General features: G+C 42.9%; 1 protein-coding gene and 1 long non-coding RNA gene across 2 annotated transcripts; one reads left to right on the top strand and one right to left on the bottom strand.

The window, feature by feature from the left end:
• The first annotated feature begins 26,417 nt into the window (after positions 1 to 26,417).
• LOC117503811 lies at positions 26,418 to 43,980 on the top strand. The gene is made up of 3 exons (XR_004558673.1): positions 26,418 to 26,595; positions 41,488 to 41,491; positions 43,971 to 43,980. It is a non-coding gene; the product is annotated as an uncharacterized LOC117503811 (long non-coding RNA).
• Positions 33,715 to 51,379, bottom strand: LOC117503800 (nucleoporin GLE1-like). The gene is made up of 15 exons (XM_034163063.1): positions 51,250 to 51,379; positions 48,115 to 48,348; positions 43,728 to 43,874; positions 43,472 to 43,620; positions 43,313 to 43,367; positions 42,058 to 42,339; positions 40,660 to 40,876; positions 38,921 to 39,033; positions 38,025 to 38,237; positions 36,131 to 36,321; positions 35,375 to 35,504; positions 34,886 to 34,990; positions 34,491 to 34,573; positions 33,872 to 33,935; positions 33,715 to 33,783 (listed from the first exon to the last, which is right to left on the bottom strand). The coding sequence occupies exons 1-15, from the start codon at positions 51,346 to 51,348 to the stop codon at positions 33,715 to 33,717; spliced, it is 2,151 nt and encodes a 716-aa protein (XP_034018954.1). The 5' UTR covers positions 51,349 to 51,379.
• Positions 51,380 to 66,699: the final 15,320 nt, after the last annotated feature.

The following is a 66,699-nucleotide window of genomic DNA, read 5'->3' as shown; positions in this document are numbered from 1 at the left end:
TACAGCCTGTCTAGTGGATTTTTATTTTGTTTTAGCACTGTTGTCGTGCGTTGCCTGTGCTGCTCCACAGCCTGTCCAGTGGATTTTTATTTTTATTTTATTTTTTAGCACTGTTGTTGTGCGTTACCTGTGCTGTTCCACAGCCTGTTCAGTGGATTTTTATTTTATTTTTAGCACTGTTGTCGTGCGTTACCTGTGCTGTTCCACAGCCTGTTCAGTGGATTTTTATTTTATTTTTTACCACTGTTGTCGTGTGTTACCTGTGCTGCTCCACAGGATTTTTATTTTATTTTTTAGCACTGTTGTCGTGCGTTACGTGTGCTGTTCCACAGCCTGTTCAGTGGATTTTTATTTTATTTTTAGCACTGTTGTCGTGCGTTACCTGTGCTGTTCCACAGCCTGTTCAGTGGATTTTTATTTTATTTTTAGCACTGTTGTCGTGCGTTACCTGTGCTGCTCCACAGCCTGTTCAGTGGATTTTTATTTTATTTTTAGCACTGTTGTCGTGCGTTACCTGTGCTGTTCCACAGCCTGTTCAGTGGATTTTTATTTTATTTTTAGCACTGTTGTCGTGCGTTACCTGTGCTGTTCCACAGCCTGTTCAGTGGATTTTTATTTTATTTTTAGCACTGTTGTCGTGCGTTACCTGTGCTGTTCCACAGCCTGTTCAGTGGATTTTTATTTTATTTTTAGCACTGTTGTCGTGCGTTACCTGTGCTGCTCCACAGCCTGTTCAGTGGATTTTTATTTTATTTTTAGCACTGTTGTCGTGCGTTACCTGTGCTGTTCCACAGCCTGTTCAGTGGATTTTTATTTTATTTTTAGCACTGTTGTCGTGCGTTACCTGTGCTGTTCCACAGCCTGTTCAGTGGATTTTTATTTTATTTTTAGCACTGTTGTCGTGCGTTACCTGTGCTGTTCCACAGCCTGTTCAGTGGATTTTTATTTTATTTTTAGCACTGTTGTCGTGCGTTACCTGTGCTGCTCAACAGCCTGTTCAGTGGATTTTTATTTTATTTTTAGCACTGTTGTCGTGCGTTACCTGTGCTGCTCCACAGCCTGTCCAGTGGATTATTATTTTATTTTTTAGCACTGTTGTCGTGCGTTACCTGTGCTGTTCCACAGCCTGTTCAGTGGATTTTTATTTTATTTTTAGCACTGTTGTCGTGCGTTACCTGTGCTGTTCCACAGCCTGTTCAGTGGATTTTTATTTTATTTTTTAGCACTGTTGTCGTGCGTTACCTGTGCTGCTCCACAGCCTGTTCAGTGGATTTTTATTTTATTTTTTAGCACTGTTGTCGTGCGTTACCTGTGCTGTTCCACAGCCTGTTCAGTGGATTTTTATTTTATTTTTTACCACTGTTGTCGTGTGTTACCTGTGCTGCTCCACAGCCTGTCCAGTGGATTTTTATTTTATTTTTTACCACTGTTGTCGTGTGTTACCTGTGCTGCTCCACAGCCTGTCCAGTGGATTTTTATTTTATTTTTTGGCACTGTTGTCGTGCGTTACCTGTGCTGCTCCACAGCCTGTCCAGTGGATTTTTATTTTATTTTTTACCACTGTTGTCGTGTGTTACCTGTGCTGCTCCACAGCCTGTCCAGTGGATTTTTATTTTATTTTTTGGCACTGTTGTCGGGCGTTACCTGTGCTGCTCCACAGCCTGTCCAGTGGATTTTTATTTTATTTTTTACCACTGTTGTCGTGCGTTACCTGTGCTGCTCCACAGCCTGTCCAGTGGATTTTTATTTTATTTTTTACCACTGTTGTCGTGTGTTACCTGTGCTGCTCCACAGCCTGTCCAGTGGATTTTTATTTTTTGGCACTGTTGTCGTGCGTTACCTGCGCTGCTCCACAGCCTGTTCAGTGGATTTTTGTTTTGTTTTTTGGCACTGTTGTGCGTTACCTGTGCTGCTCCACAGCCTGTCCAGTGGATTATTATTTTATTTTTTAGCACTGTTGTCGTGCGTTACCTGTGCTGTTCCACAGCCTGTTCAGTGGATTTTTATTTTATTTTTAGCACTGTTGTCGTGCGTTACCTGTGCTGTTCCACAGCCTGTTCAGTGGATTTTTGTTTTGTTTTTTGGCACTGTTGTCGTGCGTTACCTGTGCTGCTCCACAGCCTGTCCAGTGGATTTTTATTTTATTTTTTGGCACTGTTGTCGTGCGTTACCTGCGCTGCTCCACAGCCTGTTCAGTGGATTTTTGTTTTGTTTTTTGGCACTGTTGTTGTGCGTTACCTGTGCTGCTCCACAGCCTGTCCAGTGGATTATTATTTTATTTTTTAGCACTGTTGTCGTGCGTTACCTGTGCTGTTCCACAGCCTGTTCAGTGGATTTTTATTTTATTTTTAGCACTGTTGTCGTGCGTTACCTGTGCTGCTCCACAGCCTGTTCAGTGGATTTTTATTTTATTTTTTAGCACTGTTGTCGTGCGTTACCTGTGCTGTTCCACAGCCTGTCCAGTGGATTTTTATTTTATTTTTAGCACTGTTGTCGTGCGTTACCTGTGCTGTTCCACAGCCTGTTCAGTGGATTTTTATTTTATTTTTAGCACTGTTGTCGTGCGTTACCTGTGCTGTTCCACAGCCTGTTCAGTGGATTTTTGTTTTGTTTTTTGGCACTGTTGTCGTGCGTTACCTGTGCTGCTCCACAGCCTGTCCAGTGGATTTTTATTTTATTTTTTGGCACTGTTGTCGTGCGTTACCTGCGCTGCTCCACAGCCTGTTCAGTGGATTTTTGTTTTGTTTTTTGGCACTGTTGTTGTGTGTTACCTGTGCTGCTCCACAGCCTGTCCAGTGGATTATTATTTTATTTTTTAGCACTGTTGTCGTGCGTTACCTGTGCTGTTCCACAGCCTGTTCAGTGGATTTTTATTTATTTTTAGCACTGTTGTCGTGCGTTACCTGTGCTGCTCCACAGCCTGTTCAGTGGATTTTTATTTTATTTTTTAGCACTGTTGTCGTGCGTTACCTGTGCTGTTCCACAGCCTGTCCAGTGGATTTTTATTTTATTTTTTACCACTGTTGTCGTGTGTTACCTGTGCTGCTCCACAGCCTGTCCAGTGGATTTTTATTTTATTTTTTGGCACTGTTGTCGTGCGTTACCTGTGCTGCTCCACAGCCTGTCCAGTGGATTTTGATTTTGATTTTATTTTTTTTAGCACTGTTGTCGTGCGTTACCTGTGCTGCTCCACAGCCTGTCCAGTGGATTTTGATTTTGATTTTATTTTTTTTTTGGCGCTGTTGTCGTGCGTTACCTGTGCTGCTCCACAGCCTGTCTAGTGGATTTTTATTTTATTTTAGCACTGTTGTCGTGTGTTACCTGTGCTGCTCCACAGCCTGTCTAGTGGATTTTTATTTTATTTTAGCACTGTTGTCGTGTGTTACCTGTGCTGCTCCACAGCCTGTCTAGTGGATTTTTATTTTATTTTTTAGCACTGTTGTCGTACCTGTGCTGCTCCACAGCCTGTCCAGTGGATTTTGATTTTGATTTTATTTTTTTTTTGGCGCTGTTGTCGTGCGTTACCTGTGCTGCTCCACAGCCTGTCTAGTGGATTTTTATTTTATTTTTTAGCACTGTTGTCGTGTGTTACCTATGCTGCTCCACAGCCTGTTCAGTGGATTTTTTTTTTATTTTTTAGCACTGTTGTCATGTGTTACCTGTGCTGCTCCACAGCCTGTCCAGTGGATTTTTATTTTTATTTTATTTTATTTTTTAGCACTGTTGTTGTGCGTTACCTGTGCTGCTCCACAGCCTGTCCAGTGGATTTTTATTTTTATTTTATTTTTTAGCGCTGTTGTCGTGCGTTACCTGTGCTGCTCCACAGCCTGTCTAGTGGATTTTTATTTTATTTTTTAGCACTGTTGTCGTGTGTTACCTGTGCTGCTCCACAGCCTGTTCAGTGGATTTTTATTTTATTTTTTAGCACTGTTGTCATGTGTTACCTGTGCTGCTCCACAGCCTGTCCAGTGGATTTTTATTTTTATTTTATTTTATTTTTTAGCACTGTTGTTGTGCGTTACCTGTGCTGCTCCACAGCCTGTCCAGTGGATTTTTATTTTTATTTTATTTTTTAGCGCTGTTGTCGTGCGTTACCTGTGCTGCTCCACAGCCTGTCCAGTGGATTTTTATTTTGTTTTAGCACTGTTGTCGTGCGTTGCCTGTGCTGCTCCACAGCCTGTCCAGTGGATTTTTATTTTTATTTTATTTTTTAGCACTGTTGTCGTGCGTTACCTGTGCTGCTCCACAGCCTGTCTAGTGGATTTTTATTTTGTTTTAGCACTGTTGTCGTGCGTTGCCTGTGCTGCTCCACAGCCTGTCCAGTGGATTTTTATTTTTATTTTATTTTATTTTTTAGCACTGTTGTTGTGCGTTACCTGTGCTGCTCCACAGCCTGTCTAGTGGATTTTTATTTTATTTTAGCACTGTTGTCATGCGTTACCTGTGCTGCTCCACAGCCTGTCTAGTGTCGGATTCCCTGTTTGGGAATCCGCTAGCTTAGCATAGCTACTAGCTCTTAGCCGTTTTAGCATGGCGGCTTCTCCTGTCTCTCCCGTACTTTTCTGCTCTGGGTGTGAAATGTTTAGTTATTCCTCGGCCTCTTTTAGCAGTAACGGTACTTGTAATAAGTGCAGCTTATTCGTAGCTTTGGAGGCCAGGCTGGGCGAATTGGAGGCTTGGCTCCGCACCGTGGAAAATTCTGCAGCTAGCCAGGCCCCTGTAGTCGGTGCGGACCAAGGTAGCTTAGCCGCCGTTAGTTCCCCCCTGGCAGACCCCGTGCAGTCGGGAAGGCAGGCTGACTGGGTGACTGTGAGGAGGAAGCGTAGCCCTAAACAGAAGCCCCGTGTACACCGTCAACCCGTTCACATCTCTAACCGTTTTTCCCCACTCGACGATACACTCGCCGAGGATCAAACTCTGGTTATTGGCGACTCTGTTTTGAGAAATGTGAAGTTAGCGACACCAGCAACCATTGTCAATTGTCTTCCGGGGGCCAGAGCAGGCGACATCGAAGGACATTTGAAATTGCTGGCTAAGGCTAAGCGTAAATTTGGTAAGATTGTAATTCACGTCGGCAGTAATGACACTCGGTTACGCCAATCGGAGGTCACTAAAATTAACATTGAATCGGTGTGTAACTTTGCAAAAACAATGTCGGACTCTGTTGTTTTCTCTAGGCCCCTCCCCAATCAGACCGGGAGTGACATGTTTAGCCGCATGTTCTCCTTGAATTGCTGGCTGTCTGAGTGGTGTCCAAAAAATGAGGTGGGCTTCATTGATAATTGGCAAAGCTTCTGGGGAAAACCTGGTCTTGTTAGGAGAGACGGCATCCATCCCACTTTAGAGGGAGCAGCTCTCATTTCTAGAAATCTGGCCAATTTTTTGGGATCCTCCAAACTGTGACTGTCTAGCGTTGGGACCAGGAAGCAGAGTTGTAGTCTTACACACCTCTCTGCAGCTTCTCTCCCCCTGCCATCCCCTCATTACCCCATCCCCGTAGAGACGGTGCCTGCTCCCAGACCACCAATAACTAGCAAAAATCTATTTAAGCATAAAAATTCAAAAAGAAAAAATAATATAGCACCTTCAATTGCACCACAGACTAAAACAGTTAAATGTGGTCTATTAAACATTAGGTCTCTTTCTTCTAAGTCCCTGTTGGTAAATGATATAATAATTGATCAACGTATTGATTTATTCTGCCTAACAGAAACTTGGTTACAGCAGGATGAATATGTTAGTTTAAATGAGTCAACACCCCCGAGTCACACTAACTGTCAGAATGCTCGTAGCATGGGCCGGGGCGGAGGATTAGCAGCAATCTTCCATTCCAGCTTATTAATTAATCAAAAACCCAGACAGAGCTTTAATTCATTTGAAAGCTTGTCTCTTAGTCTTGTCCATCCAAATTGGAAGTCCCAAAAACCAGTTTTATTTGTTATTATCTATCGTCCACCTGGTCGTTACTGTGAGTTTCTCTGTGAATTTTCAGACCTTTTGTCTGACTTAGTGCTTAGCTCAGATAAGATAATTATAGTGGGCGATTTTAACATCCACACAGATGCTGAGAATGACAGCCTCAACACTGCATTTAATCTATTATTAGACTCTATCGGCTTTGCTCAAAAAGTAAATGAGTCCACCCACCACTTTAATCATATTTTAGATCTTGTTCTGACTTATGGTATGGAAATAGAAGACTTAACAGTATTCCCTGAAAACTCCCTTTTGTCTGATCATTTTTTAATAACATTTACATTTACCCTGATGGACTACCCTGCAGTGGGGAATAAGTTTCATTACACTAGAAGTCTTTCAGAAAGCGCTGTAACTAGGTTTAAGGATATGATTCCTTCTTTATGTTCTCTAATGTCATATACCAACACAGAGCAGAGTAGCTACCTAAACTCTGTAAGGGAGTTAGAGTATCTTGTCAATAGTTTTACATCCTCATTGAAGACAACTTTGGATGCTGTAGCTCCTCTGAAAAAGAGAGCTTTAAATCAGAAGTGTCTGACTCCGTGGTATAACTCACAAACTCGTAGCTTAAAGCAGATAACCCGTAAGTTGGAGAGGAAATGGCGTCTCACTAATTTAGAAGATCTTCACTTAGCCTGGAAAAAGAGTTTGTTGCTCTATAAGAAAGCCCTTCGTGAAGCTAGGACATCTTTCTACTCATCACTAATTGAAGAAAATAAGAACAACCCCAGGTTTCTTTTCAGCACTGTAGCCAGGCTGACAAAGAGTCAGAGCTCTATTGAGCTGAGTATTCCATTAACTTTAACTAGTAATGACTTCATGACTTTCTTTGCTAACAAAATTTTGACTATTAGAGAAAAAATTACTCATAACCATCCCAAAGATGTATCGTTATCTTTGGCTGCTTTCAGTGATGCCGGTATTTGGTTAGACTCTTTCTCTCCGATTGTTCTGTCTGAGTTATTTTCATTAGTTACTTCATCCAAACCATCAACATGCTTATTAGACCCCATTCCTGCCAGGCTGCTCAAGGAAGTCCTACCATTATTTAATGCTTCAATCTTAAATATGATCAATCTATCTTTGTTAGTTGGTTATGTACCACAGGCCTTTAAGGTGGCAGTAATTAAACCATTACTTAAAAAGCCATCACTTGACCCAGCTATCTTAGCTAATTATAGCTCCTTTTCTCTCAAAGATTCTTGAGAGGGTAGTTGTAAAACAGCTAACTGATCACCTGCAGAGGAATGGTCTATTTGAAGAGTTTCAGTCAGGTTTTAGAATTCATCATAGTACAGAAACAGCATTAGTGAAGGTTACAAATGATCTTCTTATGGCTTCGGACAGTGGACTTATCTCTGTGCTTGTTCTGTTGGACCTCAGTGCTGCTTTTGATACTGTTGACCATAAAATTTTATTACAGAGATTAGAGCACGTCATAGGTATTAAAGGCATTGCGCTGCGGTGGTTTGAATCATATTTGTCTAATAGATTACAGTTTGTTCATGTAAATGGGGAATCTTCTTCACAGACTAAAGTTAATTATGGAGTTCCACAAGGTTCTGTGCTAGGACCAATTTTATTCACTTTATACATGCTTCCCTTGGGCAGTATTATTAGACGGTATTGCTTAAATTTTCATTGTTACGCAGATGATACCCAGCTTTATCTATCCATGAAGCCAGAGGATACGCACCAATTAGCTAAACTGCAGGATTGTCTTACAGACATAAAGACATGGATGACCTCTAATTTCCTGCTTTTAAACTCAGATAAAACTGAAGTTATTGTACTTGGCCCCACAAATCTTAGAAGCATGGTGTCTAACCAGATCGTTACTCTGGATGGCATTACCCTGACCTCTAGTAATACTGTGAGAAATCTTGGAGTCACTTTTGATCAGGATATGTCATTCAAAGCGCATATTAAACAAATATGTAGGACTGCCTTTTTGCATTTACGCAATATCTCTAAAATCAGAAAGGTCTTGTCTCAGAGTGATGCTGAAAAACTAATTCATGCATTTATTTCCTCTAGGCTGGACTATTGTAATTCATTATTATCAGGTTGTCCTAAAAGTTCCCTAAAAAGCCTTCAGTTGGTTCAGAATGCTGCAGCTAGAGTACTGACGGGGACTAGCAGGAGAGAGCATATCTCACCCGTGTTGGCCTCCCTTCATTGGCTTCCTGTTAATGCTAGAATAGAATTTAAAATTCTTCTTCTTACTTATAAAGTTTTGAATAATCAGGTCCCATCTTATCTTAGGGACCTCGTAGTACCATATTACCCCATTAGAGCGCTTCGCTCTCAGACTGCGGGCTTACTTGTAGTTCCTAGGGTTTGTAAGAGTAGAATGGGAGGCAGAGCCTTCAGCTTTCAGGCTCCTCTCCTGTGGAACCAGCTCCCAATTCAGATCAGGGAGACAGATACCCTCTCTACTTTTAAGATTAGGCTTAAAACTTTCCTTTTCGCTAAGGCTTATAGTTAGGGCTGGATCGGGTGACCCTGGACCATCCCTTGGTTATGTTGCTTTAGACGTAGACTGTGTTTCATAATTATTGTATGGCCTTGCCTTGCAATGTGGAGCGCCTTGGGGCAACTGTTTGTTGTGATTTGGCGCTATACAAGAAAAAAGTTGATTGATTAGGACCAGAGACAGTCCGTTTACAAAGGCGTCGCGGAGTGCAGCAGTATTCCAGCCGGACCTCACAGCCACGATGCGGAAGTCGACTGCATACTCGGCTGCACTCCGACGCCCCTGTCTCATAGACAGCAGCACCGTTGAAGCGGTCTTGCCTCTATGTGGGTGATCGAACACCAGTCTGAACTCCCTCACAAACTCAGTATACACCGTTAGGAGCCGTGAATTCTGCTCCCAAAGTGCCGTAGCCCAGGTGCGTGCCTCACCTCGAAGCAAATTGGCTGTGGTAAAGGCTGCCCTGAACAAAATGCTGAGCAACCGGAGGTTCAAAAGGTTAAACTTTTGAACCTCCGGTTGCTCCGATCAGGTCCGCTGATTTGATCAGACCTGATTGGTCAGGTCGTCTGATGATCGCACTGACATGCAGCAAGTGCACTTTTATTTTAAAGAGTCACAGGTCTGATTAGACACACAGAGAGAGAGAGAGAGAGTGAGGGAGAGCGTGCGCGTGTGAGAGAGTGCTTTAATTTCAAAGTCACAATGACAGGTCTGATCAGAGAGAGAGAGAGAGAGAGAGAGAGAGAGAGAGAGAGAGAGAGAGAGAGAGAGAGAGAGAGAGCAGTCGGTGAACAGTCCTCATATAATGAGTTCAGTATGATAAAGTGAAGCAACGATCTTGCAGTATTTATAGCTCCAGAAGAACAATGGAGCCCGGCGGGAGGTGTGAAATGGCGTACAGTACGGTGTTGCAGCATGGGTGGGCTTACAGTAGCAGACAGTAGCACAGCGCTGCGTGTACTCGCGTGAAGGTGTTGTGAAAGTGTAGGGACATGGACCCACAACAGGGGGCGCAAATGAACGGACAATGGAATAAGCCAAAATATAACAATTTAATGTTGTGAATGTGCACAACAGAGCAACAGACAACACAACTGAGATTAACAGTCAATTAGTCACGATGTTGTGTGGGCAGGCTCGAGGATAGAAGACGCCTGTCCAATAAAGAGCCGGATCCCACATGCCTTCCACTTCCACCGGATCTGAAGCACCCCGGAGCCACCAAGCGCTGGGTCCCCAGGTGGCCACTGCCTCCGGCTGTCAGATCGGGTACTGCTGGCAGGAAGAACAGACAGGTGATGGTGGGTGCGTAAACACCCAGCAAACAGTTCAGAACAATGGTGGAAAACACCTCCACCTCTTAATCACTATACTCCCGAACTAACTACAGATCCTGATGGTACACTTAGCAGTCCACAACTGAGGAGCGGAGTACGCCAGCTCCCCCAACACACGACTACTCCTTAGCGTACAAAAAAGGTTCGTCTGCAAAAGCAGGGATTCCACACAGAAGTAAAGACGTTACTACTGTAGAGATTACACGGGCTGAACAGTTTACGTGATTGGTAGACGATTTCTCGGCAGTGAGGTGAAGATGCTGCCCGGCTCTTATGGAGATGTGGTTGATGATGATGAGTGACAGCTGGTGTTGTTGATGAGTGACAGCTGCCACTCCCGGTTGCTCCGGCGCCCTCTCTTGCCTGAAGCCCGCACTTCAGGCAGGGCGCCCTCTGGGGGTGGGCCAGCAGTACCTCCTCTTCAGTGGCCCACACAACAGAAGGCTCCATGCTGTGCTGTACACCGAACAAAATTAAACATGTTTAATTTCTTCCATCCTACGCGTGTAGCCCTCAACATACTGCTGCGTATTGAGAAAAAACGCCACGTAAAGTGGGTGGAGAGCTGCTCATTGCAGCGTATCGTCTACGCTTCAATGAGCAGCTCTACGAATACGCCAATGTGAAAGGGGCTTAGTCTGCTAAATCACCTGTGAGCACTCATTTTGTTATTAAACAAAATGGTGCACCACAGGAGGGGACATGCTGACAAGGGTGTAGTTGACCCATCTGATAGCCGATTGTATATGCAGGAACAATTGCTTCGGCAACAACCTTCCACACCGAGCCCTGGGAAAAGAGCCATGTGTCAGGTTAGAAATCAATGTAAGAACAATCATGCTACTGTGCCATGTGTTGACTGCTAAAGATACACATGTGGCAAATGCAGAAGGGAGATGCCATGGCAGTGCTGGGATTGTGAGTGATAGCTGAAATGTACTCACTCACTCACTGCCACTCTCAAACACTGTATCCTGATAATGCATAGTTTTTTATTATTTGTAAATATGTGTAAATATGTTTTTTTTTTAATTTTGTACTATTTTGCACCATTTTTATCAATAAATCTCAGCAACAAAGGAAAGAAACCCATGTGTGTTGGTGTTTTGTCTTTTGGATGAACCAATTTCTTTGCCAGGTTTCCCCCCTCCCCCCCCCATAAGCTTGTCCAGTGTCCAGTCCTTCCTGCACTAGGTGCAGGAGGGAATGAAGGAAGGGAAGTGAAGGAGGAATGGAGGGAGAGGAGGTGAAGGAGGAACAGGGGGAAAGGAGGTGAAGAAGGGATTGGAGAGAGAGAAGGTGAAGGTGAAGGAGGGAATGGAGGGAGAGCAGGTGAAGGAGTGACTTGATGGAGATGAGGTGTAGGAGAGACTGGAAGGAGATGAGGAGCAGGAGGGAGAGGAGGTGAAGGAGGGACTGGAGGCAGAGGTGGTGAAGGAGGACAGAGTTTCTCTTCTCTTTCTTTCTGTGTATAAACAAGACATTGAGATGCTTTCTATTCACAGTGTATGTTTGTTTGTGTGTGTGTGTGTGTGTGTGTGTGTGTGTAAGGAGAGGAGGTGAAGGAGGGACTGGAGGAAGATGAGGTGAAGTAAGGCCTGGAGGGAGAGCAGTTGGAGGAGTGACAGGGCGGAGAGGAGGTGGAGGAGAAACTGAAGAGAGATGAGGTGCAGGAGGGACTGGAAGGAGAGGAGGTGAAGGAACCACGGGAGGGAGAGGAGGTGAAATAGGGACTGGAGGGAGAAGAGGTGAAGTTTGGCGTGGAAGAAGAGCAGCTGGAGGTGGAGGATTGACATGGGGGAGAGGAGGTGAAAGAGGAACTGGAGGGAAAGGAGGTGCAGTAAGGACAAGAGGGAGAGGAGGTGAATTAGGGCCTTGAGAGACAGGAGATGAAGGAGGGACTGGAGGGAGATGAGGTATGTGAAGGACTAGAGGGAGAGGAGGTGGAGGAGAACCTGGAAGGGAGATGAGGTGCAGGAGGAACTGGAGGGAGAAGGAGGTGAAGGAGGGACTGCAGCGAGAAGAGGTGAAGTAGGGCATGAGGGAGAGCAGGTGGAGGAGCGACGGGAGGGAGAGGAGGTGAAGTAGGAATTGGTGGGAGAGCCCGTTGAATGGGGGGAGATGAGGTACAGGAGTGACTGGAGATGAAGGAGGGACTGGATGGAGAGGTGAAGGAGAGACTGGTGAAAGGTGAGGTGAAGGAGTGACTGAGGTGAGAAGTCCTGAGAGAGGAGGTGCAGGAGGGACTTTAATGAGAGGAGGTGAAGGAGGGACTGGAGGGAGAACAGTTGGAGGAGGGACTGGATGGAAATGAGGTGCAGGAGGGACTAGAACGAGAGGAAGTGAAGGGGCTTCTGGAGTTAAAGGAGGTAAATGAGGGACTTGAGGGAGAGGAGGTGAAGCAGGGACTGGCAGGAAATGAGGTACAGGAAGTGAAGGAAGGACTGGAGAGCCAGGAGGTGATGGGGAGAACTGCAGGGAGAGGTAATGATCTGGGGAGAGGATGTGAAGGAGGGACTGGGGGACAAGAGGTGAAGACGGGACTGGACGCAGAGCAGGTGGAGGAGTGATGGGAGAGAAAGGAGATGGAGGGACTGGAGGGAAATGAAGTGATGGGGGACTGGAGGGAGATGAGGTGAAGTAGGACATGGAGGGAGAGCAGGTGGAGGAGAGATGGGAGGGAGAGGAGATGAACAAGCGACTGGAAGGAGATGAGAAGCAGGAGGGAGAGGAGGTGAAGGAGGAAGAGGAGGTGAAGGAGGGACATAAGTGGCAAGAGGCACTGGAGGGAGATGAGGTGATGGTGGGACTGGAAGGAGATGAGGAGCAGGAGGGATAGGAGGTGAAGGAGGGATAGGAGGTGAAGGAGGAAGAGGAGGTGAAGGAGGACGGAGTTTCTCCTCTCTCTCTTTGTGTGTGTTAACAAGACAATGAAATGGTTTCTCCTCATACTATACGTGTGTGTGTGCGCATGCGAGTGTGTACAAATAAATATTTTATGATGAGAACAGACAAATGGTTTCTTTTGTGGTCTAATTTTTTTGTGGTATCATTGCATCCAGCATTTTTCATAAAAAGAACAGCAACATGGTTTCTCATCCATTTCTCTCCCGCTCTCTTTCTGTGTGTGTGTGTGTGTGTGTGTGTGTGTGTGTGTGTGTGTGTGTGTGTGTGTGTGTGTGAGTGGGTGGGTGCATGCACAAAATAATTTATAGTGATGAGAACAGGCAAATGGTATCTTTTGCAGTTTGCCATTTTTGTGTGGCCAAGCACAGGAGGGAGAGGAGTTGAAGGACAGACTACAGAGATATGAGATGCAGATAGGATGTGAAGGAGGAAGAGGAGGTGAAGGAGGACGGGGTTTCTCCTCTCTCTCTTTGTGTGTGTTAACAAGACAATGAAATGGTTTCTCCTCATACTATACTTGTGTGCATGCGTGCATATGTGTACAAATCTTGTATGGTGATGAGAACAGACAAATGGTTTCTTTTGTGGTCTAATTTTTTTGTGGTATCATTGCATCTAGCATTTTTCGTTAAAACAACAATATGGTTTCTCATCTCTTTTTCTCCCTCTCTCTTTTTGTTTGTGTGTGTGGGGGGGGTGCATGCACAACATAATTTATAGTGATGAGAACAGGCAAATGGAGGTGAAGGAGGAAGAGGAGTTGAAGGAGACACTGGAGGGACTGGAGGTGAAGGAGGGACTAGAGTTAGAGGCCGTGAACGAAAAACTGGAGGGAGATGAGGTGTGGGAGGGATGGAGGGTGTACAGGTGAAGGAGGGACTGGAGGCAGAGGAGGGGATGGAGAGACTGGAGGGAGAAGAGGTGATGGAGGACGAGGTTTCTCCTCTCACTCTTTGTGTTTTAAGGTGACAATGAAATGGTTTCCTCACGCTTTATGTGTGTGTGTGTGTGTGTGTGTGTGTGTGTGTGTGTGTGTGTGTGTGTGTGTGTGTGTGTGTGTGTGTGTGTGCGTGTGTGCATGCGAGTGTGTACAAATAAATATTTTATGGTGAGAACAGGCAAATGGTTTCTTTTCTGATCTAATTTTTTAGTGGTATCATTGCATCCAGCATTTTTCATAAAAAGAACAGCAACATGGTTTCTCATCTATTTCTCTCCCACTCTCTTTCTGTGTGTGTGTGTGTGTGTGTGTGTGTGTGTCAAAGTGTGAGTGGGTGGGTCCATGCACAAAATAATTTATAGTGATGAGAACAGGCAAATGGTATCTTTTGTAGTTTGCCATTTTTGTGAGGTCAAGCACAGGAGGGAGAGGAGTTGAAGGGCGGACTGCAGGGATATGAGATGCAGGAGGGACTGGAGGGAGATCAAGGGAGGAGGTACTGGGGGAGAGGAGGTGAAGGAGGGATAGAGGGAGAGGTAGTAAAGGAGGGACTGGAGAGAGGTGAATTCACTCCTTGAGGGGTACCAAGTGGAGGAGGGACAAGAGAGGAGGGAGTTGAGGGAGAGGAGGTACAGGAGGGACTTGAGGGAGAGGTGGTGAAAGAGAGACTGGAGGGAGATGAGGTACAGGAGGTACTGGACGGACAGGAGGGAGTGAGGGACTGGAGGGAGAAGAAGTGTGAAGCCAGAACTGGAGGGAGGGCTGTTGGTGGAGCTACTGGTTGGAGAGGAGGTGAATGAGGGTGAGGAGGTGAAGTTGGGTTGAAAGTGAGAGGAGGTGAAGGATGTAGAACAAGGTGAAGAAGGGACTGGAAGGAATAGAGGTGAAGGAGGGACTGGAGGGAGAGAAGGTTTAAGGAGGGACGGGAGAGAGAGGAGGTGTAGGAGGGAGACAAGGGGTCGGAGGGACTGGATGGAAAGGAGTTGAACTCGGGCCTGTAGGGAGAGCAGGTGGAGGAGCAATGAGAGGGAGAGGAGATGAAGGAGGTACTGGATGGAGAGTAGGTGAAGGAGGGACTGGAGGGAGATGAGGTGTAGGAGACTGGAAGGAGAGGAGGTGAAAGAGGGACTAGAGGGAGAGATGAAGGACAGACTGGAGGGAGAGGAGGTTTAGAAGAGACTGGAGGGCGAGGAGGTGAAGTTGGAACTGGAGGGAGAGCAGGTGGAAGAGCAACTGGGGGAGAGGAAGTGAAGGAGGGAGACAAGGTGAAGGAGGGAGACACAGGGCAGGAGGGACTGGAGGGAGAGGAGTTGAAGTTGGAACTGGAGGGAGAGCAGGTGGAGGAGCAACTGGGGGGAGAGGAAGTGAAGTCAAGCCTGGTGGGAGATCAGGTTGACAGGAGGGAGAGGAGTTGAAGGAGCGACTGGAGGGAGATGAGGGACTGGAGGTGTGATGGGAGGGAGAAGAGGTAAAGGAGGGCCTTGTTGGAAAAATTGTACATACATGTTATCATTTATAATGCCTTCCTTAAGCCCGTTTCACACCGGGGCTGCTCCCAGTTGCTTCCTGTGGTGCTTCCCTCTGTTTGTTTGGACTGGACTCCTGTGTTTTGGTCAAATAAATCGCCTTTGTTCTCCATTTACATCCTGTGCAGTTACTGTCTGTGTCCACACGAGGTGTCATTCCTATTGAGAATCCAGCCCTCAGTGCAACTGTGCATGTGCACCCACCCATGCACAGTTCACCGGCGTGAAGTTAGACAGTCGACAGTAGTTCATTATTCAGACAGTAATTCGCCATGATGCAGTTCTGGTTGTATTATGGGCAAAAAAATGTTTTTAAAATGGAAAAGGGCATTTCCATTTCCATGGACTACCTTCCATTTCCATCCATGGACTACCTTTAAAAAAATCCAAAATAAAACAATGATTTGGTTTTGATGTTTAAAACAGTAATTTGGTTGTAAAGCTTAAACCAAAAATGAAGTCTGTCAACTCCTTACACCTCACTCATGTCACAACTTTAGTGAAAAAAAAAGTGCTGCAAAAACAATTATGAAAAGAGCTTACAGTTACACATCAAAAAACAATGACAAAAAAAAGAATGACAAAAACAGTTTAAAAAATAGTCAAGATGACACATGACTACTGTAATATTTAGAAAATTCTGATTTTCTGCGCTGAATAACTGTCCACACTGAAGCAGTAATAGCTTTTACATGGGCAAGTGCATTTTGGCACCAGCATCAAAACCAAATCATTGTTTTATTTTGGAGTTTTTTAAAAGGTAGAATTCAACAGGGCACGTTTATTTCCATTTTAAAAACAGTTTTTGCCCATAATACAACCAGAACTGCTTCCCCCAACTGAGCGACTGAGGAATGAAAATCAAATCAAATCAAATCAATTTTATTTATATATAGCGCCAAATCACAACAAACAGTCACCCCAAGGCGGTTTATATTGTAAGGCAAAAGCCATACAATAATTACAGGAAAACCCCAACGGTCAAAACGACCCCCTATGAGCAAGCACTTGGCAACAGTGGGAAGGAAAACTCCCTTTTAACAGGAAGAAACCTCCAGCAGAACCAGGCTCAGGGAGGGGCAGTCTTCTGCTGGGACTGGTTGGGGCTGAGGGAGAGAACCAGGAGAAAGACATGTTGTGGAGGGGAGCAGAGATCGATCACTAATGATTAAAAGCAGAGTGGTGCATACAGAGCAAAAAGAGGTGAATAAAAAGAAACACTGGGTGCATCATGGGAACCCCCCAGCAGTCTAAGTCTATAGCAGGATAACTAAGGGATGGTTCAGGGTCACCATAAGCTTTTTCAAAAAGGAAAGGAAAATACAACAGCAATATGTGTCTTTTCAACTTTAAAAACTTAAAATTTGCATGTGCAAACCTTATTTACAGTGCAGTATTCTCAGAACGCACAACCCGACTGCTCAACTCAACAGAACATTCACACGCGGAATTAAGCTACCCCACTGCAGGTAACACACATAATTTTTTGTCTATAGATGAAAATACAACAGCGATAAGTGTCTTTTCAATTTTAAAAAGTTCAAACTTCTGCGCGGGGACATATAAATCAACAAACCCACACATCTCGACCGAACACCTGCATGCCTGGGTTCACTCTGTAACTGAGCACCACAGAGGTTAATATGAGTACAGTGGTCCCTCGCTATAACGCGGTTCACCTTTCGCGGCCTCGCAGTTTCGCAGATTTTTTTTTAGTCCAATTTTACATGCTTTTTTTTTTTTTTACAGCGCATTGTGTTCTGCGTCCTCATCAAGCAGGCCGGTCGCGGCACCACGAAGGGAGAGTACGTGCTTTGTGTTCTGTGTGTCTGTTTATAAGAATCTTCTCACCCAGAAGAAAAAAGAGCGCCAACAACTACCCATAACTGTGTTCTTCACTCGGAAAAAGACACCTGCACCGAGGTGTGACTGAGTGGAAAAAGGCACGACAGCGGCGCGGCGCCAGGATGAAGAGGCGCGGTCAGAGGAACTGTGAAATACTGGTCAAGTCACTATTAATATTTTCTTATGTGTCCAACCTCGTAGGTTGAAAGTTAAATTTGTTAGTTCTAAAAGATATCATAATTAATTATAGGAAAACGTTCTGTTTTTATTTCTCAAACAAATGTTTGGGCCTGAAAACAGGTTGGACATTTTTCTACTAAGGTTTGAACTTTGAGAGTGTTTACACACGAGAGAAAAGTGAGAAAATGTTAATGCCTGTTTGAGAAAAGTGTATAAAGTATGTAGTGGGGGTTTTACAGCCTTAAAACGTCTATAATAATCGTAAAAAAATAACGCTGTCTACTTCGCGGATTTCGCCTATTGCGGGCTATTTTTAGAACATAACTCCCGCAATAAACGAGGGACCACTGCACTAGAGTCTGCAGTCGCACTGAGAAGTGTCCCGGCGAGGAGGCGTCGTCACCATTTTGTATCAGGGCAACTCAGTAGGCAGCACACACAGACGCTCAATGAGTCTCATCAAGAAACAGGTGCAAAATGCTGGAAAGCTGTGCATGTTGGTAAAGCCACAAACAGAGGAAGAGACACACCATTTCCTTCTATAATTAAACAGTTTTCAATATTCTTGTTACTTTTTCCATGACTTTTGGCCAATAATCTGGTGTAAACTGTCATGCCTGTGTATGAAATCTGAGGATTTAAACCACCTTGAATGGAATTTTATTCAAAGCTGAAATTATTCAGTACGATACAAAAAATGGATTTAATTAATGTGGACCATGTGGAATTAATTAATGCACTCTGTGTGCCCGTCTGGATTGTGTGGAAGGTTTATGTCATGTGGTGGAGAACTGATTTATTGCATCTGGAACAGATCGGATCCATGTAGCTTTCAACACTAATATTTGGGAATGTGTGGGTGTCATAAGTTCAATGTTTTCCTTAAATAATTTAATGTAAACTTATTTTACTGGCTGGATATCAGGTCAGAACTGTATTTTAACATGTATACTCAACAAAAATATAAACGCAACACTTTTGGTTTTGCTCCTATTTTGTATGAGATGAACTCAAAGATCTAAAACTTTTTCCACATACACAATATCACCATTTCTCTCAAATATTGTTCACAAACCAGTCTAAATCTGTAATAGTGAGCACTTCTCCTTTGCTGAGATAATCCATCCCACCTCACAGGTGTGCCATATCAAGATGCTGATTAGACACCATGATTAGTGCACAGGTGTGCCTTAGACTGCCCACAATAAAAGGCCACTCTGAAAGGTGCAGTTGTATCACACAGCACAATGCCACAGATGTCGCAAGATTTGAGGGAGCGTGCAGTTGGCATGCTGACAGCAGGAATGTCAACCAGAGCTGTTGCTCGTGTATTGAATGTTCATGTCTCTACCATAAGCCGTCTCCAAAGGCGTTTCAGAGAATTTGGCAGTACATCCAACCAGCCTCACAACCGCAGACCACGTGTAATCACACCAGCCCAGGACCTCCACATCCAGCATGTTCACCTCCAAGATCGTCTGAGACCAGCCACTCGGACAGCTGCTGGAACAATCGGTTTGCATTTCTGCACAAACTGTCAGAAACCGTCTCTGGGAAGCTCATCTGCATGCTCGTCGTCCTCATCGGGGTCTCAACCTGACTCCAGTTCGTCGTCGTAACCAACTTGAGTGGGCAAATGCTCACATTCGCTGGCGTTTGGCACGTTGGAGAGGTGTTCTCTTCACGGATCATGCGAAGGAGATGTGTTGCACTGCATGAGGCCAATGGTGGTCACACCAGATACTGACTGGTATCCCCCCCAATAAAACAAAACTGCACCTTTCAGAGTGGCCTTTTATTGTGGGCAGTCTAAGGCACACCTGTGCACTAATCATGGTGTCTAATCAGCATCTTGATATGGCACACCTGTGAGGTGGGATGGATTATCTTAGCAAAGGAGAAGTGCTCACTATCACAGATTTCAACTGGTTTGTGAACAATATTTGAGGGAAATGGTGATATTGTGTATGTGGAAAAAGTTTTAGATCTTTGAGTTCATCTCATACAAAATGGGAGCAAAACCAAAAGTGTTGCGTTTATATTTTTGTTGAGTATATTTTACAAGCTTTTTCCGTATGTGTTCATTTGTGTATCTGCATTGAAAAAGCATTAACATCCGGGCACTTCATCAATATTTTGCCCAGTTAGGAGGCGTCATATCGCTGTCCATGAAGGGACATTTGTGTTTAATAGGCAGCATTAGGAGTGTGGACTCTAGTCCTCATATTAACCTCTATTCTGAGCTCCTTTATTATTTTCTTAATTTCAGTTACAGTTAAAGTACCAGATCACACATGCTAGTCTCAAGCCAAAATGCCTCCAAAATAAATATTGTTAAACTTGATTCATTTTGGCCCACTAAGAATGAAAATGATATTTGAAATCATAGATTTGACTCCAGTATTTAATATATGTTACTAATACACTACTAAAGGTTACACTAAACAGCGCTGTCCAAAGACATTCTAGAAAGGGCCAAGAGGGTTCAGGGTTTGTGTTTGTTTTTGCAACAACTGACTCCTATAGGTGATTTCACTGATTAACATCAGTTTGTGCAGCTGGAATGAGTTTGTCAGTGAAATCACCTGCTGGAGTCAGTGGTGGAAAAGAAAACCTGCACTGTTCTGGAATGTCTTTGGACACCACTGCACTAAGAACCTTTCTGCTGATTCTTAAAGTGGTACAAAAAGAGAACAGGTGAAATATTACATAAACAATCAGAAAAAACATAATACGATCAATGTTTATGATTTCTTATGAGACCTCTGCAATCAACAGAATATAATGATGTCCATGTAAAATAATAATAAAAAAACACACAAAACTTAAATATCTTTGAAAAAGTAGCCAATCACCTATTTCTATTTTTCATTTGAATTCAACGTGTCTAAAAAAGTATATCAATGTAAACTGTACTGCTATGAGTATTTGTTTCATTAAAATCTTAATGATACCATCCCGAGTACAAACATGAGAAACACAGTTGGTTAATCTGTATTTTCAAGCTAAAAGCACAAAGTAAAAGCTTTTAATTTTATTGTGTTGATGGAGGAGCGCTCACTATTTTTGGCACGGTGGGCCGTCCTGCCAACCCTGTGGAAGGAAATTGTTGCCTGGAAAATTCATTCTTTTCCAACAATAAATCCAAAAAGTCAGTGTTTTGGTCCTGTGTGGACGGACAATCAGTGTGACTGTTTGACTCTCAGTGGAATCAGCAGGACCAAGAAGACGACCATGAAACCACTGAGTGTTCAGACCAACAATGCAGGTTGATGTGAACTTGAAGCTGTTTGTGTTCAGACATAATGTGAGTAAACTGTTTCTGATTGGTCCACAGAGTGAAGCAGCAGAGCTCAGAGGTTCTCAGGGTTCCATCTGCTCAGCAGCATCAAACACACCTGAACCACATGTTTCTGGTCTGTTGAAATATGTAATCATATTTGTCTAATAGATTACAATTTGTTCATTTAAATGGGGAATCTTCTTCACAGACTAAAGTTAATTATGGAGTTCCACAAGGTTCTGTGCTAGGACCAATTTTATTCACTTTATACATGCTTCCCCTAGGCAGTATTATTAGACGGTATTGCTTAAATTTTCATTGTTACGCAGATGATACCCAGCTTTATCTATCCATGAAGCCAGAGGACACACACCAATTAGCTAAACTGCAGGATTGTCTTACAGACATAAAGACATGGATGACCTCTAATTTCCTGCTTTTAAACTCAGATAAAACTGAAGTTATTGTACTTGGCCCCACAAATCTTAGAAACATGGTGTCTAACCAGATCCTTACTCTGGATGGCATTACCCTGACCTCTAGTAATACTGTGAGAAATCTTGGAGTCATTTTTGATCAGGATATGTCATTCAAAGCGCATATTAAACAAATATGTAGGACTGCTTTTTTGCATTTACGCAATATCTCTAAAATCAGAAAGGTCTTGTCTCAGAGTGATGCTGAAAAACTAATTCATGCATTTATTTCCTCTAGGCTGGACTATTGTAATTCATTATTATCAGGTTGTCCTAAAAGTTCCCTAAAAAGCCTTCAGTTAATTCAAAATGCTGCAGTTAGAGTACTAACGGGGACTAGAAGGAGAGAGCATATCTCACCCATATTGGCCTCTCTTCATTGGCTTCCTGTTAATTCTAGAATAGAATTTAAAATTCTTCTTCTTACTTATAAGGTTTTGAATAATCAGGTCCCATCTTATCTTAGGGACCTCGTAGTACCATATCACCCCAATAGAGCGCTTCGCTCTCAGACTGCAGGCTTACTTGTAGTTCCTAGGGTTTGTAAGAGTAGAATGGGAGGCAGAGCCTTCAGCTTTCAGGCTCCTCTCCTGTGGAACCAGCTCCCAATTCAGATCAGGGAGACAGACACCCTCTCTACTTTTAAGATTAGGCTTAAAACTTTCCTTTTTGCTAAAGCTTATAGTTAGGGCTGGATCAGGTGACCCTGAACCATCCCTTAGTTATGCTGCTATAGACGTAGACTGCTGGGGGGTTCCCATGATGCACTGTTTCTTTCTCTTTTTGCTCTGTATGCACCACTCTGCATTTAATCATTAGTGATCGATCTCTGCTCCCCTCCACAGCATGTCTTTTTCCTGGTTCTCTCCCTCAGCCCCAACCAGTCCCAGCAGAAGACTGCCCCTCCCTGAGCCTGGTTCTGCTGGAGGTTTCTTCCTGTTAAAAGGGAGTTTTTCCTTCCCACTGTAGCCAAGTGCTTGCTCACAGGGGGTCGTTTTGACCGTTGGGGTTTTTCATAATTATTGTATGGCCTTGCCTTACAATATAAAGCGCCTTGGGGCAACTGTTTGTTGTGATTTGGCGCTATATAAAAAAATTGATTGATTGATTGATTGATTGACTTAAATCAGATATTGTCATTGGACAGTTTGTTCATAATGTCTTGATGTTTATTCTCTCATTCATATTCATGAGAGCATCATTCATGGGTTTACTGTTGTTGTTGTTTAAAGGGATGATTTGAATTAATTGTGCTTTATTTTGAAAAATTCTGATGTTGATCTTTCATAAAAAAAAATTATTTAAAGGATTTAACATTTCAGTCTGTTTTTAAATGACCTGGATTTTATGAACAAAATCGAGAGAAACTCCCACATAAAAAAACAAGAAATACTATGATGTGGAGACAAAATCCTCAGTTGTAAAAAAGTGATGAGTTTCATTGCCATATTTATGTTCTGTTGCAGAATGTCGAGGAGAACATGCTGATGTTTGTTAAAAATGAGCTGAAGAGCATCCAGAAGGTTCTCCTGACAGATGATGCAGAATACTTGGAGAGTCAGAGTGAGGATGAGGAGCAGCAGACTGGTTTTCCTGGACCTCACAGTGACCTTGATGAGGTCAATGAATTATGATGAGCTGGCTGACTGTCTGCTGAGCAGTAAGAGGACTTCTGTCCACATTTAACACAGACACTAAATAACACGTGATGTTTGTCCATTTGAAATATATTCATGTGTGAATTCTATCAGGAAAACAGGAAGTGATGTCATCATTCAATAACTGATCTGTGCTGTTTGTTCTTTCAGGAACTCGTGCTGAAGTTTGTCGTCGTAAATTCAAGTCTACCATGAAGCAGAAGTTTGAGCGTGTGTTTGAGGGGATCTCTAAAGCAGGAAAGACGACTCTTCTGAAGGAGATCTACACAGAGCTCTACATCACAGAGGGCGGGGCTTCAGAGGTCAACGAGGAACATGAGGTCAGACAGATTGAAGCAGCATCCAGGAAAACAGACACACAACAAAGAACAATCACATGTGAAGACATCTTTAAAGTCTCAGCTGACACACAGCCACCAATCAGAACAGTGCTGACAAAGGGCGTGGCCGGCATCGGGAAAACAGTCTTACAGTAAATCCACTTGAACAGATTTTCACCAGAATCTTCAAACTTGAAAAAGCCAAAAGTTGTTGTTTCCTGCTGATCAGCACAGTTAGAGGTGATCAGTAATCAATGATCCATTTGGAGCGATGAGTGTGTTAGAAGAGAAGAACTAAAGTGTGTGGATGAGATCAATGTCATGTTGATGTTTCCATGATTAAAGCCCATGTGTTGCTCCGCCCCCTCCTCCTTTCAGGGTGGATCCTGGTGGAGTCCGATGGCTGAGACCAGGTCTGAGGAAGTGTAAGTCTGTTTGTACTTTGATCCATCTGTTTCCATAGAAACCACCCTCTGTGACATCACTCATTCAAGCCCTACTGACAGTGAAGCAGAGTTCAACATGAAGGCGCGTCTGATCCACGTGTGTCACGTGCACGACTTCTCCAAATGGACACGATGAAAATAAATTCAGTGTTTTCACACTTTGATTTATTTGTGGCAGAAACAAAATCAACACTGACGCCACATGTTGCTTTTTCTTTTTTTAACGAGTTCAACCACAAAGCTGTGCACAGCACACTGAGAGGCCCCGCCCACTTCCTGTCTATCTGACCTGACTGTGACTAGCCCCTCCTCTTCTCTCCGTGCACGCTCTGAATCAAAATTGTGCTGATGAATAAATTGATCGGTTGATAACTGATCAGGGAACTGTTGGATCAATAACTCCAGCTTGGTCATGTTGATCAGTGAACTGATCAATTGATAACTCTTTCTGCATCGAGTTGTTCGGTGAACTGATTGCTTGATTACTCCGGTTGTGTCGTGCTGATAGAAGAACTGATTGATCAATAACTCTGGCTGCGTCATAGTGATCGGCGAACTGCTGCATTGATAACTCCGGCTGTGTTGTGTTGATCAGTGAAGTGATCAATTTGATAACTTCGGCAATGTCATACTGATCGGTGAGCGAATTGATTGATAACTCTGGTTGTATTGTATTCATCAATGAACTGATCGATCAATAACTCAGGCTGCATCATGCTGATCAGTGAACTGAACAATCAATAGCTGAACTGAACGATCATTAACTTGATTCATGTCGTGTTGATAAGTGAACCGATTGATCGATAACTCCAGCAGTGTCATGTTGATCAATCAAGTGATGAATTGATAACTCCGGTTGTGTTAATTGATGAACTTATCGATTGATAACTGTGTTGTGTTTTGTACCATCAGATTTCTGTGAACTCTCTCGGGATCCAAACTCAGCGAACAGAAAACTCAAACTGTCCAAAAACAACACAAAGGTGGAACATGTTGACGAGGATCAATCATATCCTGATCATCCAGACAGATTTGACCTTTGGCCTCAGGTCCTGAGTACAACTGGTCTGACTGGTCGCTGTTACTGGGAGGTCGAGTGGAGACGAGACGTTTTTATATCAGTGACTTACAGAAGAATCAGAAGGAAAGGAGACAGTTTGAACTGTGGGTTTGGATCTAATGATCAGTCCTGGAGTCTGATCTGGGGTCTGTACTACGAAGTTGGGTTAACTTACTCAGATGTAACCCAGGGTCAACCTCTTAAACCGGGGTTGACAAAACCTGGTTTCCTCAAGTGGTGTTAATCGGTACTATGACGCTGAATAAGATATTGATTTGTTGAACCTGTGTTAACCTAATTGGAGTTTGTGTACGTTCACATAAAAGGGGCATTTTGCAGCACACGTCACCATTTTTCAATGATGGCGCGGTCACCTTACTTTACAGAAGAAGAATGCACGATTATTATGTGGAGCTACGAGGAATTTAAATTAATGTTAAGGGGAAAATCAAACACATCGTCTGCCAATAAAGCAAGACAGGCTTGTTGGCAACATATTGCTGATCGGGTAAATGCATACGTACAATTCAATTGTTCCCCAAATCTGTTACAGATGATTAACCTGTGGAATGTCTAATATGTGTAAAAAAATGACCTTCTTTCATTAATTATGCCCAGATGCAACACGATTCAGAAGTGGGCGTAGGCCTACTAATAAATGTTAGGTTAATTTAATGTTTCCTAAATAGGCTACCTTGACTGTATGATTGCTATTCCTAATCCTGTCAATATTTCAGATGTAATAGCAGTGCCAAACGCACCTGGCAGCAGGTGAAGATGAAATATAAAAACATCCTTCAAAACGGTAGGTTTATATTCATAGCTTGATAAGCCCCACTTCGCCTAATTAATGGACATGCATTAGATCTATTTTGATATTAGTAATTACCCACAATTGCATAAAACCCTTCTTTGATTTGCACTGCGGATAAATATCCAGGGAAAACGACAAATGCATCCAACAGTTTAGATAGAGCAAGTACTACCTTGCGAATCATACGACATACAGTATTCTTGCTCAGATGTTCAGCATCACAGATGGAATACATAAAGTGTCCACTGGCAAAATATCTAAGCGCAAGGCACATTATCTGCTCGATCGTCGGGGCATTGCTACACTGTAAAAAATGACTTTTTTGTACAGGAAAATGCTGGCAGCTGTGGTTACCAGGGAATTCCTGTAAAACATACAGCAGCACAGTAGATAACATTACAGACATAATATGTATATGGATTTACAGTGAATGAACCACGGCTGACTCACATTAAAAGAACTGTTAAATCTACAAACAAGAGCTCTCTTTTTTGTACATTTAACTGATGTATTTTTTACAGTGGTAACCACAGCTGCCAGTGTTTTCCTGTAAAAACAACAGTCTTTTATTACAGTGTACGATGGGTGATGTTACAGATGTCTGGCCCGATCAGCTGACAAAGATAACGAAGTCCCTCAGCTGAGAATCTATATCTTTCATAGAGAATATCGTCCGAGTATGTCAGCAGATTCTGGCGGTCTTTAAAAACCCTCGCCCTGCGAAGAGAGCCCCTCACAGTTTTTGCCCCAATATCAAACAGATCATCCAGGTAGGCCGGCATTGTCTTCGGAGTGATTGACGGTGGATGGACAGTACTTATAAAGGGAGTGGTTAAGCCAAAACCTCAAGCTAACCTAGAACATAACCTGCTCGGAGCAGGTTTGCCGCACGGCGTAAGTTGCCGTGGCAGCATACCTCGATCAAAACCTATCCACCTTTTGTAGTTTCGTAGTAGGTTAACCGGGAAGTTAGTCCACAAGTCATCAACTTACTCCCGAAGTTTCCCTGATAAGCCAGTAACCCCGCTTCGTGGTACAGGCCCCTGGAATCTGATCTGCTCTGATGGTTGTTGTTACTCTGTCTGTCACAATAACAGACAAACAGTCCTTCCTCTCTCCCCTTCGTCCTCTCACAGAGTCTGTTTGTGGACTGTCCTGCTGGCACTCTGTCCTTCTATGACATCTCCTCTGACTCTCTGATCCACATCCACACCTTCTGCTGCACGTTCACTGAACCTCTGTGTGCTGGGTTCAAGTTCTGGCCTGGTTCTGGTTCCTAAGTGTCTCTGTGTGGACTGTAGGACAGAGAGTCTCCTCCTGTGGACACAAACACTCGATCACACACGTTTGGACAGACAAGGTGTTCCCAAGCCAACTGAGAGACGTAGTCCCTCCAGCATGATCTGGGTCTTCCCCGGGGCCTCCTCCCAATGGGACGTGCCTGGAACACCTCTCCAGCGAGGCATCCAGAGAGCATCTGGAAAAGATGCCCGAGCCACCTCAGCTGGCTCCTTTCGATGTGGAGGAGCAGCAGCGGCTCGACTCCGAGCTCCTCCCGAGTGACAGAGCTCCTCACCCTATCTCTAAGGGAGCGCCCAGCCACCCTGCGGAGGAAACTCATCTTGGCCACTTGTACTCGTGATCTTGTTCTTTCGGTCATGAACCAAATCTCATGACCATAGGTGAGGATCAGAATGTAGATCGATTGGTAAATCGAGAGGTTTGCCCCCCTACTCAGCTCTCTCTTCACCGTGACGGTCCAACACCGCATCACTGCAGATGCTGCACCGATCCATCTATCGATCTCACGCTCCATCCGTCCCTCACTCATGAACAAGACCCCGAGATACTTAAACTCCTCCACTTCAGGCAAGGACACTCCACTGACCTGAAGAAGGCAAGGCACCTTTTTCTGGTCCAGAGCCATGGCCTTGGATTTGGAGATGCTGATCTTCATCCCGGACGCTTCACACTCGGCTGCAAACCGCCCCAGTACACGCTGAAGGTCCTGGTTTGATGAAGCCAACAGGACCACATCGTCCGCAAACAGCAGAGATGAGATTCTGTGGTTCCCAAACCGGACCCCCTCTACACCCTGGCTGCGCCAAGAAATTCTGTCCATAAAGGTCATTAACAGAACCAGTGACAAAGGGCAGCCCTGGCGGAGGCCAGTGTGCACTGGAAACAGGTTTGACTTACTAACGGCAATGTGAACCAAGCTCCTGCTGCGGTCGTACAGGGACCGGATAGCCCTTAGCAAAGGACCCCGGACCCCGTACTCCCGGAGCACCCCCCACAGGGAGCCTCAAGGGACACAGTCAAACGCCTTCTCCAGATCCACAAAACACAAAGCTGACTATTATTACACCTCTAATGTTCACACGTCATCTGACAGACACAAGACAAACAGGACAACAGACACAAAGACGTCACATTGTCATAGTGATGTTCTGCTTGTCTGGCAGGCCTCAGGTCAAAGGTCACAAGGAGGTTGTGGTGCAGTTGTGTGTTTTAGTTTGTATCCCAAACATCAGAAAATACACACTGAGAAAGAACCAAAGCATAAAAGAACTTTGAGTGTTCAGTATCTGTACAAACCATTCAGAGGATGGGGGTGTCAGCGGGAGGTGGTGAGTCTGCTGTGGACAAAAATAATAATTATAATAAGAATAACTATTAAAAAAATACCTCCATTGGGAAATTGCCCTTGTAATATGAATTAACTTACGTTTATGGGTCAGTTCATGTCATTCTTGTGGGTTCACAGTTCTGGTTCTTCTTTACTGAAAGTTGTGACCATCAGCAAGATAGATTTTTTTCCAAATGAACACAAACAGAATATAGAAAAACATACATCTAGGAACTACACACTTTCATACAATCAAAGTGTCAAAATACAGAGAAATATAAAGTAAGAATTACAAAACAAAATGAAGAAAGAAAATGCAAGGACGACCTATAAAGGAAACAAAATGTTGGGTATAATTCAAATAAGCAAGAAACGACATATGTCTCCACAGATCTTTCTATTTTGTTGGAGCAACAAGACAAACTGCACAAACAAGTGACAAGGTCCAAAGTTCAGGACCCAGTGTGAGGAGCTCAGTGCTCCCATTTACGAGTGCACATGTGTGGGTCAGTATATAATGAAAACAGAGAGCGAATCACTCAGTGCAGCGCTTACATGAGCCAGCTATCATCTGTCAGCCTGCCAGAAAATGTGTCCCCTGTCTTTATAGCCGGTATTACACTCTACCATCTGTTATTACCTCCACCAAGGAGGTTATGTTTTCGGTCAGTTTGTTTGTCTGTTTGTCAGCAGGATGACTCATGTTAAGTGAGACCAGCGTGCACGGTTTTAAATCACACACAGGAACTCGCTCAGCTGAAGCAGAAGTCAAGGTAGGAACTTTATCACATGAACCTCTTCAAACTCAAAGAGGTTAATAAGCTGAACAAATTAATTCAGAGATCTTATTTGGAATCAGGTCAGATCTCTGAGCATTGCTCCATCCACCACATCACATTACATCACAGAATCGCCTTGAGCTCTGGATGGCAACCACCCAGACAGACAACAGGTCCAGCCCCACTAGAGCCCATACAATATGGATTTGTTGGGGTGGCATATACAATGCAGATTTTTAAAGAGTAAAAGCAAAAATATTACACCAAAATATCTGCTGATATAAATTTACATTTTAAAAAATGGCAATGGCTCGCCACATTTCAATGTCAAGACGTTATAATAAAGAAATGTAGTCGAGGCTCGATTTGTTACAGTTCAAACATTAATTTTATTATTGATGAATAGAGCATACAACTAAACCACATCACGCTGCCGTCACTGAGATTGATAGTCCACGACTTTAGCCGCTCAGCATTTGCACAAAATAGACGTCTTGCCTATTTTGACCTCGCCTAGCTGCCAGTATAACGTCGCTGTAAAATGCCCACTCTGGCTGAAAATGAGTGACGGCTGGTCGCTTTCCCTCTGTCTCTTGTAGTTAATGTGACCAAGGAGTGATGCCATTGGACCTACCTCTGTTGGACAAACTATGTAATGACATCATTTCCAACAGCCAAACAGTATTTCTGCATTGTTTATTTTGGAAAATAAGTTTTTATATCAGCAAAAATAACACTAACAGGCTCATATCACCCACCAACCGATATACTGATCAGGCTCTAATCCACCGCTTAAGAGAAGCCATGTTATCTACCACAGCCAGGTGAGATGTGGGTGTCACCATGGACTTCTCCATCCGCTGGTGCCAACACTGCTGGATCATGCTTGGAGAAAATCACCACATAGCCACAATATCAGGTGATCGTACCCAAGGGTCCTCCAGAGAGACAACCAGTCATCACCTTAGGTCATAGGTTAATATCCAAGTCTCAAAATTGTGCAGTAGGGCAGGAAGAGGGCCCCTACAGATGCGGATCTTCATCTTGCAAAGGTATCAGCACTGCCAAGCACCTCTATCCAGTGAGCACATGACCTCAGCTTTTTGTTATTAGGAACATTGTAGCCAAAGCTTAAATTAAAATTAAAAGAAAGACATCTAATTCCATCACACAGACTACCTGCATATGCTCTCTGACCACATGCAGGTGGTCTGTGGGATAGAATGACCACATGCGTAAATCTTTTTCCACTCCTCCTCTGTGGCAACTGCATCCTCAGCATCCTTCTCCTGATATGTCCTGTATCTGTCCCCTGCATATGTGCAAACCATCTTGCCTTTCTCTGTCTCCAAACCACCTTTCCTACACTGTCCATCTGGTTGCATGTCTGAATCATATAATTTAAATTACATTTTCCCCTCTTACAGTGTCCAATATTTTACAGAGCATCTTCAACTCAAAATGCCCATAAGTTTGACATTTCATAATTTAAAACCTTGCACTGTGATATGGCAGCAGACTGCACTATCCACTGTGCATGTTCCACTGTGACAACACAGATGCTGGAGCTGCTTTGACTTTAGTATATATATATACACTCAACAAAAATATAAACGCAACACTTTTGGTTTTGCTCCCATTTTGTATGAGATGAACTCAAAGATCTAAAACTTTTTCCACATACACAATATCACCATTTCCCTCAAATATTGTTCACAAACGAGTCTAAATCTGTGATAGTGAGCACTTCTCCTTTGCTGAGATAATCCATCCCACCTCACAGGTGTGCCATATCAAGATGCTGATTAGACACCATGATTAGTGCACAGGTGTGCCTTAGACTGCCCACAATAAAAGGCCACTCTGAAAGGTGCAGTTTTATCACACAGCACAATGCCACAGATGTCGCAAGATTTGAGGGAGTGTGCAATGGGCATGCTGACAGCAGGAATGTCAACCAGAGCTGTTGCTTGTGTATTGAATGTTCATTTCTCTACCATAAGCCGTCTCCAAAGGTGTTTCAGAGAATTTGGCAGTACATCCAACCAGCCTCACAACCACAGACCACATGTAACCACACCAGCCCAGGACCTCCACATCCAGCATGTTCACCTCCAAGATCGTCTGAGACCAGCCACTCGGACAGCTGCTGGAACAATCGGTTTGCATAACCAAAGAATTTCTGCACAAACTGTCAGAAACCGTCTCAGGGAAGCTCATCTGCATGCTCCTCGTCCTCATCGGGGTCTCGACCTGACTCCAGTTCGTCGTCGTAACCGACTTGAGTGGGCAAATGCTCACATTCGCTGGCGTTTGGCACGTTGGAGAGGTGTTCTCTTCACGGATGAATCCCGGTTCACACTGTCCAGGGCAGATGGCAGACAGCGTGTGTGGTGTCGTGTGGGTGAGCGGTTTTCTGATGTCAATGTTGTGGATCGAGTGGCCCATGGTGGCGGTGGGGTTATGGTATGGGCAGGCGTCTGTTATGGACGAAGAACACAGGTGCATTTTATTGATGGCATTTTGAATGCACAGAGATACCGTGACGAGATCCTGAGGCCCATTGCTGTGCCATACATCCAAGAACATCACCTCATGTTGCAGCAGGATAATGCACGGCCCCATGTTGCAAGGATCTGTACACAATTCTTGGAAGCTGAAAATGTCCCAGTTCTTGCTTGGCCGGCATACTCACCGGACATGTCACCCATTGAGCATGTTTGGGATGCTCTGGACCGGCGTATACGACAGCGTGTACCAGTTCCTGCCAATATCCAGCAACTTCGCACAGCCATTGAAGAGGAGTGGACCAACATTCCACAGGCCACAATTGACAACCTGATCAACTCTATGCAAAGGAGATGTGTTGCACTGCATGAGGCAAATGGTGGTCACACCAGATACTGACTGGTATCCCCCCCCAATAAAACAAAACTGCACCTTTCAGAGTGGCCTTTTATTGTGGGCAGTCTAAGGCACACCTGTGCACTAATCATGGTGTCTAATCAGCATCTTGATATGGCACACCTGTGAGGTGGGATGGATTATCTCAGCAAAGGAGAAGTGCTCACTATCACAGATTTAGACTGGTTTGTGAACAATATTTGAGGGAAATGGTGATATTGTGTATGTGGAAAAAGTTTTAGATCTTTGAGTTCATCTCATACAAAATGGGAGCAAAACCAAAAGTGTTGCATTTATATTTTTGTTGTGTATAAAAAAACAAAACGTGATGTTTTGTGAATCTTTTCTTTGTTTTTATTTTACAGTGAGAACAGTGACTACGTGTTTATGCCAAATGACTGAAGATACAATTATCATCATCATTATGGCCCACTCACACGGCAATTCCTGAATAAACGGAAAAAAGTAAAAAAAAAAAGTCACAACTCTTTGAGAAAAGGTGGACGAAAGAGCTTTATCACCGAATAGCCTGCGAAGTAAGAGTGCAAAAGGGATGAAAGAGGAACTTAACAAAACAGAAGCTAATGATCTTGACGGTTTAAACAAAACACGCCTGGAGCCACTGCTGGAGCAGTGGGTGTCTGCATCTCCAAGTTCCAGGACTCGGTGCTGGGACGGCGCTCATAGCGCCTGAGTCCTGGAGAAACTGTTCCTCATCCAGAACAAAAGAGGGATCATCTCCATCATCAGAAACCTCACTGTCTAATGACACTGCGCCCTCCGTCTTGCTCCAATGAAGAAGAAAAAAAAAAAGAAATGGTGTGCCGTGGTCACTGCATTATGTTCTAAACTATATACATCGATTTATAACAGAAAACTGGCAAAATGGGGAGTAAATATAAGTGTAGAGATGATTGAATATATCAGAGCAGTATATTGATCAGTGCGTGTGAACATGCACTGACTCACATGTGCAGTTATCTTCATCAGCTGCAGCTGATCCACTGTGAATTCTGTCTTCCAGAACAGCTCTTTACATAATCTTTTTAATTATCTACCTGTTGCTACATGTACATAAGGGCTGTCATTCCTACACTCATATTGTTATATTTAATAAAACATAAGCGCACGCAACAGCTGCTGCTGCATTCCAGTATTGCTGGAAATTACACAACTTTTTTTGTTGTTTCAAATTGAGCAGATGTTTGTGCCAAAATAATTAATTGTATCCACACAAAAGATTAATTCTTCCCTATATAAGGTGCCTGAGTCCATTGAAGCTGACTCCTCACCCAAATAAAAAACAAAATAAACAATCCAGGCAAGCAGGCCAAGTTTGCCCTATAATTTCCGACAGTACATGAACGCAGCAGCAGCCTCAGTGCGCAGAAACAGGCTTCTGTACTGTGTGAAAACATTCAGCTGGTTGAACGAAGTCAAAATAAACAAACGATTAAAAAACCATCAAGGACAACAGCAAAATGAAACACGGACGGATTGACGTTTTCGTTGCCTTTCATTCAAATTTTTCAACACTTTAAAAATCTTTTCTTGTTTCGTAAAGCTGGGCAGACACTGTACGATATTTTCAATCATTGTACTTGGCTCCAGCTCAAACTGCGCGACAAAACCGCAGGGTGTAAAAGTTCGGAGCACATAATGTTCTCACACTGTACAGCCCGATGCTCTGATGCGATCTGACTGCTCACATTGTACGTTCAAAAACCATACCTTGGACTCGTGTTTCCAGAAGCAAAATGTAAACAGAAGCTTTTTTTCTTTTTTCAAACTTTATTTACATTTCTTTTTTTACAAATCAAAATAAAATAAAATCAATTTTATTTATATAGCACCAAATCTCAACAAACCGTTGCCCAAAGGTGCTTTATATTGTAAGGCAATAGCCGTACAACATTTACAGAAAAACCCCAACGGTCAAAACGACCCCCTGTGAGCAAGCACTTGGCGACAGTGGGAAGGAAAAACTCCCTTTTAACAGGAAGAAACCTCCAGCAGAACCAGGCTCAGGGAGGGGCAGTCTTCTGCTGGGACTGGTTGGGGCTGAGGGAGAGAATCATATAGCAGCACATCTACAAAAAGTCTCTACAAAAACCATAATTTTGTTGTCCAATTATTGCTGACTTCTCCAACGTCATGAGCTCCAGAAGGACGCGGTCAGCTGACCTTCAGGCGGGCTGATGTAACGACTCTGCAGCGACGTCTGCAGGTGAAAGACAAAGTGATCATTTTTTAAGACATTGCATGCTTAAATGTGACTTTTTAAATTTGTCGAGCACCGAGTGACGCACCTCGACAAACAACTTGAGTCGGGCAAAGGAGGCCATGTCCCCGCTGATCGTCACAGACTCAATCCTGCAGACAAATAAAATACTCATCAGAAGGAAGAACACCAAGGCCACAGACAGTTCATACAAACCTTTTTTTTTTTTTGGAGGGGCAGGGGGGATTTAATCAGGCTACATTTCAGATAATCTGGTTTTAAATAAGATCTAACCCAAAGTTTGGCAGGTTTACTTTTCAAAAGCTTTAATCAGGTAGAAAAGTGACATAAACTGAATACAATTTAATAAGAAATTGATTTGAAAAAACAACTTAAATCCTGGATGTTGAACAAAGGGAGATATTTGACTTTGCGCTCTAAGATATTCATTGACATTTTATTGAATATTTTTTTCTGACATTTATACTTTTTTGTCATTTTGAAGTGGATCTAAATTAAATTGGACGTCGGGACTCAAAAGCTTTAAAATGTTTGACTCAAGTGATTCATTTAATAATTCAAAACTCTTCAGTGAAATTGTGTTTCCTAAAAAAAAAACAAAAAACACTACATTCATAATTTGAAGTATTCTGGAACTGTTCACATTAAGGTGATGCACATATTTAAGGTCGAAGGTGAGCATGTACCTTGGGAGGTATTCCTCTTTCAGCAGCAGGATGAGTTTCCAGAACTGGTCCTGATAGGCTTTCATCAACGCGTGACCACAAACCTGCATGAAGGCGACAGTTTAGACACCTCCACAAAACGCAGAAGCACAGAAAAAGTTTTAAAATGAACCAGAGCATTCTCTCTAAACACACAAAGCTCCAAGTGTGCTGATATAGTTACTCCTGAAGACCACTGGGAGACCGTTTCTGCAGCATTTTCAGTAGAACAAACTCTCAGCAGTTACAGAAAACACGGTCATGAGGTTCCCCTGCTTCATGTTCGGTTGCTTCAGCCTCACACACACACACACACACACACACACACACACACACACACACACACACACACACACACACACACACACAAAACTCACTTCCAGGAAATCAAACAGCAGCGTCGCTGTGACATCAGTCATTGGCTCCATGTTCAGCATCTGGGCGATCCAGCGCCAGCCGTGGTTCAAACCGTGAGGGCCCAACTGAAACAACATGAGGTCCAACATCAGTTATTCACATGTCTCACAACAACACACAAACAAAATGACACAACAACACATTAACTTGAGAAACATTTGTCTCTTTTTTCCTTCCATTCCTCCCAGGTATTGTGTCCAAATTACACCAAACCTGACACTTAAGGAGGTGGGTTCTGGAATCACCAACTAAGACCAAATTTACCAAAGGTCAACCATTAGGACCAGGTCATAGGTCAAAATGTAAGTTTTTCCACTAAAGTTTACACCACACTTGGCACATATCTGGAGGCTGGTTCTGAAACTGCAAGTTGCAAATTTGTCAAAGGGCAAAAATATTTATGGTGTGTGTGTGTGTGTGCGTGTGTATTTGATGTTGCTGTTTGTTACCACCTGCTTGGAGCTGTCGGGCCACTTCAGCTGGATGATGCCAGCATAGAGACGAATCATGCCAGTCATCCGATTCAGGAAAATCCCATGGGCTTCAACTCCAGAGTCATCAACACGATAACCGAGAACCCTGCAGATGTGATGACATAATACACAAAACCTTACACACATTTCTCTTATTTTTAAAATCTATTTTTCCAAGAGGAAGCACACAACATGTGAAACAATTATGATCACTAAAGGACACATTGCACATTATTTAATGTCCCGGTTAGCAGCACAACATAAAAGTATCCATGAGTGTAAGTTTATCTGCACACAGTAATAATTAGTGGTCACTGATATATTTTATTGCCAATTATCCAAGGTCTGTGTCCCAAGAATGCTCCCTGTGAATTTGAAGACTCTGGCAGCAACAGCACTGGACTTATGCTGAGCACAGACAGACAGACAGACGGACGGACGGCAAGTCTTCACAATATCCGATGGCCGTATTTGATGGCCTCGGGTAAAAATAATCTATGTGTACCATAGATTGGTAAGGAGCTGCGTTCCCAAATTAGCTGACTTTATTCTCATTAATATGTTTAATGTTAGCACAGAGCATCCTGGAAACTGCATCAGATATTCTACCACCCAAGGGGCAACCATGTCTGTAAATATGAAATAGCAACTGCATGTCATTACAGAGATACTTTCACAAGAGCCCATACTGTGTCTCCATGAAACACGCAGTGACGTGTTTGTTCCACTGACCTCTGATATTCTTCCATAGATGTGCCGGCCTTCTTTGGGGGGTAATGTGGGACTGCATACGGACACTTCTTGTGCAAGTGAGCGAGGATGAGGTCTCCCAGTCGCGGGTGGCGCTCCCATATGCCCGAGACCACCACAGCGATGGGGAAGGCTGCTTTGTGATGGGAAGCCACTTCCTCTTCTCCTTGTTTCTACACATGGAAAAAAATAAATAAATAAAAATGATAAGGTGGAGATCAAAGTGGAACAGAAATTGCTTCGCCCCTGCAGCTATCATTGAACTGAATAAGCAGCAGCTGGTATCACACATGGATTTTCACTGCCTTTTATTGATCTGTTCTTTTTAAATGTGGTGGCCAAGTGGTTAATGCGCTTGGTTTCAGTTCAGAAGGCTCCGGGTTCAAATCCCACCCCTGCCACATTTCTCTACTGGTGGTTGGCTCTCACCGTGGTATTGTATCACTTCCTGTTCCGGAGCACAGCAGCGTTTTGCTGTATCTGTTCACTGTTTAATCTGTGCAGTTAGATTGATCTAGTTAACTAGATAACGTTTTGTTTCACAGTGTAATCTTCATGTGCCTTAGCTAAAGCACTCCTCCTGCTGCAGTTTTATTTGTTATTATCTATCATCCACCTGGTCGTTACTGTGAGTTTCTCTATGAATTTTCAGACCTTTTGTCTGACTTGGTGCTTAGCTCAGATAAGATAATTATAGTGGGCGATTTTAACATCCACACAGATGCTGAGAATGACAGTCTCAACACTGCATTTAAACTATTGTTAGACTCGATTGGCTTTGCTCAAAATGTAAATGAGTCCACCCACCACTTTAATCATATCTTAGATCTTGTTCTGACTTATGGTATGGAAATTGAAGACTTAACAGTATTCCCTGAAAACCCCCTTCTGTCTGATCATTTCTTAATAACATTTACATTTACTCTGATGGACTACCCAGCAATGGGGAATACGTTTCATTACAGTAGAAGTCTTTCAGAAAGCGCTGTAACTAGGTTTAAGGATATGATTCCTTCTTTATGTTCCCCAATGCCATATACCAAACCAGTGCAGAGTAGCTACCTAAACTCTGCAAGTGAGCTAGATTATCTCATCAATAGTTTTATATCCTCATTGAGGACAACTTTGGATGCTGTAGCTCCTCTGAAAAAGAGAGCCTTAAATCAGAAAGGAAAGCGCCATTCCTGAACAATGAAAAAATAGCCGGGAGGGCTGTACCACTCCTCATTCAAAGCCTGGCCACAGGCGAATGACGTCACCAACAGGCGTGACAAAACTCATGCATGTGCACGAGTGTTCAAGCATGTCTGATGTAATCGCACGTGATTCAAATCCATATGTGCTTATCCTTTTCATCATTCTGGAGTTTCAGCACCTTCACCTCCTCGACCAAGTCCAGAATGGTTTTCTGCTGCAGCCTGACAGCAGAAACCTCTTCCGACAAAAACTCCAGAGATCGTTTGATGTCATCGATATCCTCAGCCACTTTCTTTGGTCCCAGTTGTTCGTCAGTGACTTGCATACAAAAAAGCAGAGCGCAACAAGGATTAAAAATCCCAAAATATATAGTGCAAAAGTCCAAAAGTGTTAGACTCCTACGTAGCTTCAAACGCTCGCATGCACCCCACTCACGCATGCGCTGTCTGTGCCCGAGTCAGACAGTGCATCAGTTTACACTTGATGCTCACAAAGCAGGAAAAGGATATACAGTGCAGGTTCATTGTCGTGATGCACAGCAGCCTGCTCCAGGTTTTTGAAATGGAGCAATAACTCCACCCAATTTTACCTGACCACCATTTCTTATTATTGTGCTATCTGCTTTTTGAAACCAACTCTTTTGTTACTTTATATATTAGACACAAATAAGATGACTCACCACAAGCATCTCTGCTGTTCTATAATAAACAAAGTCCAGTCCCTGTGGATGATCAGAGGTGGAGACGGACCTCCCCCCAGTCACCACCGGTCGTCCGGAGAGCAGCTTGTCCAACTTGTCGAAGATTTCTCGAAGCTGGTTCCCGGAGACGCTGGAGATCTGATTAATAGGGGTGGTGGCTGCTTTCTTAAGGTCCATCCTCAGCTTCTTGATCTGAATGCAGGGAAGAGAAATCAAGACAGTCTGCACAAAAACCAACTCAGAAATAAATCAAGTCGTCAGCTGCTGTTTCACATAAGAATCACTTCAACAGCAGGTTTTTTTCTTACTTGTCTACCATGTCACCATTGTGGCACAAAATAAATGTTCTGTAGCACAATAAATAAATAAATAAATCCTTTGTTGCCATTATCACCCACCATGGGATCACTTTTACATATGAATTTAATTCTCTAAAAATTACATAAAGTTCACATTCAAAAGTAGCAGACAAGTGAGAAATCTGGCAAATTTTCTATATTTTTCTATTGCGCAGTTTTAGGCTGAAGGCCAGTAATAACTAATATAACAGTAGACAAAGAGCAACCATCTGAACTCTTTTAGCTTGTTTGCAGTAAAATGCATGATCTCATAATTACAAGCTCAGCAGGAAGAGACTAGAACTCTTTAAAGCACATTCAAAAATTCTAGTATGAAATAGTTTCCAAGAACTTCACCCTCTTACGGATTGCAGAAGAAATCTGAGAAGTTCATGATTTTTGTTTGACCCCACCAAAACACTTAAATCCCAGTAGCATTCAAAACACTGGGGGACTGATTTTCACATACATAGGCAATTTATTATTACTAACCAAAGACTGCATTATAGAAGTTCACAAGCAAAAGCACAAACCAACCTGGGTATCTTTAGAAGATGAGAGCAGACTGAAGGACAGAGCGCACTGACTTGCCGATTCCTGAAGCTGGTTGTACCACGTCAGTGTAGCATCATCTGCGCTGAACTTCAGCCCTGGTGTCAGAAACCATGCGTCAAATGTTTACCAATACAAAAGTAACATGCAGGAATAAATCTGAAAAATACAGTGTCAAGTATCAGTGTTCACTTGTGAGGGAGCTACAATACCTGAAAGGCAGCTGTGACTTACTTGTGTGAAGCGCCTTGAGGCAACTTTGTTGTGATTTAGCGCTATATAAATGAAATTATATTAAGTTAATTCAAAATGCTGCAGCTAGAGTACTGACGGGGACTAGAAGGAGAGAGCATATCTCACCCATATTGGCCTCTCTTCATTGGCTTCCTGTTAATTCTAGAATAGAATTTAAAATTCTTCTTCTTACTTATAAGGTTTTGAATAATCAGGTCCCATCTTATCTTAGGGACCTCGTAGTACCATATTACCCCAATAGAGCGCTTCGCTCTCAGACTGCAGGCTTACTTGTAGTTCCTAGGGTTTGTAAGAGTAGAATGGGAGGCAGAGCCTTCAGCTTTCAGGCTCCTCTCCTGTGGAACCAGCTCCCAATTCAGATCAGGGAGACAGACACCCTCTCTACTTTTAAGATTAGGCTTAAAACTTTCCTTTTTGCTAAAGCTTATAGTTAGGGCTGGATCAGGTGACCCTGAACCATCCCTTAGTTATGCTGCTATAGACGTAGACTGCTGGGGGGTTCCCATGATGCACTGTTTCTTTTTCTTTTTGCTCTGTATGCACCACTCTGCATTTAATCATTAGTGATCGATCTCTGCTCCCCTCCACAGCATGTCTTTTTCCTGGTTCTCTCCCTCAGCCCCAACCAGTCCCAGCAGAAGACTGCCCCTCCCTGAGCCTGGTTCTGCTGGAGGTTTCTTCCTGTTAAAAGGGAGTTTTTCCTTCCCACTGTAGCCAAGTGCTTGCTCACAGGGGGTCGTTTTGACCGTTGGGGTTTTACATAATTATTGTATGGCCTTGCCTTACAATATAAAGCGCCTTGGGGCAACTGTTTGTTGTGATTTGGCGCTATATAAAAAAAATTGATTGATTGATTGATTGAAATAAACTGAAACTGAATTGTGACTGTGGGCACTTGGGAAAATGCTATATAGAGAGATTCCACCTTTTTTAAACGTTTTTGTAAAATAAACTACAATAGAATTTCTTCTTTTGTGATTTATGGCATTATAACTACTTTGCACTGCTGAAAAGCCATTTCTGAGTTTGACCTATGACTAGCTATGTTTGTATTGTTACCACAGAGGTACAGGATGTGCAGGTGCAGTGAAAAATAAGCCCATAGAGAGCAAACAATAAAGCACAAAGAAATTGCTTGGGGTTCGACAGATTAAAACATAAAGACGGAATCTGGAAATAACCTGAAACTACTACTATGTATCGGTATTGTTTGTAGTTTTATAAATAAAGGATTAAACAACGAGAAGCCGTGCATTATATGGTTTGAATGCACGACGCGGAGTCTAAAACACCATGATGCAAAGCGGAGTGGTGTTACTCCGCGTCGTGGTGTTTTAGACTCCGTGTCGTGCATTCAAACCGTATAATGCACGACTTCTCGTTGTTTAATGCGCTTATACCATGGTCCCACACAGTGAGCTAACACAAGTATTTAATTTTCCTGATTGCTTCCACTGTCTGAATCTCACCTTTTCTCTCAGCTTTCTCCCTGGCCAACTGTGCGGCCGTCTTCTCGGCCAGCTGCTGGGCCTGAATCGCTGCCTGCTTTTGTAGCTCCTCTTCCTCCTCCTGCTCCTTTTTCTCCTGCACCTCAGAGGCCTGTTTGCGCAACAGCTGGAGGAGATCCCTCATTTCGTGAAGGGTTCGATCCGCCACATTCATGTCCTCCATGCAAGGAAAATCTCCCTGGAAGAAGAGAGAAGTCTTACTCACATCCAAATCCTAGTTCTTGTTTGTGTTTTGACACAAAGAACATGATGCACATTTTTGAAAACAAAAACAATGCAAAAGGGGGAAACCTAGGATTTTGGGATGCACTATTACAAATATGCTGACTTGAGACTTGACTATTCATGACGACTTTGTCCCACCTCTGATTAGAGGATGAGAACAACCCCAAGAAAACCATCCCAACCATGAAGCATGGGGGTGGAAACATCATACTCTGGGGGTGCTCTTCTGCAAAGGGGACAGGACGACTGCACAGTATTGAAGGGAGGATGGATGGGGTCATGTATTGCGAGATTCTGGCAAACAACCTCCTTCCTTCAGTAAGAGCATTGAAGATGGGTCACGGCTGGGTCTTCCAGCATGAAATGACCCCAAACACACAGCCAGGGCAACTAAGGAGGGGCTCTGTAAGAAGCATTTCAAGGTCCTGGAGTGGCCTGGCCAGTCTCCAGACCTGAACAAAGTTCTACACCTGAGCTGAATTTAAGCAAACCATTCAAGCAATAAATGGTAAGAGGAGCACAGTGGAGCACTGCTGCTGCAGTGAGTGGCAGTGGTGAAAGTAGATGAGTTGGAATACTTGGAGGGTGAACTATGCAAAGAAGTGGAGAGTGTGATAAAGGCATGAAGTGCAGGCAGGGTGGAGTGGGTGGACAAAAGGCAGGATTGATTTGTGATAGAAGGACATTTGCAAACGTGAAGGGGAAAGTGTACAAGACGTTGGTGCTAACAACAAGACAGGAGGCAGAGCTGATGATGCTGTGATTTGCTTTGGGAGTGATGAGGATGAACAGGTTTACAGGGTACACAGGGAGAAGGATGCTGAGGATGGAGCCACCAGGCAAGATGACAAGATTGAGGCTAAATAGAAGGTTTATGGACTTGCCGGGTGGAGGGCATGGGTGGTTGGTGTGACAGAGGAAGATGCAGAGGACCAGGTGAGATGGAGACTGATCTGCTGTGGTGTCCCCACCAGGGGAGGAGCCAAAAAGAAGCTGATGCTGTGGATGTCAGACGGTTAAAGTAACAAAAATAAATAAACTAAAAAATGCAGACCTCACAGTCACAAGGGTATTGACCCCCCCCTCCCCCTTCAGAGCAAGAAATATCAAATATAAACAAACTCCATAACTGACCTCTGATGTTTTTCTCACAACCTCTGACACCTGAGAGCAGAGCTGGTTCCCACGGGTGCTGTATGTACTGAGACAGGTTGGCGGGATGAAGGTCATAGTCTGGGTGGACAGCTGCAGCTGCTGGTTGAGCTGCAAGATCTCCTCCTGGATACTGTTGAGGTTCCGTAATCTCTCCCTGCCCTCCGCCTCCCGCTGGCGCTCAAGCTCCGCCTCCCGCTGGCGCTCAAGCTCCGCCTCCCGCTGGCGCTCAAGCTCCGCCTCCCGCTGGCGCAGGTTCAGGATCTGACAGAAACAAGGATGAAGACCAAACTGATTAACTGGCAGCATTCATGAGCAGTCATCAAACCGCTGAGTAACCAGTGGTGACTGGATGAGGGCAACGATACTACACCAAACTGACAGAACATACAGTGTTTTTAGCTAACAGGAACAGGAATCCAGACAAACAGAAATGTCACTATTTCCCGATTGAAAATTCCAAGATACAAATTGTAAACAAGAGCAACAGTCAACACCAGTAACATTGTGACCTCAGTCTTAAGACATAACCTGCATTGTATTATCATAATTAGTTCAATAGCTCTTCATTGATTATTTACACCGACTGCTCATGGTGACGTCAATATAGGTGATTTGGCCGGAGTTTCCCAGATGAACCTCCAACTTCAAGCTCACTTTCAACATATCCCCCCCCACGACATTTTGGAGTTCTGATTTATTTGGATTATGCCATAAGCCTGGAACAGGGACAGGTACCTTAAAACTAAGAAGACCATTAGCGAGTCTCTCATTCATGCAGTGATAGCACTTATTCCTCAGCTCTGGAAAGCACTCGGCTTATACCTTGTAAAATCCAGTGTGGGAATAGACAAGTCACGAACAGTAAGTTCTCGCATCTTATAGTTCTCTAAATTAAAAGGGCAAATAATGAGGACAAACTGATTAGATGTTCCTCAACTCTGGTGCCACAGGTCAATCCAAAAACCACATCTGTTTTGCTTATGTAATATTCCACAGACAGTGCCACCCGCTGGACATTTCTAGGTTTGTTGCAGAAAATATCACATGCATGATGAAAATTAGGAGCAGGTGTGGTTGAAGTGATATGCAGCTTGAACTGAGCTGTAATTTTCAAAAACCCCGGTTTGGTTACCATCAAGAGCAAAGCTGCTGCCTGGTAAACTGTGTTATTAATTTAATGTGTGCTCGTGGAGACAGAACTACCAAACCTCTCAAATACAGCAGACCACAATACCTTTATTCTGTGCTCTTCTTTCAGCTTCTCCTGGCGCCTTATGCTCTCTTTAGTCCTGCCATGCAGAAAGAGGCGGTGGGGGTGGGAGATGGAGTTTCAACACACACATCATATCAACCTTCTCAGAAATGTTCACCACCAGCAAATGCCAGCTCTTACTCTCTGTCGATCATGTCTCTCATGCTCTGATGCTCCTGCCGCTGCTTCATCTCCATCAACTCTTCAAAGTGTTTCAGTTGCTCTGATGCATGGCTCACTATGGCTGCAAAAACCTGCTCCTGTCTCTCCTGCCGCAGCCGGAGTGCCATCTGGGCCAAGAGATGGAAGGAAGCGTTTATATTTTATATGTGCAAGACATTACTTGAAACTTTGCTTCTGATGCTTTAGGGGAGAGACTTAAAGCTGACACTCTCACCTTGGCCCTTTCCCGGTATTCCTCCTCACAAAGCCGTATCTGGCCCGCGATCTCCATGGCTCTGGGCGAAAGCACAGACAGGGCAGGCGGCAGTGTAGGGCTGGAAACATCTGATTCTGAATGGCCGTTCATCTGACTGCTGGTAGCCTGTATCACATTAAAGTGCAACAAAACTCAAATTCAACACAAACATTCCACTTTTTTTTTGGGGGGGGGGGGGGGGGGGGGGGCATCATAGCTGAGGAAGAGTGTTAAATTTCACCTGTTAAAATAGGAAATGTAGGTCAGCGCTTCCCATTTAGGTCTCCATTCTCAAATGTATTTTAGATTAAGTGACTTTAATTGTATTTTAAATTAATTTAAATTCTAATTCTAAGTCACTGTTTGTGGCTTTAAAAATTTGCAAATCAGCTTTTAATTGTGGAGCCATTCAGTCAGGCTGCACAATCAAACCAAACAGACAAGATACAGTGGTAGGTCAAAGTTTGGGCCCCCTGACGATTTCCATGATTTTTCTTTATAAATCATTGGTTGTTTGGATCAGCAATTTCAGTTAAATATACGAGGTCTGTCCAAAAAGTAATGGACCTTTTTATTTTTTTCAAAAACGATATGGATTTGAATCATGTGCGCTTGCATCAGCCAAGCTTGAACCTTCGTGCGCATGCGTGAGTTTTTTCCACCCCTGTCGGTTGCGTCATTCGCCTGTGGGCAGGCTTTGAGTGAGCACTGGTCCAGCCCCCTCGTCAGATTTCCATTGTCAGGGAAATGGCTGAGCGACTGCCGCTTTGCTCCATGAAATTTGTTTCAGTAAACTGTGAGACAGCCAGGTGGAAACCATTCATAAAATTCAGATGCCTTTCGGTGAAGATTCTATCAGCGTCACACAGATTAAGGACCATTACAACCGGATTAAAGACGGCCCACACCGGCAGAGGGCGCGCCGCGCTCCGAGCGGCCATCAACAGGCTGAAACGACCAGATCAGTTCCAAAGTGAAGGCTGTGTTGATCTGGCACGTCGTGTGACTACCAGAGAAACTGCAGAAAATGTGGACATCAGCACTTTTGCGGCACATTCCACTGTTACAGGAGATTTTGTAATGAAAGACGTGCAGAGGAATTCGCGCATCGGGACGGAGCCGCTCATGGCGCACTTAATAGTGCTTACCAAGCCAATTTTGTCTTTCAATAATTAGTGCTAAATGTATTCAAATCAATTAAATGATAAGGGTGCCCCAATTTATGCACCTGCCTAATTTTGTTTAAATAATTATTGCACACTTTCTATAAATACTACAAACTTCATTTCACTTTTCAAATGTCAGTCTGTTCGTCTACTATATGACATATTTAACTGAAATTTCTGATCCAGACAACCAATGATTTATAAAGAAAAATCGTGAAAATTATCAAGGGTGCCCAAACTTTTGTATACAACTGTAAATTAACATGACTGTCAACACACAAGCATGTCAAAGTAAACTAAATAAATAGAGCATTATTGAAATGTTCAGATTTGATGCCAAGTGTGAAACAACTGAGACCATGGTCCTCTGGAAGAAAAGGGTGGATTGCCCCATGCGGGTGAGGAGAGAGTTACTGCCCCAACTGGAGGAGTTTAAGTATCTCGGGGTTTTGATCACGAATGGGGATAAGTTTGAGCATGAGATCGACAGACAGATTGGGGCGGCGTCTGATGTTTTAGGGAAGCTGTACCAGACCATTGTGGTGAAGAAGGAGCTGAGCCAAGAAGGTGACACTCTCGTTTTATCAGTCAAATTACATTCCTGTCCTGACCTACAGTCATGAATTTTGGGTAATGACTGAAAGAATAACGGTCACGCAAACAAGCGGCGGAAGTAAGAGTAAGGAAATAAGAGTGGTGGAAGTAAGAGTCCTCTGTCAGGTATCTGGGTTTACACTCCTCGACAGAGTGAGAAGCTTGACTATCTGGGAGGGACTCCAAGTAGAGCCGTTGCTGCTTCGCATTGAAACTAGCCAGGTGAGGTGGTTCAGGCATCTAGTGAGGATGCTCCAAAGTGATCTCCCTAGAGACACCTGCCAAGCACATCCAACAGGGAGGAGGCCCTGGGGAAACCCAAGGTACGCTGGAGAGATTATATTTCCCATCTGGCTTGGGAATGCCTCAGGATCCCTCGGGAAGAGTTACAGGACTTGGCCGTGAATAGGGAAGTGTAGGATGAGCTGTTTAGTCAGCTGCCACTACAATCCGAATAAACAGCCAAAAATAAATGGAAAAAACAAAAAATTAGAAAATGTAATAACCATATGAAACTTGGATAAAATGAAATCATGCTTAAGCAAAAGCTACTGAACCAATATGGGAACAATCTCTGGAATTTTTCCAAACTGGAAAAAGGCTTTTTAGTAACCTTTAATATCTAAATTAAAAGATAATATGGTGTCAAAAGTACAGACATGACTCTCTTTCATGGTGACATCTTGACTACAAATCACTGTTTTTTTTTTTTTTTTGGCTGTTTGTTTTGTCTGTTTTTAATGAGTTTGGGAGGTCCTACAACATATTCCAAAGCAACTTGTACAGTGCACCTGGAAAGTATTTACAAAGTATTAACACGACTATCCCCATGAGTTTACTCCATTTCAGAACAAGGGTGTAACATAAAATGTAGACAAAGTGCAGCACTGTGAATACTTTACGGATGCACTATACTAAATAAATGAATAAATAATACAGTACTGTCAATTATGACCACAAGATGACACTGTTTACATGCATGACAAGCTGCTATCTCCGTCTCTTGCAACCACAGACGGCACTACTCAATTTCTCTGATTAACTGCTGGTGACATTGTGTGGCATGCTGATGTACTCTGTAAAGAGACCTGTTACTATTCATTTTACCCTTTAAAATCCATTTTATTAGTAAACAGACCAGGCCGAACAATCTACGGGGAATCCCCAGCACCAATCAGGGTTACGTATTTCCTTGATTAAAAGCCTGACCTTGAATTAGGAGCTGCCTCATTTAATGGCTGAGTCAAATTTTTGTCTGAAAAAATAAATAAATAAACGCCTGCCTTAAATAAGTGCTGGGCAATATGTGCATTAAAAGCATTACATGTAGTTGAGCCACTCTTTTTCCCCTCAGTCCGCTGCGGTACCTTAAAATCGTAAAGCCTGATCTATGCTTCTACAACTCGGTGGCCATGCAATGACGTTGACATGCGCATGACCCTTTTAAAGTTCTTTGTCGCGTTGGTGGGCGTCTTATTATCAAATGTATTTGATCCATGATCAAAATGTAATCTGCGGGCGCACTGCAAAAACTATTAGATAAAATATGACGGGAGAGGAAGGAGTGAAAATGTAAAAGTGACAAATCACGGCCCTGTTGGGTCTCCATCGTTTGGCAGGTGCATGTCATGCTGTGGGGAGGGTTCGCAGCCCCACAGAGGGCTCTGATCTAAAGCAGTTGTCTTTGGTTTGCCACACCCAGGGATATATGAACCTTAACACCATATTACAGTACAGTCAGCAAGCAGCATTTTGTTAATCACCGGCCTTGAATCAAGGCCTGCCTTGTTTAGGTGCCAGGTCTGAGCACAGTTTGAAAAAAATAGAGGCATCCAATTTCCTCAAATCGGCAAGTGTCGGTGCTGAAATTCATTTCGTACCTGTTTTGACTGGGCACATCCAGACTGTTTTCATTAAAAACCCGACAGGGTTTTACTGAAAATGCATTGCGATGGGGTGGGACGTTCTGTCTCATGTGAGCAAATATCCATTATAATATAATATCCAATATCCAGGCGCCTTTCATTGAGATCGTGAGCTTTGGTTTTGTTAAGTTCCTCTTTCATCCCTTTTGCGCTCTTGCTTCGCAGACTGTTCTGTGATAAAAGCTCTTTCGTCCACCTTTTCTCAACAAATTGTAACGTTTTTTTTAACTTTTTCCCTTCGTTCAGGAATCAGAGTGCTGTGTGACTGGGCCATTACATGGAAAACCACAGAAAAACATTGGGACTTTTGCTTTAGTCCGGTGAGTGCGAGTATCCGTTTATACATTGACGGTTTAGGTGGGTTTTACTGTATATGCGGATGAATATCATCAGCAAAGCTGGATTTTCTAAATCTGATTACCAACTACTTACAGTGCAAGTAAGTCGTGTGACATAAAGGGTGAAAAATGGAGGAATATCCCATATTTCATTGAACCGAAATCAGAAGCTGTAACTGGCACACAAAACATGGTGAGATTGCACATGTATAAATTAAACCACAAAATCAAATAATTTAATTAAACATATTCAATTATATGCACACACACATATTGCTCACACTAATACACACCATGAGACAACAAAAATGTCAGATCATTGTGTAGTCAAAGGGAGACTCACCTGCTCAGCGTCAAACTTTGAAGGCAGAGCCACTGAAAGCACAGTGGGTTTACCGTTGACCTCAGGAGTAGATGCAGCTGAAGAAGGACAGGCTGGACTCTCCACAGAAAAGCCAGGGCTGGAGTGTCCAGAGCTCACAAATGATGTCTGCAAAGACTGGTTGGTAAGCCGATCCAGAACAGCACCAGCAAATGGGGACAAGCTGAGAACCTCATTGTACCCTGCCAAGATATCCTGCAGAAGCACAGAAAAGTTAATATCATGCATGCAAGCCTTAAACAGAAATTACAAACTCAAAGAAAATCTCTCTCTCACACACACACCGATGTTTAGTTAAATATGTTCAACATTTCATATTCAACATATAATTCTGTATGTTCCGAGTCACGTAGGAACTCCCTGTTCTTGGTCAAATTTATACCCAACACTGCTTGTTTTGGACTTCTGTGATATAACATAACTCCATATCTGAACTTTGGTTTGTTAGTGATTTAATTACAATTGAACTATTTTTCTTGTAAAGGTTATTCCGAAATGAGCAATAATTATGGGGAATTGAAAATCTGACAGCTGCACAAATAAAACAGTGGCTGCTTGAGTTTAATTAGGTAAATCCATACACTGTAATATTCACAACACTTGGCTTTTCCCACATTTTGTTAGATTAGATAGATTAGACAGAACTTTATGGATCCCTTGGGAAGACTCCCTCAGGGAAATTGAGGTTCCAGCAGCATCGTATAGCAGCACACAGCGTATCTAAAGTGAAAGTAAAAAAAGAACAGTTTGCAAATATTAATAGAAATACACAATATAAATTAAAGAGATGGTCTAGTGATTAAAGCACTGGGCTTGAAACCAGAGGATCCTTGGTTCAAATCCCAGCCTGACCGGAAAATCCCCTCGTTGCTCACGGTGTGTAGTGAGCGCCTTGTATGGCAGCACCCTCACATCGGGCTGAATGTGAGACATTATTTGTAAAGGGCTTTGATAGCCTGATGGAAAAGCACTATATAAATGCAGACCAGACAATACCAGACATAAATACTGGTTTACTGGCTACTACTGTTCCTTTCATTCCTGTTACTCCTCCTCCTCCCCCCAAGTGAGGAGTTGAACAGTCTGATGGCCTGAGGGACAACCGAATTCCAAGCCTGTTGGTCCTGCACTTGGGAAGGAGCAGTCTGTGGTTGAAGAGGCTGCTCTGGTTGCTGATGACGGTGTGCAGAAAGTGACTGGCATCATCCATAATGTCCAGTATTCTCTTCTTTGCCAATGTCAGAGAGTCCAGTTTCATGTCAACCACAGAGCCAATATGCCTGTTCAGTTTGTCCAGCCTGGATGTGCACTGTGTACACTGGCTACTACAGACTGGAAGAACATCCAGAGGAGTTTACTGCAGATGTTAAATGACCACAACCTCTTCAGAAAGTACAGTGTGATCTGTCCCTTCCTGTACAGGTGGTTGGTGTGGGTTGTCCAGCCCAGTCTGCTGTCAAGCCACAGCCCAAGGAACTTGTAGGAATCCACAGCCTTCACCTCAGCTCCGTTGCGGACTTGGGCTTGGGCTGGACTTCCCAAAGTCAATGACCAGCTTCTTTGACTTTGATATTTTGAACTGTAGATGGTTTGTGTGGCACCAGGCAGCAAAGTTCTTCACTAGGCTCCTGTACTCCTCCTGCTGATCACAGTGTCAGACATGGTGTGCCTCAGACTGAGATACCGCGGCCTGTCGGTGAGGTGGCTGGAGATCCAAGTTACCAGGCAGGGGTTCTCTCACATCCTGTTCAGTTTGTCCTGGAGCACAAGGGGCTTTATGGTGCTGAAGGCATTCGAGATGTCCAGGAAGAAGTCCAATACTAAGACTCAATCTGAGGAAATATTCATTTATCCACAGATAAGATAATCGCCAGGATAACTTGCCTGCTCAAGTGGTTGAAGCTCCAAGCACAGTCACTTGCCCAGTTCCGGATCATTGCCAGTTCCAGATCACTGTTGTAGTATTTGCGCTGCCATTTCTCGTTATCAGCACGAATAAGCCAATACTTGGTACCAATGGAAAGATTGATGTTTAGTCTACAAATGACCACAAGCTCGACCGGATCCAGCCATCCTTCTGATCAGCAGAGGAATCAAAACATCCCGGTGTCTCCGGTGTGCACGCGTTTTCTGACTCACTCATTCCTGCAATTTGAAAGTAACGATCTCTAAGACATGGCAAAGGTGAGTTAGCTATTCTGTGTTTTTGGTTCTAGAGTGGGAAAATACTTACTTAGGTAGAAAATGTTAGTGTGTCATGTCTTGCTGTTTAATTGCTGCGTGCATTTATCTCTGACGCGAAAATTTGCCGGTTGTAGATCACTGAAGCAGCAGTCTCATGTCAGTACTTGTGAGTCATGTGTACTTTGGGGGTCATCTCAACATCACAAATGGGCATGAATGTGGGGGCTTTTACTTTTTAATTCGGGAGAAATCTCACCTCCACACTTCATTTTTTGCTAGTAAATACGTATAACAGTGTCTTTTGAAACTAAGTAAATTCTCATTCGATAAGTATAATTTATATCATTTTGTGTTCAAAACACATTCTCTGGCACAGTGTGTATCATTCTGCATTAGAAGGGCTCCAGCCAGATGCCAGGAATGAACCCAAAGTGACACAGAGTGTCATGATCCAGAACCGGGCAAAGTGATCCATTTCTGGCAAATATTTGCACCACAAAATGTTGCTTCACACTTTAAGTAGAAGGGCTACACCATCCAGACTTTTTCAGCTAGATAACATCCAAATACCCAATACAACAATACACAATAAAGGATATTCAGTTGCATTATGGCTGGACTTAAAAAAAGTTTTCCGGAACTGAGCAGCTGTCTGTACTGCCTCCATTGAAACGAAATTGATGAGTAAATTGTTTTTTGGAGTGGCCGGCTTGCTTTTTTTTTCTCAGAAAAACTGGCAAGGTTACTTGCTAAAACGAACCTTGGCCTCTTTGTACCGTCATCACTAATAGTCACCAAATAAATGCTTTGAGTGTTATTTTCTGAGCTAGATGTAATTCGTAGTGTAAAAAAGTGGTGTTAAATAGGCTTCCACAAAAGATCATCGCTCACGTTAGCTTAGCATTAACTTACCTCGCCTCTTTCCAGCCAGTGTGAGTCGAACTTAATTTGTCCCTTCGGCGAGTTTTTGAGGGCCTCCAAAGTCTCCCATCGTAGACTTGCAGACCGCATAATTACACAACAGTAAACACAAACAAAATACTTCTACTTCTTCTTCTTATTTCGTGTTTAATGTGGGTTGGCAACCAGCTTAAATTGTGCACTACCGCAACCAACAGGACTGCAGCGTTTGTGGGAAGATTGTTTACGGAGCGCTGAACTATATACTAACGGTCGTTAACTGTGACGTCACGCATCATGTGATATCCAACTTCCGGCTCCAAACAAAAATGGCGCGGTTATTTTTTTTTTTTAACAAAAGTTTATTTCAGCGGTTTCCTGTTTTCCAGTGATGTTGAGAGAATGATTTAAACCTGTATGATGTAAAAAAACAAAAAAAAACAACAAAAAAAAAACCCTTCACAGGCACGCGATTCTGACCTTCAAAATAAAACTCCAGGATTGACGCAGACAAAAAAAATTCAGCAAATGCAATAACAAACGAACAAAACATAAGGGAAAAGAGAAAAAAAAAGTTCAAGTTCCTTTTGGAGGTGTCAACATTTTTTCTGTGTTCAACAAAATAGTTTGTTTTCAATTCACACTTTCTTTACATTTGTAACTTTTTTTTTTAAGATTGAGAAGTTGTGCAACACAGGGCATTTTTTAAAGATTAACGATAAACACATTGTTTTGTTCGTTTGTTATTGCATTTGTTGAAATAAAGTTATGGAAAAAAAAGAACTGCACTGAGACGATCTGATCAGCTGCACTTACACTGTTGCACAGGGACAACAGCATTAACATCACAACATAAAACTCTTTGCGTATTGTGCCTAAAACTCTCCTGGATATATTAACTGGGTTTTTAGACATTGTTACTGCGTTTGTTTTATGTAAAAATGTCAGATGCTCAGGTTGTTTCTCCATTATTTTCAATGGGAGTTGCTGTGAGCTGCGATCGCTCGCTGTCCATGTCGTTCGGGGTGAAAGTCAAGTTCGCACTTTAAGGTCCCGTTTATTACCTCCGTCAAGGAGGTTATGTTTTCGGTCGCGTTTGTATGTTTGTCTGTCTGTTTGTCAGCCGAATAACTCAAAAGATTTGAACGGATTTTGATGAAATTTTGTGGAGTAGTTGGAAATGACACGAGGAACAAGTGAAGAGGAAAGAAAACTAGTGTAACTGAGTAAAAAAAATGAAAAGGAAAAAAGAAAAGAAAAAAAATGCAGCTTATCAAATAGAATTTCCAAATTTGTTACTGTAATTTGTCATTTAATTTACGTATTTTGAGTGAATTTTGTCTCTCTGAGTTATTTTTATTCATCAGTATTTTAATTATTATTGATTTATTTTATTTATTTTTTCCTGTGGAAACTACCTCCCTGCACTCTGCCTCTTCCGTACCTCCTGGGCTTCCGTAGCCCCTCACTTCTACCCCTCTGCCTTTTTGTAGTGATGGGCAAATGAAGCCCCATTCAAGACTCGAGGCTTTTCATCAAACGTTTCGATACATGTCTCGAGGCCTCACGCAGCGCTTGGTTTGTTGTACTGCCATCAAGTGGTGAAAGATATGCACAGGATGAATTTACTCTGACGACCCCCTGGATTTGATGTTTGACCTTTAATTGTGCAAATAAATACTTGAAACAATAAATTAATAAACCAAGAAAAATATTGTTCGTTAACTTAGTGAATTAAACAAATGACTGAGTAAATTAAACAAATAAGGCCCTAGACATATTAGTTTTGAGAGATATATTAATGTTATTTTTTAAATGGGTGGTTTCAAATAATTTATAACAATGAAAGACTATTTTGGGGAGAGAGGGGCTGCTACGTCCACAATCAACAATTTAAAACAATCCATAAAAAGGCATCCCAGCTGCTGGCATTGAACCTATGATCTCCATACAGCAGGTGAGTGCTGTATCCACTAAACCATACCCCACATGTATTATCTGACTAGAAGTCTTCTATCAGTGGTACACGTGTGATCAAAATGCTCCCAAACTGGAGATGTCTTGCGTCTTTTGGATGGCTCCATTGTAAGTTTTGTTTTTAATACTGATGCTGCTGTCAATCACTCTCCTCCACGCGCTGGACCGGGAAAGCGCCAAACGTTTCCTGCATTTTTCGAGCGCTTTTCAGTGAATCGAATCGCTCAACGAAGCAGTCACGTGGTTTCAGAAAACGAGGCCTTATTTAGCTGTAGTCACGTGGTTTGATACAGGCCTCGAAGCGGGGCTTCATTTGACACGCCCCCGTTTGCTCGATACAGTCTTCGGAGCCTCGCTTCATTTCGCCCAATAATTACCTTTTTGCATTGATGACCAGTGTTGCCACAGTTACTTTGAAAAAGTAACTTAGTTACTTTACTGATTACTCAATTGTAAAAGTAACTAAGTTAGATTACTAGTTACTTTTTTAGTTACTTTTCCCAGCTGCCGACAACAATCCTCTGCCACCTCAACATGACAATGATACTTGTTTTGCCAAAACTCACTTTATATTCACCCTTTCTTGACTTCAATGAAAATAAATACTTGTTTTATAAAAAGTAAAATAAAGACGTCTCTCTTGACCTCATATTTAACTGTTGACAGCACTGTAACAGTAAAACTTGCTATTTCGAACCTACATTGTTTATAAATGTAACTATTAAATTCTAACATTTTTCTAACATTTAAATTCTCTAAACATTTTACTTGTCGAAATTATTATTTTAAGCAATTTTAGTAGTTTTAAAAAACGGCTTCAAAACTGGACCTTTAATCTAGGGGTGTTGTGAGGGGGGCACATCCCTGCCCCACGCCCCCATTCCCTCTGGATTCGCCCCTGCTTTGGCGTTTGAGCACAAAGAATGGATAACATTTATTTATGCAGAAAACAGGACCAGATTTACAGGTAAGAAAGTTTTATTGCGTTTTCACATCATGTGGTCCTCAGAAAGAGAGTTTAGGTGCATTTCAGTGGAAAATAGTGTTAGTTGTTGACGCGTCGCGGAGGATCAGCTGTTTTTAACGTGCAGATAAAGAGCGGCTCAGCTCTAAATAAAGGAGGGGAAAAAGTATAAAATGTCTTTGTAAAGCTCAGTGCAGGTGTGCTGATCACCGCCCTTTAAGAGGTGAGGACGAGTCGAGCAGCTGCAAAAAAACGCGGATGAAAAGCTCACAACTCACTTAAAGTGGGCAGTTCAGTCGAACCCCGACCTCCTGCCCACAGACCAAGTTTAATGCTGCTATCGACCCACAATGAAAAATAATAGTAACGCACAGTGACATGGAGAAGTAACTTTAATCTGATTACTGATTTGGAAAGATTAACGCGTTAGATTACTCGTTACTAAAAAAAGTGGTCAGATACCGGTAACGCGTTACTAAGTAACGCGTTACCGGTATCACTGTTGCTGAGTTGTTTGGGGAATGCTGCCGCTATATTACATTATTTTCTTTGCTAAATGAGCCAATTAGTTCATAACTTCTGATCAGTATTGTTTGTTGATAAATGTTGTTGCATTGGCAGTCATTTTTATGTACTTTTTACCACTAATTTAACTGGTATGGACGTTTTTAGTTGCATTTTGTGGCGCGATTTGCATTGTCTTGTGACCAAAGCAGCGTAGCTTGTAATTCGTCATGTAAACACACGTATTTTGAATGTTTAGGGGCAGAGATGCAGATGGGAGAATCCAGGAGATATTAAAAATATTTTATGTCTTCTGCAGGTATGTCTTTCAATTTTTGTTGTAAATTTTGTCTCCACCCCACGCTGTGTTGTGTTTCAGCCACACGGTGGCGCTGCTGTCTTTTTTTAAATATTTTTCTTGAATGTTATATTTGCTCTTGAAATATACTGTCATGGGATGATTTTTGATAAAGTTTCATAGCTCCTGACAGAGTAAAATATTAGAAAAAAAAATAAAAATGTAATGTTGAGATAGTTCATAATGTATTTTTGGAAGAAAAAAAGATGGAAATCACACAGTGCCTTTTTGCATTGCTGAGGGGGCAGAGATACAGATGGGAGAATCCAGGAGATATTAAAAATGTTTTATGTCTTCTGCAGGACCCAATAAATGCCAGTGAGGACTGTCCATGAACTTCTGTGGTTCCTATCCATTACATCTGTGACACTAGATCCAGAAGAAAACCGCCATTACCGAAAAATCGTTTTTATACAATAACTTTTGAACTAATGTAGACATAAAAGTGATTCCAAGTTATAGTGGTATGTTTTCATGGTCAAGGATGTCAAATATAAAGGAAAGAAAAGTGTATGTATCATAGTTTGGGTTGTAACACTGAATTGTTAAATAGATCACTGTGCCAAGGAGGAAATCTCTTTTGGGCATGGGTTAAAGTTCTCTGTCACCGCGACGGATTTCCGTCATTTGGAAAATTTAACGACACATACGCGTGCGCACGTGGTGTCATGCCTGTTTTAGGGCTGAAATATGATGATCTCACTGTCAAAGCAACATCCCATTCTGCGCTAATCAAAACAGCAGCAATGTCAGCGTGGACTGCGGAGGAAGGGACTGTGTGAATTTTCACTCCTCTCCGCTCTGTTTACTGCTTGCTATGAGCCACGGTCCTTCTCCTCTCTGTCTTTGTGGGAACATTGGCAGACACTCCCCAAGTAGAGCGGGGCGTGGCTTTGCTTTGAACCAATGAAGCAATGATCCGACTCTGCTTCGATGGTTTGTCGCTTTATCTTAATTTTCCCCCGATAAAACCCTAAAGAGCATATGTCTGTGAGTAATATTTACCTTTTTTATATTAAACCGACCTGTTATGGTTTTCTAAAACAGTTGATAGATGTATTTTATAACTTAAAAACGGGACCGATGCTAACGCTTTAGCATGTCTATGGCGTTTTCAATGATAAAGTTAGCATTAAGCTGTTTGCATCTCAGCAGTTTGTGTGCATGTTTTCTGTATAATAATGGCTTAGTGTTTGTTGTAAAATAGTCCAATGTATTACGAATTATAATGTATTTATTTTTATTTATATATTAATAATAACAATCAGAAGAATCTGAATCAGAATCGCCTTTATTGTCATTGTAATTTCCATTACAATGAGATTTGAGTGCAACTACAAAAAGGTGCTTTCCGTGGTGCCGTGCGAGTAATTTTTAGTCAAATGAAAGCCAGTGAAATTTAACGGTAAATTATTCAGAGTATATTTAATATAACCATAAGGTAAAATAAAATCAAATAATGTTAAACGAGAATTATATACAACTGGTTAAGTTTAATGACAATTTGTTTCAGTCAAACCACATCTAAGCTGTGTTTTTACACAAAAAAATAAAATGCAGTAAATTGCACATTTGTGTCTTTTTTATGAAAATAACTTATTAAAGATCACATATTACACTTTAGTCAGGCCTTTAAAATACTTCTGTGGACTCGTGCTGTAATATGTTGTCAGTGGTTGAGATAGTTTCTGTAGACATCTAAAAATGCTCATAATAAGATGAAACCTGATGGAAATCTCTCAAAATAAAACAAAACATTTGAGGTATGTTTTTGATGAGAATATAACATCATAACTTTATTACAAGGTCAAACGATGTTGCGTGATAAAGGCCTTTTAATAATAACTCACTTCAAGAAATAATGGCAAAACTCACATGTAAGTAAAAAAAAAAAAAAAAAAAAAAAGATGATTAATTGATTACTAAAATAATCATTAGTTGCAGCCCCAGTTTGTTTTAGGAGTGAGAGCATTTTACAGATTAAATGTGAAAAAGCCAGTTTTGAGTTTCTCAGTGTGCATGTGTTTTTAAAACTGGTGACAGTGTTACTTTGTGCACAGCAGAACAACGTTGTCAGTTGCTTTAGGTCCTAATTTTGTATTTTATTGACTGTACAGCGACACAGCACCCATTTGGTGCATTCACCAGATTAGAACAGATCAGAATACTACAGAAGACAAAGAATTTTTACTTGACAGTTTGAAGTGCGTTTTATGTGATTCAGAGGGCTTCATACCCATTAAAATTCACCAGAATATACAAAATTTAACTTGCTCTTTTAAAAAAAAATTTCTGGGGGAGATTCCCCAGACCCCTGATAATCAATACTGTGTTTTTACTTAACAGATTGAAGTGAGTTTTATGTGATTCATACCCATTAAAATTCACCAGAATACACAAAATTTAACTTGGTCTTTAAAAAAATGTTCTGGGGGAGCACCCCCAGACCCCCCAGAATCAAGACTACACCCCACCCCCCACCACCCTTTTATGTACCTTTATGTTCAGGTTTTGCATTATTTTTATGCTTTGTCTGTCTCACCTTAGAGGCTATTTAAAATAGATTTGTATGCTGTATAATGTGTTTATTGTATTTATTGAGGAAAAAACAGTGTGTGCCCCCACTACGCTACATTTTAGGGAATTGCTGGCATTGATTTTTGCCAGGAAAAAATTTCAGTCAGATGAAAATTTATTGCTTTAACCCATGCTTTAGGGTCAGTGACCCTATGGCCTTGTGTAGCACATTCAACACTTAAAAAATAGTTCTATTTCAGAATTTATTGTTATTTATGTAGAGAAGTGTTTCATAAATGTTAAAAAATTAATATATTTGCAGTTTAGTTGAATAATACATTGAATTTTGTGTCTTATTTGTTTTTGTCTGTAAGCACATGCAATATCAATATCAGTGCTCAGATGACAGTAGCTTCTGGGAAAGGTGCAAGTTGCAATAAACTGTGATGCCAAGCGCTAAGGATACATGCTATCCAGTCACAGCAGATTAAACTTTTTTTTTGAGCAAACATCATTGTTAGACTTTTTTAGGTTCAATGATTCCATGGTGTGTAGATCTTATGGCGTCAGTGACCCCATGGCCTTGGCGGAGGTTTACACTCTCTGAGGGCTTCTAGTTATTATTATTATTATTAGATAAGGAAATGGTGCAATAATTAACATCAGTATAAAACCATGCCATCACTGGATGTTCACACAGATCTTTAAAAAATAAACAGTCTTACACATGTAGCTGAACACACAAAGTAGTCTATATTAATATTTTTATTGTATATGGCTGCATGCAGTATCTGACACTTTCTCACTGCAGTTCCTAAAAATAAATACATTAGAAATATTACAAATTAAGCTTTATATACTGTATATAGTATTTTTATAGGCTTTGAATACAGTTGATATTTTAACTGTCACATAGTGCTCACATACTCTCTCTCTCTCTCTCATACAATGAGTGATACAGAGGGTACTTCAGCTGACACTGAACCAGGCAATATCACTCACAGTAGCAGTAGTGGTAGCACCCACCTTGCCCTCACTGAGACCAATATTGCATCTGGTGATGGAGGTCCTCCTCCACCAAAAACCAAAAGGACCTCTGCAGTATGGGACTCTTTCACTGTTTGTGAAAATGATCCCTCCAAAGCCATGTGTAAGCTTTGCAAGTCCAAAATAAGCAGAGTTAGAGATCCAAAACATTACAGTACAACATCTCTACATAACCATCTGTTATATGTTCATCACATGAGAAAGCCCAATGTATCAACCATCTCCTCCACCTCTCCTGGCAGCATTTCTTCTCAGGACACTGGTGTTCAGCTGAGTGCTGCTAAGTGCTCATCTTCTTCCTCCTCTTCACCAAAAATCACTGCATTTACAGCAAAGCAGCCATTCTCTGCAAACCATCCGCGGTCAAAAAAAATTATGGAGATGATTGGTAAAATGATCTGCACTGATCTCTGCGGTGGAGAGGATTCAAGTCTCTTATTGCCTTTTTAGGGCCCAAGTATAAGATCCCGTCAAGGCACTATTTCAGTAGAACTGTAGTGCCTGAGCTGTATGAGGCAATGAGAGGGGAGCTGGTTCAGTCACTCAAGGCAGCTGATGGATGTGTCATCAACCTCATTACCGATCTCTGAACCAGCAACCACAATGCCCATGCAGTGCCCAGTGTATAACTGAACATGTGGGTGAATCATCAGTGCAGAGGAAAGCAGGGCTGCTAAATGTTGGTGTGCTGGACATCAAGCACATAGCAAACAACATTCTGTGCTGCCTGAAATAAAAGATGAGAGAGTAGGAAGAGTCTGTGTGACAGCCTGTTAGAGTGAAAGTTGTCGTGTCCGATAATGCAGCCAACATGGTGAAGGCTTTACGTGAATTTGGGCACATGCGTTGCGTGTCCCATACACTTCACTTGGTGATGATCAAGGCACTGGAGCAGGACACCTTCTGTCCAAAGCCAGGACCATCTCTGGCTATATTCATCGCTCAAGCAAAGCCAGCAGCAGACTACATGAGCTGCAAACACAGCTGAACCTCCCCCAGCACACTGTCATAACAGATGTAAAAACAAGGTGGAACTATATGTTCTTCATGTTCCAGCGGTTGGTGGATCAGCGCAGGGCTGTGCAGATTATGACACAGGAGACTAACATGGGTAGAGCTCTGACAGTCATCTACCCAAATGAGTGGAGGTTGGCATCAGACATGCTCACTGTTCTGAGTCCTTTTGAGGAGGTCACACGGGCACTCTCAAAACACAGTGCCTCCATCTCTGAGGTCATCCCCCTACTGCATGGCTTGTGCTCCATCATCAGGTCACTGCATTTGGGGGCTTGTGCAGCTGGTGAGGAATCTGAGGATGACTGTGATCATGTCATGGCTGGTGATGATGATCAGGATGCCACAGAGGGGCAGGACCAGGATGGTGCAGTTGAGTCCAGGGAAATGTTAGGAAGGAAACTCGCAGCCAGTCTGAGCAAAGAACTAGAATGGCGTTTCAAACCCATCTTTGCAAACTCCATATTTCTGCTCGCCATTCTCCTTGACCCCAGATATAAGGCCGGCTGTTTCCCAAACAGTGTTGGTGTGGATGCACTGAAGAGGACATTATTCCATAGGATGGAGCTCTGTGACCTTGTGGCTGCACCTGCAAGAAACACAGAAGAGACACCTGCCACCAGCAGCACTTCAATCCTGTCCTTCCTGCAGAAAAAGAAATCGGATGATCCAATGAGGACACATTTGCCATCGGGTGATGTGGAGGCCGACCTGGCAGATGGGGACATCAGCCTTACAGATGATCCAGTGAAATATTGGTCAGGCAAGCTCCAGTGCTGGCCCAATTTGACACGCTTTGCACTGCAGCATCTCAGTTGTCCACCTTCTAGTGTCCAGTCTGAGCGTGTTTTTAGCACAGCTGGAAATGTGGTCAGTCCACAACGAGCAAACCTAGACCCTAGCCATGTGGAACAACTGGTCTTCATTAAAGTAAATGAAGATCTGAAAAACAGCATATGACTATTCAGTAGATCAACTTCTCTCTCTCTCTCCCTCTCACACAGTCACACACACATGCACACACAGACACACACACCTTAATGAACATTGTTTAACTTTGTGTGGGAAAAAATGCTAAGAACATTAGGTAGTAAAAATAAATAAATAATTGAAAAAAAAAAATCACAGTTTGATAAAATAAAGAAAGTTGTGTTGAGTATGACCACTCTTGTTCATGCATACTTAGGAGTTCAGAATTTCCTACTACACTGAATCTCAATTCTGAGGCTGTTCTGTTATTAATTCATACACTTAAGAATATTCATGTTCTGAGTTTATAAAAAACGTGTTCTGTAAATAGTTCGTGCCGCTCCCGACGGAGCAAAAGCGCCACCGTGTTGAAGTCTCACAGGACATGTTGTGACATGCCCACCTCTTCCACCATTCGGATGATTCAGACGGCTTTCTGTGGCTTTTCAGTCGTGTGACTATCCGAGAAATTGTGGTAGAGCTGGGCATGTCCTGTGAGCCTTCAACACGGAGGTGCTTTTGCTGCGCCCTCAGCTTCGTGCCAAAGCCATCGGCATGAATTTCGCCACCGCTCCTTTACATGGCCAAATCTTCTGATACAGTGGAATGTGCCGAAAAAGTGCTGATGTCCACCTCTTCAGCAATTTCTTGGATAGTCACACGACGGTCCCGCATCATCACAGCGTTCACTTTGGAAATGATCCGGTCAGTGCTTAATTTGTAAATCATTAGGTCCCGGAACGCAAAGTACAACTGACAGCACAACGATGACAAGATGGCCACAGGTCCCGGAACGCACAGAAAAACAACATGTGAATGGCCACTTCTAGAGCTGTGGCACTTAAAAGCCTCAATTTCAGACAACGGGCGCATGCACCTGTCCGCACCAGGAGGGACTTAACAGGTCTATGTGTAAAACATTTTTAAAAAATCAGAGCTTACAAAAGGTCACACAAATCTTCCGCGTTTATGCATAACGACGACAAGTCATGAATGCCACGAAGTTCTTGGCTGCTGATCACGAATGTGATTATTCGGGGCAGAGGCGTCAGGTGTCCTCAGGAACTGCTGCAACCTGTTACCACGCGTTACGATTAATGTCACGTTTTGCTGGAGAATTATCAGGAACTATTACGCGCGGTCAAGAATAGTGTTCCGCGTTGTTGCGCGCTATTGCGCGTAACAGCGCATCATTAAGTTCTGTCACGTTGTGAACGAGGTGAATTGTCTCCACACACACACACCCATATTCATCCAACCGAATTCAGATCGCTCCAGTTTTTCAGAACTTTGTGACTGCATGCGTAGTTGGGCTCTGTGCCATGGAGTGGCACAGAGAGGAGACGGACAGAGCCAGATGTGTGGCTTCATGCCGCTCTCATCTGGCGCATTTTCCCAAACATCAGGCAGGTGGAACACCTGCAGGAGCACGCTGAAGAGCACTGAAATTAGACTTTTAGCTGACTTGGTGTCAGCAATCAAATTGAATGCGGTGCGGGAGGGTTTAATTGTGCGCACGCTAATTCTTCGCCGGACTGGAGAAGGTGCCGAGATGTCTGGCTGCACGTGAGTCTCCTCTTGCTCCTCTGGTTCCTCTGGCTCAGACACTTTCTCCCGCTCATCGGTTACAACAGCAGGTGGAACACCTGCAGAAGCGTCCTGAGGAGCTTCAGCAGGAACTGTGGAACGACATTTGGAGCCGAGTTTAATTGTGCGCACGTGACATAAAACTGATTTGTTTTGGCGCGCAGTTAAATGTAACGCCGTGTTACAAGTCGTGTCAAAACTTGACAGTTTCCGTGTCTCTTCGTAATAACATGTGACAGTTTTGGCTCCAAGAACCATTACAGGAACCACTACAAACGTTGTCACGTTCTATTAAGGATCAATACTCAAGACGGATCAATACACTCAGTTGCGACCTCCACAACGTGAGACGAAATGAGGGTGGTGTGTGACATTCGTGGAAGATTTTTTGACAGGCATAAACATGCTCCTCGAATATCAAGAATATCATGCACCAACACGCACTATTAAGAAACCTGTTCAGAGGCGTTAAGTCACATTAAGAATGTCAGGAATGACAGAAAAATGACATTCGTAACGCGTCTTAGTTATGTGTAAACGCATGCACGGCGGCCTACGAATGCAAAGTATGCTCACCATTTAGTTGTTCAAAATACTCCACATCACCAGTATTTCACAGTTCCTCTGATCGCGCCTCTGCTTCCTGGCGCCGCTCTGCTGTCTTTTTCCGTCTTTTTCCACTGGGTCACAACTCACTGCAGGTGTCGTTTTCCGAGTGAAGAACACAGTTAGGGGGAGTTGTTGGCGCTCTTTTTTCTTCTGGGCGAGAAGATTCTTACAAACAGACATGCAGAATGGTGCTGCGACCAGCCTGCTTGGTGAGGACGCAGCGCGCTGTAAAAAAAAAAAAAAAAAAAAAAGCATGCAAAATTGGACGAAAAAAAATCTGCAAAACTGTGAGGCCACGAAAGGTGAACCGCGTTATAGCGAGGGACCACTGTACATTTTAAAACGTTTTTCATATAAATATTTTTTTTATTCACGAGAGGTGCCGAATCAGCCCAAATAAGTCCCGGAACACAGGGGGGTCAAAATCAAGAGGTGCCGGATCCTGTTCCGGCTCAAATTAACCCCTTGATCATTTCTGCATGTTGATGGCCAACTGGAGTGTGGCTCGCTCTCCACCGTTGTGCGGCCGTCTTTAAACCGGTTGTACTGCTCCTTAATCTGTGTGATGCCCAGAGGATCGTCACCAAAAGCCGTCTGAATAATCCAAATGGTTTCCACCTGGCTGTCACCCAGTTTTTTGGCAAAATATGATGCAGTCGCACTGCTCCAGTCGTTCAGCCATTTCCTTGCAAAGAAAAAATGACAAGAGACTGCACCCATCCTCAAGGCTGCTTACAAGCAAATGACGCAACCGACAGGTGTGAAAAACATCACGCATGTGCACAAAGGTTCAATGTTGGCTCATGCAAGCACACATGATTCAAATCCATCAGGTTTTTAAAAAAAAAAAAAAAAAAAAAAAGGTCGGATACTTTTCTAACAGACCTTGTATAATGCTCCTTACTTGGTAGTACTTGTTTTTGAGAAGTCACAAAAACTACATACATACTGATATTATTACAGTGATCATGCAATTACACATGTAGTAATTTCAAGTCACAGCATGGCAAGTTGTAGTAAATCAAGTGTCATGGCCAAGCTAAAAACGAGATTTCAGGCTAAAGATTTGATAAAACCTTTGACAATGGTTTATGTTTTTAAAGGTTTTGAAGAGCATGGCCTCCTCCTGTTATTCACAGTGTGACTGAAATAAAACCTTTGTGAAAGAATTGTGTTTATAAAGTTTTTCAAGAGCATGGACAAACTTTACACATAGCGGAATAGCCAGATAATTGAAAATAGACCATACTTTGTTACATTCAAGGGGTCGGGGGTTATTTTCAAGATGTAGGATTAATTTTGATGCCAAAATGTTGGTATTAATATCGTGAATCATTTCCCAAGTGGATGTATTGAAATTCTGACTTGTGATTTTACCACCTCCTGCTATCAGATTATGCATTTTTTGTTTGTTTTGGGACTTTTAGTTTACTTTGAATTCATAAAGAGATAAATTCGGAGACAGTGTGCTGTTCTGGTGGGTCACATAGAGACAAAAAGTTTACTGATTGCATCAGAAATGTAAAGTGCCTCAAACACAAACTGTTTTATGTTAATAACTGTGAAATGAGTTGTTTGAGTCTCTCTCATCTCTCTGTGAGTGACAGCTTTCAGCACCACGGACAGTGCCACACACTTTTTTTTTTTTGCCCAGTTTTTTTTTAAAAGAAGAAATATCAGCATTGTCAGTTTTCCCAAAGCAAACTCTCACTTATTCTCAAGGTCGGCACGAGGTCACTTCGGCAAAGTAACCAATCGGAAGGCAAGAATTCAAATTTCCATGACTGACCCCTCGGTGAAATCACGCTCAGGCTGTGTGCTGTTTTACTGAAATCAGCTGTTTTTATTGTCTAACTTGTTTCTAACGGCCAGCTGACAACTATCACTGCCTGGAACGATGAGATTTATACACCAAGCTGACCTAAAATGAACTGTTGGACATTAAATCGACTTTATTGACGAGTCTGACCCATGTGAAAGGTGACCAAATTACATGTATTTTTATTGAGTTTGGAGATGTTTTCACCGAGAAACTCCGCCCCTCAAGGTTAATCTGCCTGGATGCCGACCTTGAGACACCGCGCGCTTAATTATATAAACATTTATTTTGACATTAAAAGATTTCAGTGATTTCAGCACACGCGTCGAGGCGAGCTGTGATTTTTACACTCATCACTATTGTCAACACACTGCAAAGCAGAACAGCAGAGAGTAAAACACGCGCTCACAAGAGTGACGGATGTCCGTTTTGGAGAACGTGTGTTCTGAAGACGCTAAGGATTGGTTTCTGAGCATTGTCAAGGCACACTTCACCTATAATCACCCAACTGAGATCTAGATGCTGAACAAAGGGTGCGTTCTGAGGACCACTGACCTGCTGTCTCACCTTGTGCACACGTATCATGTGGCTCTCGAGCAGGATCATCATCTCAGCATCAGGATCCAGCTTGGGAATGTGCGGAGCGATGTGTCTGAGTTGGGAGTGTGTGAGGGCTACCTCTGGAGTTGGAATTTCAGATTTGTTGGTCATTATTTCATTGCGCTGAATGAGAGGTGGAAGGTCCAGGCACACGCCTCCATTCACTGCTTCGATCTGGAAGCCTGCAGCCTTTCTTCCTGTCATCTCTGTGGTGGCAGTACAGGTCTTCTTCAGATACGGTGACAGACTGCTCTCGACCTCGAAGAGATGGAAAAATTCAGAGCGGGCCAAAGAGCGGTGACGCTGATCATTGAGTATGACGTACATCCTGATGGAGCGTTCTGGCTGAGCCTGGGGGAAGACATGAGTGTGGGAGGCTGCCCTGGCTGCAGACTTTAGTGCACCGTGATGTCACTTCGAGTGTTGAACTGCTTTGTGTCAATGTGCACGCTTGTAGAGTGGGCGATGGAGGGGGAAGCATAGATCTATCTGGGAGCGTTGCACAGCAGAGTCTTTGGCTGTCGCACTCATCACATTTCACTGTTGCTGGACAGTCCTTAACAAGGTGGTTCAGGGAGGCAACACCTGAAACAGTGTTTATGATCCTTTAAGATGGTTTTACGTTCTTGCAGTGTTTTCATTCTGAATGACTTGCACTTTTCCAAGGGATGAGCTTTTCTGTGCACGGGGCAGTATCGAGCTGGGTCACTGTCTGTAGTGGCTGTGGAGCCTGAGTCAACGGTGGCAGAAACATCTGTCTTGTGCACAGCTGTAGCAGTCTTGACTTCACTACACTTTGCTAGAGGTCTTTCATCTTTGCTCTAAGCCTGGCTGTTGCTTAACAACATGAAATTTGGGTAATTTCGGGCCTTGGCCTGACCACAGACAAAGTCCACAAAAAATGCAAAGCGGCGAAAGTTGTTCTGTGTTGTTCCTTGTATTTTGAGCCAGTGTGGAGCCAGTTTTCCTGTAGGCCTGAGGGCAACTTCTCCACTTTGGGCTTTATCCCACGAGGAATATCAAGGTAGGCTAGGCCAAGAAAATACCCATCATTTTTTGGCTGCCAGCAGCTCCATGAGAACATCACTGAACTCTCTGTTTTGTGTTTTCTCTGGCAGGCAGATGAGGGAAGCTATCAAGTCTTTTGAACAAGGCATTTTCTACTATTTCTGGTGTGCCACAGCATCCCTGTAGTCTGTCTCAGGACAGTTGTAAGGCAGCTCTGGGGTCTGTGACATGAACAGCATGGATTCTTCATGAGAAGGTCCAGTTCTTCACTATATGTCAGCCCGGTTTTCAATTTCTACAGCTGTGGCTGCTTCTAAAACTTCCACCTTCACCCGTGCAGCTTCCGCTTCTTGCTCAACTGCTTGTGCTTCTAAATCTGCATCCAGTGAAGCTTTTTCTAAATCCAGTCTGGCTTTTTTTTTTTTTTTTACTTTTTTAATCATAGGCCACTTTGTTTCCTGCTGCTTCGGCTGAAGCTCTCGCTCTGGC

This window comes from Thalassophryne amazonica, chromosome 22 (assembly GCF_902500255.1).
Source record: "Thalassophryne amazonica chromosome 22, fThaAma1.1, whole genome shotgun sequence".
Lineage (NCBI taxonomy): Eukaryota > Metazoa > Chordata > Actinopteri > Batrachoidiformes > Batrachoididae > Thalassophryne > Thalassophryne amazonica.
Note: the sequence above shows the minus strand (reverse complement) of the source record. Positions and strands in the feature narration are given on the sequence as shown.

Coding starts and splice junctions, on each gene's coding strand:
- LOC117503800 (XM_034163063.1), bottom strand. CDS start 51,348: ATGCGGTCTGCAAGTCTACGATGGGAGACTTTGGAGGCCCTCAAAAAC. Junction 34,991..35,374: donor CCGACAGCTCCAAGCAGGTG/GTAACAAACAGC, acceptor ATGTTGTTTCAG/TTGGGCCCTCACGGTTTGAA. Junction 33,936..34,490: donor AAAGAGGAATACCTCCCAAG/GTACATGCTCAC, acceptor ATTTGTCTGCAG/GATTGAGTCTGTGACGATCA.